The 60948-nt window shown below is 40.7% G+C and overlaps 1 protein-coding gene across 1 annotated transcript; it reads right to left on the bottom strand.

Moving 5' to 3' along the window:
• Window positions 1–493: 493 nt before the first annotated feature.
• Window positions 494–51861, bottom strand: RRP15 (ribosomal RNA processing 15 homolog). Its single transcript, XM_052654071.1, has 5 exons — window positions 51717–51861; window positions 39042–39316; window positions 36479–36576; window positions 33856–34057; window positions 494–1120 (listed from the first exon to the last, which is right to left on the bottom strand). The coding sequence occupies exons 1-5, from the start codon at window positions 51859–51861 to the stop codon at window positions 1022–1024; spliced, it is 819 nt and encodes a 272-aa protein (XP_052510031.1). The 3' UTR covers window positions 494–1021.
• Window positions 51862–60948: the final 9087 nt, after the last annotated feature.

Here is a 60948-nt window from a genome sequence, read left to right as displayed (position 1 = left end):
CAGGAGCCGCAGAAGATGCTGGTTCGATCCCTGGAGGAGGGCATGGCAATCCACTCCAGTATTCTTGCCTGGAGAATCCCATGGACAGAGGAACATGGTGGGCTACAGTCCACAGGGTCGCAAAGAGTCAGATAACGACTGAAGTGAGTAAGCACACACATACGCATCTATTGTCTACCATTTGACTGGTCAGTCTGTCCATAAAAGAAAATTTAAGCTAACTCAAATATAGGGGGAAAAAACTCAAAAATAGGGAAAATAAGAGAAACTACAACATGTCAAATATGCTTCCTAAGAAATTATGTCTCGCTGTTTAAGTTAAATATGAGAATTTCCACCTCAGTAAATCTCTCATACAAAAATAAACATTTAAAATAAATCTGTCATTATTTATATACATTACTTAGCATATAAAAGGCAATATAGAAGTAGAAATTTGATACTTCTTAAATTATTATTTGCCAGAGTATCTATAAAGAAAATCAGAAATGCTATGATTTAAAAATTTTGTTATTAATACATAGGTTTTCTCAATACCTCACCAAAATCACCACCAACCCTTTCCCACAAAAAAATATACATATTCAGGTCTGTAAGTTAGAGGCTGAAAACCACTAACATCAAGGAGTTCATTTTAATTATGAATTGATGTTGCATTTCCACAAACACTGGTGATAGCTGAATGAAATACCAATATCCAAGAGCAGTATGTAAACCTATAGTGAGCCTAGCAAAATGCACCTCTCAAGTAGAAATATTTCTTTTTACAAATGTTCTAAGGAACAATGCTTAAAATCATATAAGGTTTGAAATATAATTTTAACAAAGTTTACATAAAAAAAGGAAACACCAAAGTTGGTAATAATGAAAGTCTTTTGGCTTTCTTACAAATGCAATCTCTATAGTTTCCCAACCTTCAGAGTATGAACTATTTTTCCAGGAAAAATAAAACGTAAACTGTGTTTCTTATACAGCGTTATGTGTCAGAGTCACTTCCAGACCCTGGTCCGCTGGCATCTGGTCAGTCACTTTCTTTGTCCCAGTCTTTCATGGATGCTCCCATCATGAAATCGTCACGCAAGATCGTCCATCCTGGGCCCTCTTCTGATTTCGCTTCCGTCTGAGGGAAAGTACATGATCAAAATATTCAGAAGTCAATTTCACCATAAGGAAATTTTAAAATTCTAGGCTACAAAACAAAACCTGTCAACACTTTGTTTTATAATAGGAGTGAAACCAAGACAAACGATAGATTAACTGTATACATTATGATCGTATACACACAAACATGTAGTACCATGTTAGAAAATGTGAGCCTCATACAAGAACCACAGAGGCAGAATTATATTTTTATCTGCAGTGTGTGTGTGTGTGTGTGTGTGTGTGTGTGGCGCAGGGGTTGTTTGTGGTGATAATCTAGGTTTGGGATCAATTTTTTAAATCTTCTGACAATCAAAACAGACTTACAAAATATTATTTAACATTCAGTGACAGCCTATTAGAAAACATTTGGTAAATTATTTTAACACAGAGAGAAATTTTTAACAAAGCATTTTAATCCAAAATTAATTAAAAGAGTGAAAAATGAAACTAACCTGATACTGTGCTAGGTGTTTATAGATGCTATTACATTTAAAATTTGATAAAAATCTGAACCAAAGGTTATATAAGTTATGATCTCACTGCCTCCCCAAATCATGGACTCAAAAGACTAGTCACATGCTAAAATCATAAATGACCGAACCAGGCAATAAATATAATGGTCAATTCATTTTGTTTATTCATAGGATTTATGTAAAACTATGCAAGAGAGTCTAAGAATTACAGCCTTTTATTTCACGGTACAACAGTACCACCTTGTGGCATTAATTAAGTAGTGCAGGATGCTGAACTAGTTTCTTTTCTTTATTCCGCAAATATTCACTGAGAACTGCCTATCAAACACTGTCCCGAGTATCAGAAAGAGAGATGAACAAAACAAAGTCCCTGTCTTCATGGAGCTAACAGTCTGTGCTTTTCCACTTACTCCATGCACAGAAATACACAATGCGGGGAAAATATCTAAATATACACGAACCCATTTGGTTAGAGAAAACAGTTACTTTATGGGAGCCTATTAACCTATAAAAAGCAATTATTAGGAGAAAAGATGTTAAAAACACCAGGTTAAGAGATTACTGATCTAATTCTGCTGAAGCCATTTTTTTTTTAATTTCAAAAAATATAGCCCTGAAACAGTAATACTTTTTTTTTTTTAAAGGATGCTATCACAAACAGGAAAAAAATATCCTTTTGGCTTACTCATCAAAGCTTTTTCCTAAATAGAACCCAAAGACTGGAGAGCATATAAATGTGAACAAAGATTTTAGAACTGACTTAGTAAATCAAACAGTACACTTTGTACTATAATTTAACCAGCATGAAGAAACAAGAGACATCTGTGTTGGTTAAAAACCCAACCACAGAATAGTTCCAAAGCTTTCTGTGCCGCCACTGACAGAGGGCGACAGAGCAGAAAGGCAGTTTATAAAGGCTGCTCCTGGAGGACGCCAACACACCCCCATTCCTCATCTCTACAGGACCAAACCCACATTCCTAAATGACTTCTGCTTCTGTTAAATTAAGTTACCTAACTGAATAAAAGGCCATTTTCCCTGAGTCAGCTCAAGTTTTCTCTGCCAATCTCACCTTACTTAAATAAGCGAGAGCTGTTCCCAACGAACAGAGATCCACTTTGAACCATTAACTGTAACACCTCTGCCAAGTTAATTACTCAAGGTTTTCGATTAAATTCTAAAAAGTATATGTTTCGTGGTATTTGTTGTTAATCACCAGCGAAGTGAAAGTCACTCAGTCATATCTGACCCTTTGCGACCCCACAGACTATACACAGTCCACGGAATTCTCCAGCCCGTTGGACACTTTGCGACCCCATGGAGTGTAACCCGCCAGGCTCCTCTGTCCATGGGATTTCTCAGAGGCAAGAATACTGGAGTGGGTCGCCATTTCCTTCTCAAGGGGATCTTCCTGGCCCAGAGGTCAAACCCGCGTCTCCTGCACTGGCAGGTAGATTTTCTACCACTGTGCCACCTGGGAAGCTCATTCCATGAGGACAAGATCCAAAGACGAAACAGCAGCATGATTTTAGAAGGTGGAAGCAGATGGACCATGTCTTGGCAAAGCCAAGGAAGGTGAATCCTACAACTCCAACTGTCAGTCTGACAACTAACCCAGTTCACCCTGCAGACTCTTCAGGGGAAAAAACCAAAACCCAGGAATGGGCAGTTCTGGTACTGTTGGAAGTAAGGATAGAACAGAGGAATCAAGAGAAAGAGAACTAGGCCAAAGTGTTTCCCCTGGATTCCCCTCCCCACTCCCCTGGCAGAAGACTAGAGGTTTAACCTCCGGAGGGGTAATGGGCTAGCGCAGATGAAAGGATTGGTGTGGTACCAAAACCAGGGGATTAAGTTACAAACAAGCACATACACTTCACCTCCAATGAGTCCCAGCCTTCTTCTCATGGTGGACTCCCAAAATGCTGGTAGCCAGAGCTCCTCCAGGGAGGAGATCAGGAACACTCCATAGAAAATCTAACCAGTAACTACTAAATAACACACTAAGAGAGGCTACATTAAAGCTCACATGTCATGTGGACAAACCACATATTCAGAGCGTCCAATCAACTTTTCTAGGATTATTTGTTCTAATCATGAACAAGTAAGATTTATCAAAAAGAAGAGGAATAATATAAACAAACATTTAAAGAGCAACTTCTAAGAAAAAGAAACTATTGAAATAAAAAAAAAACTTAAGGGAAAATATCATTATTATCCCTGCAGAGTTAGGAGATTATATTGTATCTACAAAATGAGAACAGTTGCTATTTTAAAAGAAACATTAGCAGAATAACAAAGAGCTTAGAAATAAAAGCAGAATGGCTGAAAAAAAAAGTATAAAGGTGAGAAGACAAAGCTAAGGAAATCATGCAGAAAATAGAGCAGAAAGAAAAAAGTAACGAAAAACATTAGAAAAGGTAAGATAACTGGAAAAACAGTCTGGGAGACTCCAGCACGGTGACTACAGGCAGGCAGGGAAGAAAGCCTGGAACAGTGACCTCAAGGAAGACAAACCCCCGGGGGGTTGCTGCTGTTGTGCAGTCACTGAGTCGTGTCCGACTCTTTGTGACCCCATGGCCTGAAGCCCACCAGGCTCCCCTGTTCATGGGGTTTCGTATGCTTTACCAAAATAGTGGGAGTATCAACTTACATTCCCATCAGCTATGCAAGAAGGTTCCCCTTTCTCCACACCTTCTCCAGCATTGGACTTTTACCAGCAACACAAGAGGGTTCCCTTTTCCCCACACCCTCTCCAAAATTTATTGTTTGCAGACTTTTCGATGATGGCCATTCTGACTGATGTGTGGTGGTATCTCATTGTAGTTTTGATTTGCATTTCTCTAATAATGAGTGATGTTGAGCATCTTTTCATGTGTTTGTTAGCCACTTGTATGTCTTCTTTGGAGAAACGTCTGTGTAGGTCTTTTTTCCCCACTTTTTGATGGGGCAGTTTGTTTTTCCAGTATTGAGTTGTATGAGCGGCTTGTATATTTTGTAAATTAATTCTCTGTCAGTTGGTTCCCTTGCTATTATTTTCTCCCATTCTGAGGGTTTCCTTTTCACCTTGTTTGTAATTTCTTTTGCTATGCAAAAGCCTTCAAGTTTAATTACATCCCACTTATTTTTGTTTTTATTTCCATTATTCTAGGAGAAGGGTCACAGAAGATCAAGGGTTCTGCCTATGTTTTCCTCTGTTTTATAGTTTCCGGTCTTACCTTTAGGTCTTTAATCCATTTTCAGTTTATCTTTGTGTATGGCATTAGGAAGTGTTTTAATTTCATTCTTTTCAACCGAGCTGTCCAGTTTTCCCAGCACCACTTACGCAGGGCACTATGGAAGATGGTGAAAGTTGCTCAGTCATGTCCAACTCTTTGTGACGCCATGTACTATACAGTCCATGGAATTCTCCAAGCCAGAATACTGGAGTGGGTAGCTGTTGCCTTCACTAAGGGATCTTTGCAATGCAGGGATCAAACCCAGGTCTCCAGCATTGCAGGTAGATTCTCGACCAGCTGAGCAGTACATGGGTGCAATCTCAAAAACAACAGAATGATCTCTGTTCATTTCCAAGGCAAACCATTCAGTATCACAGTAATCCAAGTCTATGCCCCAACCACTGCTGAAGAAGCTGAAGTTGAACATATACCCCAACCACTAATGCCAAAGAAGCTGAAGTTGAATAGATCTATGATGACTTACAAGACCTTCTAGAACTAACATCAAAAAAAGATGTCCTTTTCATCATAGGGGACTGGAATGCAAAAGTAGGACGTCAAGAGATACCTGGATTAACAGACAAATTTGGCTTTGGAGTACAGAGTGAAGCAGGGCAAAGGTTAATAGAATTTTGCCAAGAGAGCACACTGGTCATAGCAAACACCCTCTTCCAAAAACACAAGAGATGACTCTACACAGGGACATTACCAGTGGTCAATACTGGAATCAGACTGATTATATTCCTTGCAGCTGAAGATGGAGAAGCTCTATACAGTCAGCAAAAACAAGACCAAGAGCTGATTGTGGCTCAGATCATGAACTCCTTATTGCAAAATTCAGACTTAAATTGAAAAGTAGGGAAAACCACTCGACCGTTCAGGTATGACCTAAATCAAATCCCTTACGATTATACAGTGGAAGTGACAAAAAGATTCAAAGGATTAGATCTGACAGAGTGCCTGAAGAACTGTGGGAGGTTCGTGACACTGTATAGGAGAGAGTGATCAAGACCATCACCAAGAAAAAGAAATGCAAAAGGGCAAAACGGTTGTCTGAGGAGGTCTTACAAATAGCTGTGAAAAGGAGAGAAGCGAAAGACAAAGGAGAAAAGGAACCAACCATCTCATCCTCTGTCATTCCCTTCTCCTGCCTTCAGTCTTTCCCAGATTCAGGGTCTTTTCAAATGAGTCAGCTCTTCGCATCTTTGCCAAAGTACTGGAGTTTCAGCTTCAACATCAGTCCTTCCAATGAACACTCGGGACTGATTTCCTTTAGGATGGACTGGCTGGATCTCCTTGCATAAGGGACTCTCAGGAGTCTTCTCCAACACCACGCATGAACACAATATACTACTAAATCATCTGTTATAACCTAAAAATTACACAGTAGAATGAGTACTAAAATACACTGAGAACTGAAGCATACTTTAAGTTAATTTCTATGAAAGCCAGAAGTTGGGCAAATTATCTCACACAACAGATATACATAATTGCAACTTACTGGATCTTTTCCATAAAGATTGCTTACCATTAAGTATAAAACTTCCTTTAAAAAATGCAGCACCCACAAAGAAAAGGTGGATCAGAGATTAACATAAGAGAAAAAGAAAAAGTGTGAGGCAAATTCCAAATGTGTCATTCACTGGTAAAATTTGCCTAAGGTCCCTAGATACTGTTGTTCAGTCACTGAGTCGTGTCTGACTCCTTGTGACCCCCATGGACTATAGCCCATCAGGCTCCTCTGTCCATGGGATTTCCCACTGGAGTGGGTTGCTATTTCCTTCTCCAAAGGATCTTCCTGATCCAGGGATCGAACTCTCATCTCCTGCATTGGCAGGCAGATTCTTTACCACTGAGCCACCAGGGAAGTCCAATCCCTAGAGAGATTTCATTAAATTTTGAGACATCATGAGAATTAAAAGTTTTTGTTTTGTTTGTAAAACAGAAGCAATGACAAACTGATGTATTACAATTACAATATGGAGAGTTCTGGATTTGAATTACTGGTTAACTGCTGACTACAACAACACTACAAATGAGAAAGTTTAGACAGAGGTCTAAGCTTGGAAAGAAACTAAATGTACTTCCCCATTCTTCACCTTGGTATAAATATAATGTTAAGAGACAAGGACCCAAACTGTATACATGAGACTCAGATATTTACCTCTGTCAGACGAAGTTGTGTTGACTGATCAAAATGTACCAGCTTATGAAGTCTGTCAGACTCACTGCAAGGCCACAATGACTCAATGACCTAAAGCAACCTACAAGACAACTCTCTGCGCCTACATCAACTGAAAAATAAAACTGACTTAAATGCAAAAGCTAATGAAAACCACATGACACATGGAAACAAAATAGTCCCCACCCTCACTGGCCTGGCTCTGTACAAATACTTAATCAAGATCATACAGAAGCAGTCTGTGTTGATTTTGAAGATGAAGACAACCCTTCAAAATGTTAATCAGCTTCCATTTCAAGGATCAAACATACACTGGCAGCTACTGAAAAGGAAAACTGAAAACAGAATTTTGGAATTATTCATTAGTCTAATACCAAACAATTAAGAGCCTGAACTCATTTCAGTTTTGAAGGGGGAAAAATTAAGTCAAATCCTAAAAAAATAAACATGATGATCATATCTATATTTAGCCATCAGCAACAGCTGATTTCATTGCTTCCCCTAAGAAGACCGCTGTTTTCATTTTAATTTATTTTCACCTAAACTAAAAAAGGTTCACACCACTGGCTAAATTCATCTGAGTACCTTTGCTACTGCAAATTCTTTTATGCGATTTACAACTGTAGTTAGTAAATCTCCTCTACATGTGTGAAAGGCAATCAAAATGGAATCAGTAGTGTGCAAACAGCGCCCACTAAAACAGAGCCCGAGAGGCCATTAGAGAAGTATGATTCATGTACACCTCTGCCTGGATGGAATCTGACCTTCTGATCGGAAGAAGCCATTCAGGCCATGTGCCAGAAGTTCATGACAGCAGAGTCTTATCTACTTGTTGGACCTCCTACCCTGAAACAACTCATGATTCTTTAAGGACAAATCTCTGACTTGAGTCAGTTGATCACAATTCTCGGCGAGTGACTTTTGTTAAGTCCCTGTCTCTTTCTCTCCCAGGATTATCCAAATCTGCCTCTCTCAAATTTTAATTCTTAAGATCCAACAAATAAACTCTTTCCTTATTTGCAGCCTCCTGCGTTGAGAGGTGGTGGTGGTGATGACAGATCCTATTTTAAAGTTCTGCCTATGAAATTAAGAGCATACGAAAAATCCCTTCATATTAAAAAATGTATTCTGGTAGAAATCAACAGAAGTAAAATATAGCCCCAAATCTTTAGAACTTGACTAAGAATATCATGATTATCTAACTGGGTAAGACATTGTGACATCCCACTAAAGAATTGAAAATTGAATCATAAGAATTGAATATTTTCAATCTTGAATATAAGAGAATTTCAATGACGAACCTACTGATTCAAGAACCTACTGATGGAAGATCCCCTGTCTAAGCAAACTTAACTTTTCTTTAATTCTCAAAGAATTCTTAATAAGCAATTCCCAAGTGAAGAGCAACTAAAGGGCCTCTTGATGAAAGTGAAAGAGAGAGTGAAAAAGCTGGCTTAAAACTAACATTCAAAAACCAAGAAAATGGCATCTGGTCCCATCACTTCATGGGAAATAGATAGGGAAAAAGTGGAAACAGTGGCGGATTTTATTTTCTTAGGCTCCAAAATCACTGCAGATGGTGACTGCAGCCATGAAATTAAAAGAAAGAAGCTTGCTCCTTGGGAAGAAAAGCTATGACAAACCTAGACAGTGCATTAAAAAGCAGAGACATCACTTTGCCAACAAAATGACATCTAGTGAAAGCTATGTTTTTCCAGTAGTCATGTACGGATGTGAGAGTTGGACCATAAAGAAGGCTGAGCACCACAGAATTGATGTTTTCAAACTGTGGTGCTGGAGAAGACTCTTCAGAGTCTCTTGGACAGTAAGATCAAACCAGTGAATCCTAAAGGAAATCAATCCTGAATATTCATTGGAAGCACTGATGCTGAAGCTGAAGCTCCAAGCCTCTGGCCACCTGATGTGAAGAACCAACTCACTGGAAAAGATCCTGATGCTGGGAAAGACTGAGGGCAGGAGAAGGGGGCAACAGAGGATGAGATGGTTGTATGGCATCACCAACTCAAAGGAAATTCCCAGAGATCGTGAAGGAAGGGAAGTCTGGTGTGCTGCTATCCACAGGTTCGCAGTAGGACACAACTAAGTGACTGAACAGCTGTCTTGATCAATTTCTGCCTTCTCCTTCCTTCACAGGCTTTTTTAGTTCTTTTAACTGTCTTACTATGATGGTATTCTGGGAACAAGCCCACTTGAGTTTCATTTTTGTTAACTTTTTGTTTAGTTTCCAGATTCTCATATAGATTACAAATTCAGACGGATAATTTCTAAGATCCTACCAAACTAGAAAAAAGCATTTAGTAGTATATCCTAGGTAAAAAAAGATCAAGATGCTGAAATCACATCACCTTTAGTTATAGCCTAGGCATACATTAAATGTATAGAGCTCTCTAAGAAAAACAAATTCTGTCTGGCTTTCCAAGAATTCAGGCCTCATACTCCTGGAAAACAAGCTTCGTTGATGCATTTTTTTTTCATCCACATACTGTTTTTTGTTTATTTTTTAATTCCATTTGCTGCCCTTGACTTTAACTATGGACTTAATTAACGCTTATGTCCTTGCTCAACGAAGACTCTGGTTTTCTTCGATTCTAATTTGCATCCATCCAGCTCCACAGAATTAAATTTTAGGAAACATTCCTGCAACTCCGATTTTCTTCATTGTTTATAATCTCTGAAGGACTGCTAATAAGTTAAAGTTGACAAAACTGCCTAAAAGGGCAAAAGTAACATCTCAAGGAGTCTTTTGACACAAGTCCTCTATTCATTTTCATACTTAATTAGGAATGTGAGATATTCAGAATACACTCCACCAGTCTCTTAAAGTACATCACTATTTTTTTATCTGCTACATTACACAGTACACATCAATGAGAATTCAGATTTATAACAAATGAGCAGAGCAGTGAATTTATCTAGAAAATAGATACCAATGTTTTAGTATCACAAACTGCTAAAACCTTAAATGACACAAACATAACGTAAGCCTCTCTTCCACATGAGAACACAGCAAGAAGACACCTCTAATGATAAAGGAACCGTGTCCTCTCCAGACACCAAATCTCCCAGTGCTGATCTTGGACTCCCAGCCCCCAGCACCGTGAGAAATGAGTGTCTGTTGTTTTTAAGCCACCCAGTCTGTGATAACCTGGTGTAGCAGTCTGAATGGGCTAAAACGGTATGTGATCTGACAATTCTCTCTTCTGAAATGTGAGGGATGATAATAAATACCCCCTCTCTCACAGATTACACGCACAGCCAGCCATATAGGTCACTGATTATAAATACATGGCTGCTTTTACCACCAGATAGACTCCTTGTCAGTCTTTTAAATGTAATATGTGATGATTCTCCCTCCATTCTTCTCTTTAACTTGTTGAAGAACAGCAAGCATCAAGGCCCTTGCAGCAACAGAATGCAGAGAATTCTTGCTAGTCCAGCACTGCAGTTAATGAGACAAGGTATCAACAAACAAAAAATTCCCCCCCCCAAATTTTTTTTAAGTTCTTTGTAAGACCATGAAAAGCTATCAAAGGAAATGACGTTTCTTCTGGTAGATAACATGCGGAGTATCAATCTACTGAAGTCAAGAAAAAATTTAAAAATAAATGTATTGTCTCACTAGAGTTCCCTGTACAAATAGGTGATTCCAAGTCTGAGATACAGGAAGTTCAAGGTTCAGTCTGGGACATCTTGCTGCCCTAACAAGCAAGAAAGCACTCAAAGAAAAATGAGGTCATGTCGAAAGGCCATGAGGGCTAGTATGCACTGGTTCCCATTACCTCATTTGTGAATTTAAGTGTCAAAAAGCACAATGATTGTAAAGGACTGAACAAGTAATAACTCCTGTGTCCATGATATTTTAAAAACAACAACAACAACAAAAACAAAGGCAAAACGGGAGGGAAAGAAGGTTCACTTGCCACAACTGGAGATGACTGCTAAACCAACTTCTCACTCCAGAAAGCAATAATTGAAGGGAAAGGAATCTTAGCCCCCACCTTTAGGAACTTATATTCAGTCCTAGAAAAACAAACAAAAAGTAAATGGGAAAGTCATCATTCTATAAATGACATTAACTGTTTTAGGCAAGAATAATTAATTGATGCTAAAAGGCAAAGATACGCAGGGAAAGGTAAACTAGATACTGGCTTCTTTCAAAGTACACACCCCAGAAATGACTTTGTAACTGCAAGGGGGAGATGTACCCTTAACAGGGGGCTGTTTATTGCCACTTTAACCGAATGAGAAACCATCACTAATATGAAGTGTGATGCAACATGAAGTACAGAGCATTTAAGTATCACACCTATGAAACAGGCCAGAGTCTACCCTGAATCCTAAACTTTAGCCCTAACTTTGGGGTTACATAAAAAGGACACAGAGGAACAAGTTAGTAGAAGAAATCATGACAAAATCATCAGACGAATTCGGAATCTGGATTCATCTCCAAGACAACTGCTTTCTCTCTGTATAGGGTCTCCTTAAAGGGGGGGCGGGGGTCGCACGTGGGATGGGGAGGACCAGGGACTGGCCAGGAAGAAGAGGGAGGAACCAAGATTAACACAACCAAACGAAGGCATGAACCCTGACTGGATTCTGGGTCTCAAAGTTACAAAAGCATTCTTTGAATTTTGTGGTATGTGAATCATATCTCAATAAAGCTCTTTCTTAAAAAAAGAGTCTCTGAGACAGCATAGAGAGTACCTTCAAGTAATCATCCCAAACAAACAAAAACCAGATGGAGCGAGAATAGGCAGACAGCTATATAAAATAAACACATGGACAACTGCTAACAATTTTAGCAACCAGGTGAGAGAAACAGTGGTCTTTCATACTTTTTTCCTGTTTAAAAATCTTCTATAAAATAACTAAAAGAAAAAAAAGGGTTCTAAAATTCTATTAGGCAAACAATTAAATGATATCCAATAACTTTACAAAATTTCTTGATAAATGAATGGAAAGTCAATTCCAACAGTAAATTTGTAAAGAATTTTCTCTTCTTTGGCCACATTGCATGGCTAGCTAGATTCCAGTTTCCTGACCAGGAACTGAACCCAGGCCCACCACAGTAAAAGCGCAGAGTCTTAAGCACTGGACAATGAGGGAATTCCCTAAAGAACTTGCCAAATGAGTTTAATGAATTTCATTATTCTGGAGTGTTTCACTATGATAATATTTTATCTTGCTTCCTTCTTAGCAGTTTTGAGGAATAAGATTTTAAAATGAGTCATTCCCAAGTGCTACCATGCAACCAGCGAAGGGGAGCGGAGACTTGGGAGAACTCAGCAAGCTGCCTGGCTCGCCGCTTGGTCCAGTCTGGGCAGGTGGCCCTGTGGCTTGCCAGGCAGCCCCCTTCTTTCCAGCTTATCTAGGTGAGAGAACGGAGACAGTTTTCTGCTCTGCTTCTAAAAAAGTACCTCGCTACTCTAAGCACACAGGCACTGACGGCTAAAAGAGGGTTCTGAAGCAACACAGACTGGGTTTTGATCCAGAGTCTGTCCATTATTATCAGTGGGATCTGGGGCAGGTCATTTAATCTCACTTTGGGTTTCTCAACTCTAAAATGGAAGTTCTAGTATTTCTTAAAGTGATAATTACAGAAAAACACCTTCCATAGTACCTGGCGCCAACAATAAGACGACCCCCTCCCAGCCCCGCTACCACAATTCCTACCTAGAAATGCCTTGAGTCGTCATGTACACAGAACTCCCAACTCAGGACATCTGTGATATTCTAATGATGCCATGTGCTTTGCTCACAATGATGAGAACGCTCAAATGGTAGGAAAGCACACACTCAGAAATCAAAGTCTCCTCTGTAAAGAAAATCTTTTAAGTAACACATTTCAACCATAGCTTGAAGTGAGGGGTAAGAAAGAGTGGACACATTTCTAGGTCCTCGAATCTAGCTCTATTATTTTGTTAAGAATTATGTATTAGTAAACCAGATATACCTAAAACGAGAGTTGCTGTAGCTCAGTTGTTTAAGCCGACCCCGTGGACTGCAGCCCACCGGGCTCCTCTGTCCGTGGGATTTCCCAGTCAGAACTGGAGTGGGGTGCCATTTCCTTCTCCAGGGGACCTCCTGACACAGGGAATGAAGCCGCATCCCCTGCACTGGCAGGTGGGTTCTTTACCACTGAGCCTCCAGGGAAGTGCTAAATGAGAGACAATTTTCCAAACACAATTTTTATTCAATTATTGGATAATTTTTGGACTACCTTGTAATTCAGCGGAAGTAACAACAGTTTCCCTTCAAACTAGCTTCCAACTTTAGATTCATCGTTGACTATTTGTTAGGAAAAAAAATAAGAACTGAATATAAGAAACTCATTCTAATAATGACAAGCAGTTGCAAACATTTATATAGCACTAACCAGATGCCAAGCATTGTTCTAATTCTAAGCACTTTACAAATACTAATTCACTTGACCCTCGCAGTTATCTCTATGAGGTGACTATAAGCCCTAGAATGACTGTCTCAAACAGAGGAAAAACCTGAGGTTTGGTGAGGCTAAGCAACCTCTCTTCACTAAGTGGTAGACCAAGTATTTGGAACCCAGTTTGTCTGGCTCTGGAGTCTGGCGTCTTTGCCACTATGTATAATACACCATCCACCCCATACACATACTCAACTGCCTACAACACAGAAACGATGATTTTTAGCGAGAAACAATAAAATATTCTTTTGATTTTTAATAATGCACCATAAGCGCAAACACATGCTACAAGACATACTTTATGCAGGACATTTAAATTTAAAATAGAACCTCAGTCTCACTGATGAAAATTCTATGTAGGCAGCCACTTCAGCAACTTCAAATAGAACATTTCTTCAAAGAGGGCCAGAATATGTATGGCACCATTATTAATTTTTAACAGTAACTAAAGATTTCCACAGCAACTCCATAATTATATTCCTCACTTATACCCGTATTTTCCCCATGTCAATGCTGCACGTTACCACACTGCCAATCCTGAATTCACTGTGATTACAACTGCTGTTCACATCAGAAACCGCCCTACATCAAAATTAAACAGCATATTTTAAAAGAAGTGAGTACAAAGAGAAACTGGCTTTAAAGTGTTCCCATCAACAGCAGTGTGCACAATCACGTGCATTTTCACTTCAAACTCTGAGTCTCTCTTTTGTCTAAACTCTAATCTATTTAGGCATTTTCAGTAAACAAACATTAAGCTGAATTATTTACAAAGTTAGCATTCCACACATTCCTGTTGGAGCAGCTTTTATGTGAGAGTAAAATACTGTCGCCCCGCAATGTAGGGGCAACTTAAGGACAGCATCTTTCTCTCCATCCCCCACCCCCGCCCTGGCCTGGCGTTCCACACCCCCAACTCCCTTTACAAACTGAGGCCTGAAAATTGCTGGGGACCACTGGGGGACGTGTGGAGTCCTTCCATTCCCAGGCGTTCTCCTTTGGGAGCAGGAATTCAAAAGGTTTAGGAACCAGCATGAATGCACAATTTTAAAAGTACACAGCAATTAAGAGTTAACTTGGTCTAAGTTACCAAGATACCAAAGAAGCCAGGTATTGCAAAAGTATTCCCACCACTAAATATCTAGCTGTGAAGAAATTACATGGCTGCCATTTATGAGAAACAGAGTCCCCTAACTTATTTCTGTGTTTGACACATATCTGTGTTTGTGCTCCTAACACAAAATCAGGAAAAAGTAAATACCTTATCTCTTCTAGTAATTTCTCCCCTTGATTTTGATCGAAATTTGCTGCCCTGCAATCACTAGGGAAGCTGCTTTCTAACAGAAACTAGTTGGCACTTTCCCTTACTACAAGATTATCATTATAGTTTCATTATCACAAAAGCCAAAATGGACATACTGGCAATTTCAAACAGATGAAAACCTTGCAGAAAGTCTGTAACTCAAGAGTGTTAAGTAACAGTTAGTCAATGATCTCCTAACAGCAGCCAATATATTCTCCTTAAGAGACTTACAGATTTAAATTGCATCATGCTTGCTTCAGTGCCACCTTTAAGGAAACAGGCACTTAAATGCCAAGAAATCTGACTGAATTTCAGTCAACTTTTCAAGAAAAGAGCAAAAGGAAAAATCACAACTTTAAAGGTATGGAAAAACATGAGCAACTCTAATTACCAAAATCTTGGGTTATTCAACATACTGGGAAAACAGATCACTCTAGACTGGTACGTGTTCTGAAATGAGGGTGAGAAGGTACTATTTTCTTAAGGAGTAAAACAAATCTTTCTTACACAAAATGTAAGTTTTTGTTGCTTCCTTAAACAGAGTGTCCTAAATACAATTTAATCTTTGTTTAAAAAAAAAAAAATTCCCTGAAGGTCAACATCAAGGAAGCAGCCAGTGTGCCCTGCCATGTGTTGGTATGTGGCTGGTACAGGGCTTCATTTATTTGGTCCAACAGAGGGATTTATAGATTCTAGATTAAAGGATTCCCTCCAAATAGGTGACAATTATTTATTGGAACCTAAAAACGTTAACATTTCTAAAATATACTACTGACATTCCCCAACTCTGTAAACTGGCTAATTGTTCTCCGGGTGCCTGGGACCCTACAGAGACAGAAAAACTGGCCCCCACGCACACACGCACACACACGCACGCGCGTGCGCACACACACACACACGGGACCCTACAGAGACAGAAAAACTGGCCCCACGCACACACACGCACGCACGCACGCACACACACACACACGGGACCCTACAGAGACAGAAAAACTGGCCCCCACGCGCATGCACGCGCGCGCGCACACACACACACACACACACACACACACACACACACACACACACACACGACCCTACAGAGAGAAAAACTGGCCCCCACGTGCACGCACACACACGCACACACACACGCGCGCACACACACACACACACACACACTCAGCTACCCAGGCTGCCTGCTTCTTTGTGTCATGTTTCCTGCACTAACCCAGGGCCTCTCCCCACAGTTGATGTTTTCAGCCTGATCATTGCTTCTGTCATTCACGTCATTTCCAATTACAACCTGGAGCAGGCACTGCCTCCCCAAGTCTTGACCTCGCAGACACATTCCACTTTTTATAGGCTCCATTTGGTGAAAGCTCTCACCGTTTCTGAATCTCCCAAGCTGTCACCCTCACAGTCCCTCCCCCTCCTTCATCCTTCTAAATCCTGTCAGTCCCAGACTCACTCAACCTCCAAACTGCCTTTCAAGCCTGCTTCCTCTTTTCTATTCACCCCCCGACCCACCCCATCTTACACAACCTTAGTTCTCCCCTCTTCTCTGATTACTGCAAGAGCCTCCCACTTGTTGGTCTTCTGATACAGGTGTTACATCCTTCAGCCTTCCTTTCCTTAAAAATAATAAACTCTGATCACATCACTTACCCGATGAAAAATTACAACTGGCACCCAAATGCCTAAAGGATAAGGTCTAGATTCCTTAACTAAAGGCACAAGACTAAAAAAATCTGGTCCCAACTTCCTCAGAATCCCCTTTTCCAGCTCCCCATTGCAAAGAATCAGACAGGACTGAGCGACTTTCACTTTTAACTGTCAGTAAATACCCTATATCCCAACCTTTATGGAGGAAGAAAAGAGAAAAAAAAAGAAAATTATAAAGAATGTGAGAAACTGAAAAATTGTTAGGCTTTTCCACCTTCGAGTAGTACAGTGATTGGCAATTCTTTTTTCCCTAATCAATGAAGTAAAAATGAGATGCATTAGCTCCTTTTCCTTGAATTAACAGTAGTGAAAACATCTACTGATTATGGCTTCATTCTCTGATGCTTACTTCATTTAAGTGTTTTCAAAGACTGTCTCAATATAGGCTGGTTTCAACAACACTGAACACTTGTTCTTTGCGACTTTCTTTATGAAATGCTTCTGTTTGAAGGTAAACACTTCAACAGAAGTATCACTCACTGCTGCTGCTTCCCCTGTTGTCATCTGAATTCACCATTACACAATAGAAGACACTTCTCCAGTTCCTCAAAGCACCTTCCATCACCGACAGCTAGGTAGGTCCTGGGGGTAAGCCAGTGCCATCTCTGTGTCCTCTCCATGACACTGAAATCACAGCTAAGGTTCTTAGTCTTCCAAGCACACTCCTCGAGTGACATTTTCTATGAATATTCTCACACCATAACTTTTCCAACATTTAAGACTCTAATTTCATAAGCAAATATCTGTACTGCCTGGAACACATACTAAATCAATTTTCCAAATGTGTTCTCTTCTTGTTTCTATATGAACTATTTGGTGGACTGATTCATTCAAAGAACCAAACCTCCATCTACTGAACTTGATATTCAACACTTTACCCAAAATTTCTATTTTTTCAGGTAAGAATCACTCCTTTCTTAGGCTTTCTCACTTTCACTAATGATGCTCTTTTTCATAGCCCTATCTCACAAAAAATTATTAAAATAAAGAATAAAAATAAAATAAAATAAGTCTGCTGTACTTAATAAGATTTGCTGTATCATGATATGATAGGGAATAGAGAAAACAAGGGGCATTACTGAGAAGTGAATATTGTGTAATGAATTAGTAATTCTATTTTTCAGACTAGATAACAAAAATTATCAGACTAGTCAAAATTTTTAAAATGCATAGACTCTTTCCTTCTTTATTTTCTAAGAAATAATGCTAAACACACATGTGCCACAGCATGAATCCAAATATCTAAAGATTTTCAGAAGAATAATCACAAAGATTGTTTCCAAAGAAGAAAAGAAAACTAGAGAATGGAGGTGTATACACCTGCTTTCTGTGGACATCCCTTCTTTATATGGCTAAAATTTTAGGAAGTATTTTTTTTAATTAATTCACTTAAAATGTCCATTATCAAAATTTCAAGGTTTACTGTTTGTGAAATACCTTATAATCAACTTAAGACTACCAACAATTCTATTAGTATGATAAGATCAACCTTTTTGCTGTCAAAATAAAAAGGAAGTCTTCCAATTAAACATCAGCCATGCATTTTATCTCCAATTTTTATGGAAAACTTTAATTAAAATAAAGGTATCAAGTTATAAACATACAAGAAAACAACACAGAAGAGAAAATAAGAGTAAACGCAATAATCCAATTAATTTGGAGGGGGAATGAAAACTAGATAGAGTAGCAGCAACCAATTAACAGAAAAATAAATTAACATTTAAGTGAAAACCAGTGGATCCACGCTCAGAAACTGGAAGAAACGGGCAGAGGTGGGGAGCCAAGCACGTGATAAAACCAGAAGACTGGCTGACAGTCCATGTAAGAGGCAGCTATTAAACCGCTAGGTCCGCTCTCCAGCCTATGCAGGCAGTGTCTGACTCTAACATAGACAGGAGTTCACTCCCTGAAGATAATTAAATCAGAGAGGTCGTGCACTCCAGAACACTGGTTAACACTAACAGCTTATACTGAATAGTCTTCATACTGAATGCTGGAGCCCCAAAGACTATTCCTACATTCTGTTCCAAGAATACTGGCAGCAAGTTCTTAACCCATACATAGGCAGCAAGTTCTTAACCCATACACAGGCAGCAGATTGCTAAGAGTCTTCTCTAGAAAAGATAAGTTCCCAGAAGAAAGTCCTACAGAAAACTGACATTTGGACATTCCCCAATGAAAGAACCAACCCTGTTGACTCTTCCACAGCTGAGCTCACCAACCAGTAAACTCTGGGCTCATGCTGGAATGTGCAATCCATCCTCTTTGCTCTTAAATACGAATGGACAGTGAGGATCACCATGTACTGAGGAAGGCCTCCAACTGCTGAGTGAGGCCAAGACAAACAGCATGAATGAACTCAGAAGAGATTAAAACAAGGCAGAGAAAAAGAAAAATTTAAGATGCCTATAATTAATTCCCCACAGAGAATAGACAGTGCATTTGTGAAATAAGAGGGTCCGAAGAACAAAAACAAAACAACAATAAAAAAAGAGTTCTTCAAAAATAAAAAATATGAAGTCATTTATTTTAAAAATTCAACCTAAGGGCTAGAAATCAAAGAACTTCCCCAGAAAGTGTCAGAAAGAGAATTAAAGGGGAAAACATGAGAATAAGAGGATCAATCCAGAAGATCTAACAACCAATTAGCAGAAGCTCCAGAAAGGGAACACAGAAAAAAAGGGACAAAAATAATCAAAGATATTAATTCAAACAAACCAAACAATGTGTAGAGAAGGGAGGAACAGGAATTTCTCACTGGGTAGACAAAGTCGCCACGGTCCAGCACAAGGAGTGAGCAAGCTGCACAGGGCACTTCGCTGCCAAGCTGTGGACCAGCAGAGAGAGAGAGATGACCCAAAAGGTTTCAAGGAGTACAGAACCAGAAATCAGAGCAGCGCCAGACTGCTAACCAGCAAAAAAAAAAAAAAAAAAAACCAAGAAAACAAAACAGTAACTTCAAAGTTCTGAGCGAAAATTATTTCTAACACACACATCTATATGGTGTTAGTTTCCCATGGCTGCCACCAACTGGGTGGCTTCAAACAACAGCAATATATCCTCCCACAGTTCAGAATCGGGCCAGGCCTCACTTCCTGGGTACTGTGGGCACTCTTTGGCTCACGGCTATCACGCCAGCCTCTGCCCTGGCTGTCACATGACAGGCCTCCTGAGAAACCTGCATGCAAGTCAAGAAGCAACAGTTAGAACCAAACATGGAACAATGGACTGGTTCAAAACTGGGAAAGGGGTACGGCAAGGCTGTATATGGTCACCCTGTTTATTTAACTTATATGCAGAGTACATCATGAGAAATGCTGGGCTGAATGAATCACAAGCTGGAATCAAGATTGCTGGGAGAAATATCAACAACCTCAGATATGCAGATGATACCACTTTAATGACAGAAAATAAAGAGGAACTAAACAGCCTCTTGATGAAAGTGAAAGAAGAAAGTGAAAAAGATGGCTTAAAACTCAACATTCGAAAAACGAAGATCGGAGAAGAACAAGATGGTGGAGGAGGAGGAGGTGGTCATGGAGTACATCTCTCCCCACAGAACATCAGAAATACACCTTCAGACACAGAAGTGCAGGCAGAACACCAACTGACAGTGGACAGGAGTACCTGACCAGCGGAAAAGAATACATAAAACCACCCAAAACTCGGTAGGATGAAGGGACTAGGGGGAAAAAACAGGAGTGTTAGGAGGACTCAACCTGCCCTCGGTGGGGAGGAGGAACTGAAGCAGGGGTCTGATCCCCACATCCAGGCAATTGTCTGAGTCAGAGGAGGAACATTTAAGGCTGAGAGTGAAACAGCTGATCTGGGGCAGCCTAAATGGAATGAGAATCAGACAGTCCTTGCCGCAGCCATACATTCCCCGGACAGGGACGCAGGTCTGCTGAAGGTGCAGCAGCTGGGAGATGGAGTTTAGGGATTGTGGAGCAACCCCAGGCGAGGGCTGCTGTTGACTGCGGAGAGACGGATCTGGGGGATGTGAGGGAGGAGACTGTTGTGGGAAAGGCCTGTGGAGGACAGCCAGACAGGCAGCCACAGGAGTTACGCAATACTGCTGAGTCACGCGAGGGGGTGGAGCTATCACCATAGCCGCTCTCCCCACAGGTGACAATGACCGCATCAGCAGCTGAACAATAGAGGCCAGCCCATCAAATGCCTGAGGCACTGAACTACAGAGTAGGACCCCAGCCAGGAGGGCCCCTCTACGTGCCTGAAGCACTGAACAACAGAGAAGGACCACTAAGTGCCTGAAGGGGTGGCGCTATGGAGAAAGACTGGCCAAAGAGGCCTTCTGATCACTAGCCACAAGAAGCTTGAAAAAAGACTGGCAGGGCCATAACTCCTGCACCGGAAGCAGTCCATGTGCCTGGACACGTGGCACCGCCAGGGTCCTCGCAAGCCAAGAAACCACGCCACCTTCACACTCAACTCTCACTGGGAGAGAGCTGCTACAGGCGAAAAAAGTCTTCATCTATGCGAGCAGGGTCACTTAGGTTGTAAACAACTCTGCAACCCTGTAGACCGTGGGCTGCCAGGCTTCTCTGTCAGGGGGGTTCTCCAGGCAAGAATACTGGAGCGTATTGGCCAATACTGGTTGCCATACCCTTCTAGAGCACTATACTTCCTGCTGCCCCAGCCCCCAACTCCCCTGAGTACCTGGTGCTGCCAGAACCCCTGCGACCCAAGCAGCTGCACCACCTCCACACCTGGCCCTCACAGCGGCAAACCCAAGTCCTCTAGGGCAGACTCAGGAGCAAACCCCAGTGATGACCCAATGCAGAGGTGGAAATAAAACCACAACTGAAACCCAGGGGCAGTGTGACTAAGGAAGAAGACCCAAGACCTTCCCACCAGCTGTACAAGCTGCAGGTTAAATCCACACTATCAATTAGGCAGACTCTTCCCTGGTGGCTCAGATGGTAAAGCGTCTGTCTACAATGAGGGAGACCCGGGTTCAGTCCCTGGGTTGGGAAGATCCCCTGGAGAAGGAAATGGCAATCCACTCCAGTACTATTGCCTGGAAAATCCCATGGACAGACAAGCCTGGTAAGCTACAGTCCATGGGGTCACAAAGAGTCGGACATGACTGAGCAACTTCACTTTCACTTGTGTCTAACGAACATTCAAAATGACATTGATAGCTCCCACAAAAGAAAACGCACTAGTTCTGATACCTGTGGACTCTGGAGGAAAGAAGACACAGTAGGACCATATGAGGATCTGAGCTGCCCCCACAGGAGGTCCAGAGATCAGCACAGCGTTGGAGGGCATCCCAGGGAGGTGAGGTGGACTGCGACTACCAGCGAGGGAAAGGACTCTGACTTTAGTGACTCAAGACGAACATTTTTCTTATGTTTTGACTTATTCTGTATATTCTTTTGGATTTTATCTTTTATCCCCTCCCTTTCCCCACCCCGCTCTGTTGTAGTTATTGATTTTATTGGCACTATGAAATCTAATTAAGATTTTGAGCTTTTTTTTTCTCAGTCACATTTTTTATTGTTATATACCTCTGCCTCAGTTCTGTAGAGTTTTTCTTCTTTCTTTTTTCTTTCTTCTTCCTTTGTTTTTTTCTTTTTTTAACTTAAACCTGCTATTACTTCTTCCACATCTGTTTCTTTGTTTGCTTTTCCTACTGCTCTTTTCCCCTTGCAATTAATCTTTAATGTATATAAATCTCTTTTATCTACCTCTATTTAACTCTGCATATCTATTCTTTCTTTTCTCTCTTTCCTTTCCTCTCCACATACCTGTTAGTTTTGTTTGCATTGCTTTATTTCCCAGCTAGCACCCTGCTTTAGTTTCGTCTTCCAGTTTATGCGTTAGTTTTGTTCTTAACTAGTACATATAATCTTTGGTTTCCTTTGTTCATCAGATCAATCTTTTACACTTTATTTTTCGTTCTTTTTTTTTCTTTCTCTTAAACCTATTATGCTCTTTCTGCATTTATTCCTTTGTTTGCCTTTCCTACTGTTCTTTTCCCCCAGCAGTTAATCTTTAATGGATACAAAACTTCTTCATCTACCTCCATTTAACTTTGAGTATCTATGCTTTGTTTCCGTTCCTCTCAGCATATCTGTTAGTTTTGTTTTCACTGCTTTATTCCCTACTTGGCACCTTGCTTTAGGTTTTCCAGTTTGTGCTTTAATTAGTTTTGTTCTTAACTGGTAAATATAAATTTTTATTTACTTTGTTTGCCAGGTTAATCTGTACTTTATTTCTGTTGGACTGTTTTGACTTTGATTATGGGTGTGTGTATATATATATACACACATATGTGTGTATGTGTGTATATTCCATTATTTTAATTATTTGCCTGATTTTGTAACTGCCATTTGTCTGGGGTTCATCATGGTTTCTCGTTTCTGGGTATTTGTTTTAATCTCACTCAATGTCATAACAAACCACTTGTGGAATCTTCGTTCCTGACCAGAGATCAAGCCCTGAGCCTTTGGAGTGGGAGCACTGACTCTAACACCCGTGACTACCAGAGAACTAAACGTAGGGAGTATTAAATAGCAAGAACTCACACAAAGGAAACCATCTGAATACAAGACCCAGCATCACCCAACCACCAGTAGCACCTTGTGCAGGATGCCTCATCTAAACAACAAACAAAGCAAAAACACAAACCCAATCATCAGCAGACAGGGTTACCACCTCACTCAGCCCTGCCCTCAGAGGAAAAAGAAACAAACAAAAAAGTCAGCGGAAATCTCACCCTGTATGAACCTTACACAAACCACTGGTCCAACCTCAGGAGGGCAGAAACCAAAAGGAACAAAGAATTCAACCCTGAAGCCTGTGAAAAGACCTCAAACATAGTAAGCTTAAAAAAAAAAAAAAAGAAAAGGCACAGAAATACTACACAAATGAAGGAACAAACTAGAAACACAGAAGTCCAAATATATGAAGAGGAAATAGGCAAACTACCTGAAAAAGAATTCAGAATAATGACGGTAAAGACGATCAAAAACCTTGAAAACAAAATGGAGAAAATGCAAGAATCAATTAACAAAGACCTAGAAGAATTAAAGAATAAACAGACAAACAACACAATTACTGGAATTAAAAATACTCTAGAAGGAATCAGTAGCAGAATATCTGAAGCAGAAGAACAAATCAGTGAGATGGAAGATAAAATGGTGGAAATAACTTCTGAAGAGCAGAATAAAGCAAAAAGAATGAAAAGGGCTGAAGACAGTCTCAGAGACCTCTGGGACAATGTCAAAAGCACCAACATTTGAATTATAGGGGTCCCAGAAGAAGAGAAAAAGAAAGGGTATGAGAAAATTTTTGAAAAGATTATAGTTGAAAATTTCCCCAATATGGAAAAGGAAATAGTCAATCAAGTCCAAGAGGCACGAAGAGTGCCATACAGGATAAACCCAAGGACAAACACACATGCTAACCAAACTAACAAAGACTAAACACAAAGAATATTGGAGGAAGCAAGAAAGAAGCAACAAGTAACATACAAGGGAAACCCATATACTTAACAGCTGATCTTTCAGCAGAAACTCTGCAGGCCAGAAGGGAATGGCAGGATATATTTAAAGTACTGAAAGGGAAAAATCTACAACCAAGATTAAGGTACCTGGCAAGGATCTCAGTCAAAATTGATCAAAAATAAAAAAGCTTTTCAGAAAGGCAAAAGTTAAAGAGAATTCAGGACCACCAAACCAGCTTTACAACAAATGCTAAAGGGACTTACATAGTCAAGAAATACAAGAAAAGGAAAAAGCTCTGCAAAATCAACCCCAAACAATTAAGAAAATGGCAATAAGAACATATATATCAGTAATTACTTTAAATGGATTAAATGCTCCAACCAAAAGACAAACTGGCTGAATGGATACAAAAACAAGACCCATATATATACTGTCTACAAGAAACCCACTTCAGACCTAAAGACACATATAGACTGAAAGTGAGAGGATGGAAAAATATATTCCATGCAAATGGGAAGCAAAAGAAAGCTGGAGTGAAAGTGAAGTCGTTCAGTCGTGTCAGACTCTTTGTCATCCCATGGACTGTAGCCTACCAGGCTCCTCAGTCCATGGAATTTTCCAAGCAAAAGTACTGGAGTGGGTTGCCATTTCCTTCTCCAGGGGATCTTTCCAACCCAGGGATCGAACCCAGGTCTCCTACACTGCAGGCAGATGCTTTACCGTCTGAGCCACCAAGGAAGCCCAAGTAGCAATCCTCATATCAGACAAAACAGACCTTAAAGTAAAGAAGATTACAAGAGATGAAGATGGACACTACTAATGATCAACAGATCAATCCAAGAGAAAGACATAACAATTGTAAATATCTACACACCCAACAAAGGAGCACCTCAGTACATAAGACAAACACTGACAGACATAAAAGGAGAAACTGACAGTAATACAATCATAGTAGGAGACTTTAACACCCCGCTTACACCAATGAACAGATTATCAAAACAGAAAATTAATAAGGAAACACAAGTCTTAAATGATGCATTAGATGAGATGGATCTCATTGATACCTTCAGAACATTCCATCCAAATGCAGAATACATGTTCTTCTCAAGTGCACATGGAACATTCTCTAGTACAGACCACATCTTGGGTCACAAATCAAACCTCAGTAATTTTAAGAAAATTGAAATCGTATCAAGTATCTTCTCTGACCACAACGCTATGAGACTGGATATCAATTACAAGAAAAAAACTGTAAGAAATATAAACACATGGATATTAAATAGTACATTTCTAAATAACCAACAGGTTATTGATGAAATCAAAAAGGAAATCAAAATATTTCTAGAATCAAATGACAATGAAAACACGACAACTCAAAACCTACGGGATGCAACAAAAGCAGCTCTGAGAGGGAAGTTTATAGCAATACAATCCTACCTCAAGAAACAAGAAAAACATCAAACAGACAATGTAACTTTACACATAAAACTGGAAAAAAGAAGAACAACAAAAAAAATTAGAAGGAAAGAAATCATAAAGATTCAAGCAGAAATAAATGAAAAAAAAATGAAAGAAGCAATAGTAAAGATTAATAAAACTAAAAGCCGGTTCTTTGAGAAGATAAAACTGACAAATCTTTAGCCAGACTCATCAAGAAAAAAAGAAGAACCAAATCAACAAAATCAGAAATGAAAAAGGAGAGGTTACAACAAACACTGCAGGAATACAAAGGATTTTAAGAGACCATTATGTACAACTATATGGCAATAAAATGGATAACCTGGAAGAAATGGACAGATTCTTAGAAAAGTTCAATTTTCAAAGAACGAACCAGGAAAAAATAGGAATTATGAACAACCCAATTACAAGCACTGAAATTAAAGTTGTGATCAAAAACCTACCAAAAAACAAAAGCCCAGGATTAGATGGCACAGGAGAATTCTATCAAACATGTAGAAATGACCCAATGCCTATCCTCCTGAAACTCTTTCAAAAAGTTGCAGACAAAGGAACATAGCCAAACTCATTCTACAGTCACCGTGATCCCAAAACCAGACAAAGACAATACAAAAAACTACAGGCCAATATCACTGATGAACACAGATGTAAAACTCAACAAAATTTTAGCAAACAGAATTCAGCAACACATCAAAAAGCTCATACACCATGATCAAGTTGGATTTATTCCAGGGATGCAAGGATTCTTTGATATACACTAATCAATCAATGTGATATAGCATATTAACAAATTAAAGATAAAAATCATATGATAATTAAAGGAGATGGAGAAAAAGCCTTTGATGAAATTCAGCACCCATTTATGATTAAAACTCTTCAAAAGTGGGCATAGAAGTAACCTACCTCAACATAGTAAAGGGCATATATGATAAGCCTACAGCAAACATTATTGTCAATGGTGAAAAACTGAAAGCATCCCCCTAAGATCAGGAACAAGAAAGGGTGTCCACTTGCACCACTATTATTCAACATAGTTCTGGAAGTCCTAGCTACAGCAATCAGAGAAGAAAAAGAAATAAAAGGAATCCAGATCAGAAAAGTAAAGCTCTCACTGTGCAGATGACATGATACTGTACACAGAAAACCCTAAAGAGAGTATCAGAAAATTACTAGAGCTAATCAGTGAATTTAGCAAAGTTGCAGGATACAAAATTCACAGAAATCACTTGCATTTGTATATACTAACAATGAAAAATCAGAAAGAGAAAGTAAGGAATCAATCTCATTCACCACTGCAACAAAAAGAATTAATTATCTAGGAAGAAACTTATCTAAGGAGACAAATGGAGAAGGCAATGGCACCCCACTCCAGTACTCTTGCCTGGAAAATCTCATGGATGGAGGAGCCTGGTGCGCTTCAGTCCATGGGGTCGCTAAGAGTTGGACACGACTGAGCAACTTCACTTTCACTTTTCACTTTCATGTACTGGAGAAGGAAATGGCAACCCACTCCAGCGTTCTTGCCTGGAGAATCCCAGGGACGGTGGAGCCTGGTGGGCTGCATAGTCCAGTCCATGGGGTTGCACAGAGTTAGACACGACTGATGCAACTTAGCAAAGGAGACAAAAGAACTGTACACTGAAAATTATAAGACACTGATGAAAGAAATCGGAGATGACATAAACAGACATACCCATGTTCCTGGGTAGGAAGAATCAATATTGTGAAAATGACTATACTACCAAATGCAATCTATAGATTCAATGTGATCCCTACCAAATTACCAATGACATTTTCCACAGAACTAAAACAAAAAATTTCACAATTCATATGGAAACACAAAAGACCCTGAATAGCCAAAGGAGTCTTGAGAAAGAAGAATGGAGCTGGAGGAATCAACCTGCCTGCCTTCAGATTATACTACAAAGCTACAGTCAACAAGACAGTATGGTACTGGCACAAAAACAGAAATATAGACCAATGGAACAAGATAGAAAGCCCAGAAATAAACCCATGCACCTATGGGTGCCTTATTTTTGACAAAGGAGGCAAGAATATACAATGGGGCAAAGACAGCCTCTTCAATAAACGGTGCTGGGAAGACTGGACAACTACAGGTAAAAGAATGAAATTAGAACACTTCCTAACACCATACACAAAGATAAATTCAAAATGGATTAAAGATCTACATATAAGACCAGAAACTATAAAACGCTTTGAGGAAAACATAGGCAGAGCACTCAATGACATAAATCAAAGCAAGATCCTCTATGACCCACCTCCTAGAGTAATGGAAATAAAAACACAAGTACACAAACAGGACCTGATTAAGCTTAAAAGCTTTTGCACAGCAAAGGAAACTATAAGCAAGGTGAAAAGACAACCCTCAGAATTGGAGAAAATAATAGCAAAAGAAGCAACTGACAAAGGATTAATTTCTAAAATATACAAGCAGCTCATACAACTCAATAGCAGAAAAACAAACACCCAATCAAAAAGTGGGAAAAAGACCTAAAGACATTTCTCCAAAGAAGACATACAGATAGCTAACAAACACTTGAAAAGATGCTCAATACTGCTCATTATTAGAGATATGCAAATCAAAACTACAATGGAGATATCACCTCACCCCAGTCAGAATGGCCATCATCAAAAAGCCTACAAACAATAAATGCTGAAGAGGGTGTGGAGAAAAGGGAATGCTCTTGCACTGTTGATGGGAATGTAAGTTGATACAGCCACTATGGAAGACAGTATGGAGATTCCTTAAAAAACTAGGACTAAAACCACCATATAACCCAGCAATCCCACTCCTAGGCATACACCCTGAGGAAACCCTGGTTGAAAAAGACACATATATCACATTATTCAACGCAGCACTATTTAGAATAGCTAGAACATGGAAGCAACCTAGATGCCCACTGACAGATGAATGGATAAAGAAGTTGTGGTACATACACACAATGGAATATTACTCAGCCATAAAAAGGAACACATTTGCATCCGTTCTGATGAAGTGGATGAACCTAGAACCTATTATATAGAGTGAAGCAAGTCAGAAAGAGAAAGATAAACATCGTATTCTAATGCACATATATGAAATCTAGAAAAATAGTACAAAAGGATTTATTCACAGGGCAGCAATGGAGAAACAGATATAGAGGATAGAGTTACGGACATGGGGAGAAGGAGTAACATGGAAACTTACATTACCATGTGTAAAATAGATAGCCAACAGGAATTTGCTGTATGGCTCAGGAAACTCAAACAGGCGCTCTGTATCAACCTAGAGGGGTGGGATGAGGAGGGAGACAGGAGGGAGGTTCAAAGGGAGGCGATATATGTATACTTATGGCTGATTCATGTTGAGGTTTGACAGAAAACAACAAAATTCTGTAAAGCAATTATCCTTCAATAAAAAAGTTAATTAATTTTAAAAAATAGGAATAAAAAGAAAAAAAAGAAAGATGCCTCCTGGCAGAACAGACTGTACATGGAGTGAGGGCCCTCTATAATTGCTGGAGGGCTGGAGAAGGGGACTCTGGAGTGTTCAATTAACGGCAAGTTGGGGCACTGGTCCTCTGGGGGAGCCACTACCTGGGCCTGGAGGGGACTAAGAGGCCACCAGTGGAACTGCTATATTAAAACATGCACTGTCAGTGCATCAGAAAAATAAGGAGTAATGCATCTATGTATAGTGGACATGCGATAAACCAAAACTAACATGTTAGCAGTGGGAGGATCTGGATGGTGTCTATATGGATATTCACTCTGTAACACTTTCAACTCTTATGTATCCTTGAAAGGGCTCATAATTGAACAAAATTAAATAAACGAACAAAATAACAGACTTGTGCATCTGTCTATAGCTGCTATTACTCTAACTGGCCCTTTAGATGGCTGCAGGGTGACTGGACGCTGGAAGGACGAGTCTGGCCCCTGCACAGGCACATCTGCCGTGGCCATGAAGCTGGGGCTGTGGGAGATCAACTTTCTCACCTGTCTTCACCGCATCTGCCATCAGCACTGTCCCAAGCAGCAGGAACATGGCCCCCACCTCGCCCCTCCTTGCTATCTTTTCTGCAATTCTTGCAAGTGTGCTTTAATTTGAAGAAAATTAGTCTGACTCCTTAATTCAAAGAAATCTGAGAATCATGGTTCTTAGCTTCCTAGTGTCTGCAGTTTAGGGATACACAGAAGGAAATCATATGGAGTGAAGTTAAGTGGGACAGAGAAAGACAGTTATATATCACTTAAATGTGTAATGTAAAAAAAAGTCACAAATGAACTTATATACAAAACAGAAATAGAGTCACGGATGTAGAAAACAAACGTATGATTACCTGAGGGGAAAGGGGAAGGAGGGATACATTGGGAGATTAGCACTGACATATACACACTCCTATATATAAAATGGATAACTGATAAGGACCTGCTGTATAGCACAGAGACGTCTACCTGATACTCTGTAATGACCTATGGGGAAAAGAATCCAACTATACTTCAATAAAAATTTAAAAAACTAAAATATATACTTTAAAAAATAAGATTGTGGCATCTGGTCTTATCATTTCACAGCAAACAGATGGGGAAAATATGGAAACAATGTCAGATTTCATTTTCGTGAGCTCCAAAATTACTGTGGACAATGACTGCAGCCATGAAATTAAAAGACGCTTGCTCCTTGCAAGAAATGCAATGACAAACCTAGACAGCGTATTAAAAAGCAGAAACATCACTTTGCCAACAAAGGTCCATCTAGTTAAAAGCTATGGTTTTTCCAGTAGTCATGCATGGTTGGTGAGAGCTAAACCATAAAAGAAGGCTGAGCACTGAAGGACTGATGCTTTCAGAGTCCCTTGGACAGCAAGGTGATCAAACCAGTCAATCCTAAAGGAAATCAACCCTGAATATTCATGAGAAGGACTGATGCTCAAGCTGAAACTCCAATACTTTGGCCATCTGATGTGAAGAGCCAACTCATTGGGAAAGACCCTGATGCTGGGAAAGACTGAAGGCAGGAGAAGGAGGTGACAGAGGATGAGATGGCTGGATAGCATCACCGACTCAATGGACATGAGTTTGAGCAAACTCCGGGAGATAGTGAAGGACGGGGAAGCCTGGTGTGCTGCAGTCCATGGGGATGCAAAGAGTCAGACAAGACTAAGCGAGTGAACAACAACAACCATTAAACCCACTGCATGTATCCAATCAATGAAGGTGAAGGTGAAGTTGCTCAGTCGTGTCCAACTCTTTGCAACCCCATGAACTGTAGCCTACCAGGCTCCTCGGTCCATGGGATTTTCCAGGCAAGAGTACTGGAGTGGGTTGACCCTTCCTTCTCCAGGGGATCTTCCCGACCCAGGGACTGAACCCAGGTCCCCCACATTGTAGGCAGACACTTTACTGTCTGAGCTAAAATGAGGATCACGCCACTCCAGTACTCTTGCCTGGAAAATCCCATGGACGGAGGAGCCTGGTAGGCTGCAGTCCATGGGGTCGCTAACTTACCTTTCACTTTTCACTTTCATGAATTGGAGAAGGAAATGGCAGCCCACTTCAGTGTTCTTGCCTGGAGAATCCCAAGGACGGCGGAGCCTGGTGGGCTACCGTCTATGGGGTCACACAGAGTCGGACACGACTGAAGCGACTTAGCAGCAGCAGCAGCATGACACAGTTTAAAAATATTTGTCACAATGTCTCAAAGTTTCTAATAGCTTGCATGGAAATTCTTGAAACAGGGTTCTTAAAAAAAAAAAAAGTAGTAAGTTTCCAAAATCATAAGTCTGCCTAAGGGGTCAAAAACAAACAATCAAACCACACACACCACCACCAGCACTCCTGAAGTATGCTGACTAACAGATCCACCCTCTGTTACATTATTATAACTCTACCCAGCTTCGCTTAATGTAACACTGCTGGCTCCTTTTCACTTTTGAACTTTATAACGTCACAACCATAAATAACCGGTGTAACCAGGTAAAGGAGTTCAAGATATAATCGAGACTGGTATCTGGGAAGATACCTGCCAGTGAATCCAGTCTGTAGGTGAATGGACTCTAAAGGTTGCACAATATTAGGAAGATGAGATTAAAAGCCTGTGTTCTGAATACACCCAGAGAGGGACAATGAGCAGCTTCCATAAATGCTCTTCTGTCAAGCTTGTATGAGGAGAGGAGGAGAGGCTATTAGGGAAATGTGTGGCATCAAGGGTGCTAGGACAAGGTGAAATGGGAAAGGGAAATCTTATTCTCTACTTAATCAATATCCTCCTTTATCCAGTTCATTAATGTCTGACACTGGCACACCAAATCTATTTCCACTTTGGCCTTCCCTCCTCCTCTTCAGTTGCCCTGAAAGTCCACCTATTTCCACTAGACACAGACTAAACTGCTCTTATGTCCTAAATGAATATTGGCTACTTTGAAATTCTCCCCACAAATACGGACAGCCACTTAATTACAGCTATTATACTTGGTGTAACTGGCAATGACAAACAGTCTAAACGGACCAGTTTAGAATCTCTATGTTGTCATGCTAATCTTATTTACTTATTTCCTTGAGGTCGTGCTGCTGCTGCTAAGTTGCTTCAGTCGTGTCCAACTCTGTGCAACCCCATAGACGGCAGCCCACCAGGCTCTACTGTCCCTGGGATTCTCCAGGCAAGAACATTGGAGTGGGTTGCCATTTCCTTCTCCAATGCATGAAAGTGAAAAGTGAAAGGGAAGCCGCTCAGTCGTGTCCGACTCTTAGCGACCCCATGGACTGCAGCCCACCAGGCTCCTCCACCCACGGGATTTTCCAGGCAAGAACACTGGAGTGGGGTGCCATTGCCTTCTCCGTGAGGTCATGTGTCCACCTGAATTGTAAACCTTTAAAAGATACAAGGATAGCACCAGGTACAAATAGGTACTTAATGTTTTCCTATAAATGTATGAAAACAAACATTTTTTAAAGAAAGAAGATGTGCCAGGGTAATCACTGGTGTGGGGTAGGTAGCTCTAGAAATAAAATTTTAAAGCCAAGCCACTTTGGTTAACATCTCAAGCAGTTTTTGACCTTGTCGCAGATTACCACCACGCCTGTGGTCACTGAAGTAGGAAAAGTCGAAGGTCAAGGGCAAAAAAGCAAATGGTAACAAAGAAAATACAATGATGCCACTGAAAAGAACCCTTCATATATTTTCATAACTCATGAAAAAATTAATCCCAAAGCAAAAACAAATGCTTCTATTAAAAGTTATTTTGAAACCAACAAGGAAAAGGGGGGAAAAAAAACCTTTCTCCTTTTCCATCAGCTCTTTCTCATTCAATGCTGCTCGATCTTTCTCCAATTCTTACAGTAAAACACTCTCATCATGAGTGAGGACAGTCTGTTAAGACTTTTTAACTTAAAAGTGTAAATGCCCAATCACAGCATTCATGTCTTCATAATTACTTCTGACAAACTTTAAAAGGCAGCACTAGTGAGCACACTGACATAAATATGCAAAATGTGAGTCCTTCTGATATTCAAAAGATAGATCAAATTCAAACAGCTTAGAAAACTTTTGTCAAAATGAGATAAAATGGCAACTTAATCAAGAAACTTGAAGAATACTTCAACTCTAGCAGAGAATGAAATTCCTAAATGCTCTTCTTGCCAGAGTTTCTACTGTTTTCCCAAAATACAGACAAAAACTTATGATAGAAACTCTAGTTTCCTGACTGAAGTTCTCTTTGTTGGCAACAGAAAACAAGCCTTGAAATACAACTATATGCTTTGCTTTAATTTAAAAAGTAAATAAGCCTTTTTGAGAGTAAAGCACATTTCAGAACCTTTCACTTGGTACAGTTAAAAGAAAGCTATTGGGATTCACAGGTCAGAGGGCTGGAGAAGCGGAGCTGCATGCAAAGGATCATGAAAAGCATTTAGGTTCTTTATCTCCCAACCAGCCGAGTATCACCAAAGCTGCCTCAGCAAAAGGATGAGTTTTCATCATACTTCCTAAAGCTCCAATTCTTCATTTTAGAAATTATGCACCATGTCAATTACCACTGTGGGTTAACAGTCTCAATTGAAGCTGTATCCCTCACTTGGCCTTCTAGTCTATAAAATGCACAAAACGCAGGATTTCAGATAGAAGACCGTCCTATCTCTAAAAAATTTACCTAAATCTACCAGTTCCTAAGTTTTAACAGCAAGGCCCTGGCATCTGTAACCGGCAACTTCCACACTGAGTAAGTAAGTCATCATGAAACATAAGAATACGGAGTTAAAGTAGGCTGTGGGCATGTGGAAATCTTAATAACATCTGAAAAGAAAAAATATTAATTCTATAGTATGCTTTTTTTTAATTTGGCTGCGTCGAGTCTTGGAGTGGCACGCGGGTATAGTATGCTTTTCAACCTCCCAACTCTTAAGAGTTGACATCTACCTGATGTGCTGAATCCTGTGTAAAAGTCTTACCTGTTTGGCTTTCGAGTTCTTCCCAGCAGAATTCTTCTCACTTGCACTTCCGTCCATCCCTCTCAGAACACTGATGAAGTCCTTCTTGGAAACCGAGGATATCAACTTGGCTCGTTTTCTAATAGAGCCTCCAGCTTCTTTAACCTTTTCATCTACATTCTTTTGATGCTTTTGAACGGCGTTAAATAACTGCACCACACCCCTATGGAACACAAATGACCAGAATAATGTCATTAAATAACAATTACACTAGAACACAAACTCTTGAGGACAAGCGCAAATGTCATTAAATAACAATTACACTAGAACACAAACTCTTGAGGACAAGCGCAATCTATTTCCACTGCTCAGAAAAGAGGCAATCATCTAATATGCGCTCAAGTGAAAAGCACGGAATAAATCTGAAAAGTGAACGTACATTTCAATGAAACTGAATATAAGTATCTGAATAGAGAATAAATACATGTGAGTTGATCTGTGGTTTTTCTCAGCTTCAATCTTTGTAAATCAACTTCTGAACTGATACTTCTCAAAATCTAATCACATAATGGCTGAAGACTTTAAGTGTCAATGGGATAAGCACAGGCTTTACAGTTAGCTATCTGATTATCTGAGGCTAGAAAGATCTCCTGGATCTTGATTTTACCTGTATACGGCAAAAATAATACTCAAGAAGCTTAGAAAGTATTCAGCTACCTTATCTGCAAGTCTTATGATATAAAACTAATTTTTTTAAAAGTTTATTTGGAGTACTTTGTTCTGAAGTTAAACTCATTGAAATTCTGAACATTAAGACTTGTAGTGTCCATTATAGTAGTCACAGGCTACAAGTTAACAGGTGAACACACGACATACGGCCAGAACAATGTTGCAGTGTGCTCCAAGTTTAAAATGCACACTAGATTTTAAAGATAGTTAGTACGAGAAAAAAAAACTTTAATTTCATTAATACTTGTTTTGTATTTATTACATGTTGAAATAATTTGAATATATTGAGTTAAACAAAATTTATCATTGACTTTAATTTCACTTCGTTTTTACTTTTATCAAGGAGGCGCTCAGAATATTTTAGTTGCACATGTGGCTCACACTGGATTTCTAGTCAATTTCTACTGGCCAGCACTGCTTTACGCCATCGACACCCCTTCCAGCTCTAAGCTTCTCTCATCTCTTCATGTTCCTGCTATAATCATCATCAGTGCAGGCAATCCGCCACAGGTGCTGAGCATCCCTGCACGTTCTTGCTGGGTTCTGAAGAACACAACGCCTGCTCTTTACCAGCCCGTTTCTCAGGGTTGTGTCTGCGGTGTGCAACCTTGAGAGATGAGGTAATGTCTCCCCCCAGACAAAGAGCAGGCTTGTTACCGTTCCCCATAAAAGCAACGGATCCCCAGATACAGAGTTCCTCTCCTGTAACACAAACCACCGCACGCACAGGCATCTGTCGAGGGCACCTGTGCCGCCCCCGGGGACACAGGGAACTGGTGAGAATGTGAAGCTCTGGCTACGGCTTCAGCCTGAGTAACAGTCCTTTGTCTCTGACCTACAAGTCCTCTGCCAGAATCCAAGAAACCTTACCAACCTAGCTTATTTGTTTATAAGATGGGTAAAATTCCATACGCTTCACAGCAGGGCGGGGACCACGGTGCCGAGAGGGAGATGCCCAGGGTATAAAATATAAGGGGCACTTACTCTCTGGCACCAATCCTGTACTCTTCTCAGCTCTGCGTGGGTATTAATTCATTTAATTCTCAGAGAAATCCTATAGCATAGGTATAACGTTCTCACTTGTTTCCACGGATAAATAAACTGAGACAGAAGGAAATTAAGTAACTGCCCAGGGACACCCAGCTAGTAAGTCAGTGCTGGGATCAGTTAGCAGTCTTGCTCTGCTCTCACTCCCTCACCCATCCGGCCTCACTGGCTCACCATCCAATACCCAGATGGATTGCTGTAGGCAGCTAGGAAGTAAAAGGGATTTCACTGAATGTAACTGTTGTATGCTTTAAATGGTAATCCAACTGCTACCTCCTTCATGGACCCGTCCTCAACTCCATACACAATCTCCCATCAGATGTTCCCAACACATAGGACACACCTTTACTCCCAAAGAGACCAGAACCTCCCCCCCAGGTAAGTGGGCAAGGACCATGCAGCAGCCTCCAGATTCTATTCATCTCTGGGCACAGATGGCATCAACTAAATGTTGGTGTCACTATTAAAAAAAAAAATGCTGAGTGAAAGGACAGCACGAAGCTGCTATAATGTGTAATCTGTTAGTCACAAGTATAGTGCAAGATAACAAAAACAATCACCTCGTGCCATAAATTTAGATAAGCATCCTAAAAAGAAATGCAGGTAGAGGTCTGATGATAATGTTCTCGTGACCATAAAACACAAGATGATCCGAAACAGGTTCACACCAAATACACACCTAGCCCATTAGACTCTTGCCTCACGAGGCCTCCAAAATCCGTGGCTGAATCCAGTATTAGGTAGGCAGGCTGAGATATAAATCACTTGGCTCTGACCAGGCAGAGCTTAAGACCCAAACCTCATCAGAAATGGATCACTACAAAGCTTCAGTGCACTTAGCTTTTAAAGGGCAAGAACACTGTCTTACCTCGTAGCAATTCTCTGAAGATTTCTCTCCGTTTCTTTGTCTTTGACAACATCTGGCTTTACTCTGCACATCATTTCCCATTCCCGCTTCTTATCAAGCTGTGTTATAAATAGTGTTATGTGAAAGAATATTAGGCATTTTTGAAAGTGCAGCACACTTTGATATGATACTCTGTGAAAGGACAAAGGTAATAAATCATTTGAGCTTTAGTTTGTCATAGGGCCTTTCAGAAACCCACCCTTTCAGGGGTCCGGCTCCAGGAGCCTGCGGTTAGCACTTGGCGTGTCATGTGAGAGGCACCAAGTGAGCAGCCGGCAGGCTCTCCGACAGCAGGGGCCTGGAGCACCGCCAGTGTGCGGGGCCAGGAGGGCCAGGCTGGGGGTGAGGGAGCCCCGTGCCCAGCCTGCCACTGCCAGAAGCCTCACAGGGCAGCATCAGCAAGACACCAAACCACCCTCTTCCGTAACCAGGAGTTTAAGCACCGCTTCTCTTTATTTTTAGAACCTGACTTCCCCAGCGGCCGGAATTATTAAGCACTTGTATCAGCTTTTAAAAGAACAGCATGGTGGCCTACTACCGCTATAATAGATAGAGCCTATTTAAACAGTGACTGTTCCTCTTTCCTCTTATGGCACATCTGACCACTGTCCTTGCCGTATATGGCTTATCAGTCACAAACTACAGCAAGCTGACTCTCTAAGATAATGCAGATACAGAAACGGATTAGGAAATAAGAATATCCCACAGACAACATCATCTCACTCAAAACTGTTCTCAGGGGGTTTCCTGATCTCAGGTCCTTGATTTGACACACTTGCTTCTCCAGGTCCCCTGCTCAGGTCAACATATCACCAAACATCAAATATACTGAATATGATGAACTAATTATCAAGAAGTTGGTAATAAACATCAAAATCAGGAAGAACCAATGGGAAAAGCCTCCTTTTATCTTTTCCTTTTCTTCATTCATCTGATCTCTCACTTTGTATTAACGAAAACGTCTGTTCACGGTAAAATCAAATCTTTGCTCTTGCTATACTCTGAAGCCTTTTTAAAGAAACAGATTCTTCCCCAAATCGGATATTTTAACTATAATGAAATTCATTGTCAGATTACACCAGAAATAAAAAATCTTACTTCTAAGTTTAAAACAGTCAATCCTTAATTATCTTTTGTACCGAGGGGATAATAGGCATGCATGATCCCTAGGTATTTTTTAACTCTGAAATGTATTTCTTTACCTATAATTAGAAATAGGTAGCCAATATTCTGGAAACCAATAATACTTAACATTAAGAAACAAACACAATTTACACAGACTCTACCCAGAAATAACATACTCAAGAGCATCTGCGGCTGCTGTGTCGTGTTCCTGGTATCAACCCGTGTGCTTTCATGCATTATGTAGACAGCATCAGCTCCAGCACTCAAAGCTTTGGCCTAGAGCAGAGTTAGGAATTTCTTTCTGTTGGCTTTACAATGCTGTTCTCTTACTGGAACACTGGGACTAGGGGTAATTAAGGATTCTGATATTTTTAAAGCCTCCTCTAGTTTTTGCCAGATTAAAAAAAAGAAAAACAAAGGTTCAAATTTTAAGTTGAAAAGCTATCAGTAAGACTCAGAGACAAAGTTGATCTTAAATAAAGTACAATGAGAATATTGAATTAGTAATAGAGTATGTTCTGTTTCAAAGGGCAGTACTTGAAAAGTTCCATCTTTATACAGCCTCCAACAGAGGGCATCCAGTATTAGGAACAAAGAAAACATTCATCTTGAAACAAGATAAGGGGATGGTGAACTTAAAAGCAAACAAATGCCACCTGAAACTTAAGTTTTCTCTCCTTTTTACGTATAAAGTATCTCTATGAAATGAGTACTTTTATATTGTCAGTATGACTGCAGAAAGTTATTTTTCTTTCATTAAAAAATAGTATCTATTTCAGCAGCCAAATAGTTTAGACATATTATTGTCCTACTGTTCATTTATTATTATTTATCTTTGTAATACACAACAGCAAACTTAAAAGTCCAACTTCTGGCCGCCCATTAGCAGACAGCACCAATCTAGCTTCTTCCGTCAGTGGTTTAACAAAAGATATAATGAACTCTATCCATCAGTAAAATAGTTTGTTTTCAGAACTGCAACCAACCCTGTCAATGACATCATCACAGATTTATTTCATAAAATAGATTTTAAACTAAAAGTAACTAACATGATTCTATTAGTTCAGAGTTAACTTTATTAATAAAGTTAGCATCTGAACAGGTAAGTTGAATAAGATATTCAAACCCAGGAGTCACTGGCACAAGTATAAGTACTTGACTTTTAAAAGGACACATTTCCTTAGATTTCACATTTTTATTATTTTGTTTAGATGAATAAAAAACATGCTCAAGAGAATGATTCAGACTAGGTTTCTGAACACAACCTTGGTTATCCACTCACAGATAAAACACAAGTTACGAACTGGAATGCTAACTGGACAAACACTGAAAGGAGCAATCTGGTAGCAATGAGAACCAGCCTTGACACCCAATGGACATAACAACTGGCAGGACACACCTGTTTTCTCTTCTCTAGTCTCTCTTGTTTCAACTTCTCTTTTTCCTTTTCCAGCTCTTTGTTTCTGACCAGGATGGTGGGTTTGCTTTCAGGGATCTTCTTGTTCAGGACTCTGGCCATGGCATCTGCCCAGCCCGCATTAGTCCCCACACTGGCCTCTGCAGCACTGGCATTGTCATCCTCGCGGGGTTCAGCTTCACCTTCGCTGTCAGCTTCTCCTGCTTCATCGCCAGAGGAAAAGTGATCTTTTTCCAATGCACAGCTTCCTAGAGAACCTAACAGCAGAAACACACTAAACTTTAATACTGGAGGCAGAGTTTGGCAAGGCCATGGTGAGACCCCCCCAGGGGCCTTCCTAAGGCTAATGGCTCTCCATCTGTCTCCATTCTTATTTCCCTAAGTCCCACAGCTGCCGTGATAGTGGAGAATGGCAGGACCCTCCATCCTACCGTCACCCACACGCAAAGACCTGGCCCAGCCATGTGGACAGGGGAGGCCGCCACAGCATCAGCACCCAGGACCCAGGGAGTGGAAGTCAATCCATCAGCCTCAGGGCATCCTGTGGTCAACGGTGACAGATGCTGCCATGGGGCTGCTGCAGGGTGTGCTCAAACCCACAGGCTTTTAATTGTGTTATTAAACTACTTGAAGAGACTAACAAATATTATTTTAAAAACAAGTAACAACAAAAAACTTTAATCTGTCAAGAAAATGGAATAGAGTTTCCACAGCACAGAGAAGTCAGAGTAAGTTCTCTGAGGGCTTTGGCCCAGATGTTTAAAATCCTGAATCCTGGTATGGAAAAATCTAAACACTTGTTTCCTTTTACAGAATCTGCCTATAACATTAATAAACTGGGTTTATTAATGGGTTGCAACATTTTTGAAAAAATAATCTAATGAAGTGATATGTGCCCAAAATTTGACTGCACTGCTGATGGCCGAAAGTTTTGAGTGAAGGATACAAATTTGTACACTGTGGAGTTGTACCATGCAGAACCACTCAGAACCACCTAAAGAAGCATACACATGAAACTATGTCATCTGTAAGAGTCAAACGGCTGAGATCAGAGGAGTGGCCAGAACACGATCCAGTCGGTGGCCTCGCTTGAAAACCAACTTGCTGGGAACCCCTGGGTACTTTAAGTTTTGCAGTCTGTCTCAAATTCTGAATCTCACTGTAGTTTAGCAACAAGAACACAAGTGCCAGTGAAATCTGTGTGCAACTATGTGATCCCGAGCCTTCTGAAGAGCTTCTGCTTTGCTCTTCAAAAACCTGTGGAACTAAATTAGGAAATACTTCAAAAGTAGTTTTATATTAGCTCATGGCTACGATCAAAGAGAATGGAACTGACCGTATAGTCAGCTCTTCCACTCTGAGTGATCCTCCCTAACCTCTTGACTTGAAGCCATGAATTAGGACAGAACTGCTGAAAAGACTTGACTTAGCTAGTCATCACTACACTTGCTTTCTGGTATTACGTTTGCCTAATATCTTTGTTTCTTTGATTGCTGAGAACTCATGAAACAAAAGGATGGAAAACTAAGTATTTAATACATTTCAAAAACAAAAATTTGCAGCCTATTAGAAAATGGCAAATAAAAATATATAAAACAAATCATAGACATATATAAAACGAGTCTCAAGCATAGGAGTAAGAATGAAGTACCTTCAAAAAGTAACAGAACAATACATAAAATTAAACAGAGCAAAATAATACTTTTAAAGAGGCATGATCTTACATAAACTATGTTAATGGTATCAAAAAAATTAAAGGAAATGATAAAGAAGCAAGAATCATTAATAATTCTACTGCCCTAATGTGTTGTGTATTTAATAAAAAAAAAAAATTTGAAAGAGAACTTAATTTGACACATAATTTGAAGCCTCCACTGTATCCTGTATGCCTGGCAAATTTAAACCTGAGAACGTGACAAGGATGTGACATGCAGATTTAGGTGATATAAAAACGCTCACTGCCTGCAATATACGAGAAAGTATACAAATTTTGCCAAACAAAAGCTGAAAGCACTACCATTCAATAAAAATCTGTGTGTCTACTATATACCAGATTCCAAAGCCCAGAAGCATCTCCTAGGACCAGCATTCCCTGGAAAGTACATTGAGAAACAGAGTCTGGAGAATGTAGTTAAGTGAAAAACATGTATGTCAATACAGAATATGTTTATTCCTCAGAGCCAGCAGCACTGGAGAGGTACTAACAACAAAATAAACAATTCTTGGAAAAGTACTTCTTCTAGGTACGCAGTCATCTAAACGTAAAGAGGCACAGTGGTTTGTGTCAATGAAGAATCTCTGAGTGATCAGAAGCAGAGGTCTTTACTAGTTCCTGGTAAAAAAATGTCAAAACAGCAACACTGACACCTAGTGTTGTGTCCTAATGAAGTCACACACAAACTGCAGTGAATTTCACATAGTCACCTACACAGGCAGCCCAAGACTTTCTGGTTGTATAAGCCACTGCAGTTCTCCATTTCTAAACCTGGGCTATTTTTCTTTGGTGTGTTTCTTAGCCAGCTTGACTACAACAACATGCATGCTACGGACACAATATATTCATAAAGTTTTATAACACCATTTCATACAACCTGCACTTACTCCAATTAAAAAAAAAAATTCCAGAAGAATTTGCTGCAGTCATGGCTTTTTATTGTATTTTTAAGAGGCCCTAACTCAGAAGTTTTCAGTCATGCATTCATGACCAATGGGAATGATGGTATTTTCTAGAAATAAATTTAAATATGTCAATGTTATGAGGTCAGCTAGCATATTACAAAACAAAGTTTTCTTCTGGAATACCAAAGCGAATCACTACACAAGTCAGAAAATAGAACTGGCCCTTAAAAATTTACTGTGGCCAATGAAGAAGAGATTTTTTTGAATTTACTACAAACTGATATTCAACAGAAGTGGGTGTAACCCAGGGATCTAAGGGCCCCAGATAAGCAAAAAAAACTCCTTTGAAGTCCTATGTGTTATTTTAAACATTAACTCTAATTTTGCACTCTATTTTAAAAACCTGGAAATTAAGGAAGAGCGACAAAGAATGCTTACTGGAAGTAATAACTAATGGTTCCAACAGAACTTTCTGCGTTTATGGAAATGTTCCCTTATCAGAGCTGCCCACCAACCACAAGAGCCTAGCGGGTCCTCTCCATGTGGCTAGAACAATGAAGTCACTGAATTTTTTTTAACTTGACAAAGTTTTAATTCCTTCAGCATGACTAGTGGCCACCACATTGGGGAGGGCAAAGTTAGACTTCTGAGGTAACCAGGTAGGCAGAGGCCTCTCTCCATCTCTTGCTGCACTTTCCCCAAACTTCCACCAGCCTTTCAAACTTGCCATCTGTCCCTCATCCCAGGTACGGTGAGCTGCTGGCAGAAAAGTGAGTTATTTTCCTTACCCTCTGGGACTGGGATAAAGTTTTTTAAAAAACTCACAGTCCTTCAATATGAATGAAGATGAAGGAAGGAGAAAATGAAAAATCTAGATTTTCCCCTTGAAGAAGTAAAATATTTAGCAGGATACATAAATCAGTTAACACCAATAGAAAATTTTGGTTTAAAATTTGTAAGCGTTCTTCTAATAGAAAAACAACGAAGAAAAAGGTTTAGGGGTTTCTTTTACAAAGATGATTTCAAGTAATTTCTTAAAGGTAAAGAGCGAGCCTGAATGACAAGAGAAGGAAAAAGCCAAAGAAGCAAGATTCTACAATGAGGCCAACCGAAAGAGGCATGGGCAAGATCACTGAATCGAGAACCGAAACGTTCTAGGTTTGAGTCAATGCCCTGTATTAAAATTAAAATTACTACTGTAATCATCACTACGACAGTCCAGGCAGAAGAAACCAGCATGTGCAAAATGCATGGGGATGTTGAAGAAGGGAAGTGAAGTGAAGTGGCTCAATCGTGTCCGACTCTTTGCGACCCCATGGACTGTAGCCTACCAGGCTCCTCTGTCCATGGGATTTTCCAGGTAATAGTACTGGAGTGGACTGCCATTTCCTTCTCCAGGGGATCTTCCTGACCCAGGGATCGAACCCAGGCCTCACGCATTGTAGACGCTTTACCGTCTGAGCCACCAGATATCTATACAATATAAAGAAGTTCACAAAGGCTGCAACTGGAGATGTGGGGACTGAACGCTAAGAACTGGGTGTGAAAAGCTGGTTAGTTTATATAAATAAGCCGGTCTGATTTATCATCCAAGAAAAAAACATACATCAAGCCCCAGGTTCTGCACCATAGGTGTGTACTCCAGTAAGCGGCCAAACTGCTACTGCTATTTTCAGCTCCCGCTTACCTCAGATCCCTCCGTTTAAGAAAGTTTCTCTACTGGATTAAAAAGGTTTTTCTTTTAAAATACAATTATCATCTGGGAGCACTAAGGACACTGCTTAACCTTGATCTTCAGTTCAGTTCAGTTCAGTCACTCAGTCGTGTCCAACTATCTGCGACCCCATGAATCGAAGCGTGCCAGGCCTCCCTGTCCATCACCAACTCCCAGAGTTCACTCAAACTCATGTCCATCGAGTCGGTGATGCCATCCAGCCATCTCATTCTCTGTTGTCCCCTTCTCCTGCCCCCAAATACCTCCCAGCATCAAGGTCTTTTCCAATGAGTCAACTCTTCGCATGAGGTGGCCAAAGTACTGGAGTTTCAGCTTTAGTCCTTTCAATGAACACCCAGGACTGATCTCCTTTAGGATGGACTGGTTGGACGTCCTTGCAGTTCAGGGGACTCTCAAGAGTCTTCTCCAACGCCACAGTTCAAAAGCATCAATTCTACGGCGCTCAGCTTTCTTACAGTCCAACTCTCACATCTATACATGACCAATGGAAAAACCACAGCCTTGACTTGACGGACCTTTGATGGCAAAGTAATGTCTCTGCTTTTCAATATGCTATCTAGGTTGGTCCTAACTTTCCTTCCAAGGAGTAAGCGTCTTTTAATTTCATGGCTGCAATCACCATCTGCAGTGATTTTGGAGCCCGCAAAATAAATTCTGCCACTGTTTCCACTGTTTCCCCATCTATTTCACACCTTTAGAGTTTACTCTAAATCAAACAGAACTTATAAAAATTTGAGATCAGTTAGTAGTGATTAAAGAGTAAAGACATAGAACTCAGGCTGCCTGATTCAATCTTAACTCCAGACACAAACCTACGTGCCTTTTCTGAAAGTTTTTACCTTTTCAACCTTAGTTTCCTCGTCTGTAAAAATGGCAATAAAACAGTACCTACTTCATTGGGTTTTATGATAATTAACTCAGTTTTCTTAAAAGAGTGCCTAGCCCATAAGAAATGTTTACATGTCAATTACACCCCTCCCCCCCCTCCACTCCCATACCCTTCAAGACATACATAATGTGGCTGCAGAGCAGACAGGAACAAAGAGCAAACAACTCTGGTGGCTGGAATCTACAGGACATATGAGGTGCTGAATGGGAAGCTTTAGATGACCTGTTACAGCACAGGGGTTAAGCACTCAGAATATAAAATAAGCAGACGTGGAGCTATGCCCCATTTCCATTACTTCCTACTAGCATAATCTTGGGCAAGTTACTTAACCCCTCTGTGTCTCAGCTTCTGGGAAGCTGGGAACAAAAACAGTCCATACCTCACTAGGTTGTTATGATGATCAAATGAGATAAAACAGGAAAGGCACTCAGCACAGCTCTGGCACACAGCAGGCATTAAATAGATGACAATAATAAGACGACAGGCAAGGAGACTAAGAACCTGGGAGCCAGAGCAGGGAGGCATCCCGAAAGTTCTAAAAAGGACTGACAAACGACAGGGGGAGGGGGAATAAATCTTCCTTCCACTCTAATTCCACCCAGTCTTGGCTCTCCTCTAACCCATACGCCAGGGGTTCATGGTGAGCAAGACACCTTTGATTCTGTTCCAGAAGCGGTCGATTATCTCTGTCCTACAGCTTCCCAAGCACTCTAAAACAATGATGAATATTAACTAGCCAGCAAGTGTTTAGGGCTAGGTACTATTTAAAGTGCTTTTTATGCATTATCACTTAATCCTCACAACACTCTCTGAGACGCTATTATTATTCTATTTACAAGGAGAATGCTTCTGAAGCTTACAAAAGATTTAAAAATCTACAGAGTCACAAAGTGAACAAGGTGGGATGACAGGGTGCTGATTTCTAAGGCACTATACAAAGCTCTGAATTCAAGATTCAACTCAGACTAAGGTAAGTGAACTAAGGCCGAGAGTAGCCACAATACACTGGGTTGGCCAAAAAGTTCATTTGGGTTTATCCTACCAAAAACCTGAACAAACTTTTTGGCCAACTCAATAGCTTAATAAAGCCTGAATTAAAAGAGGAATTTCTCTCTAAGCCATAGCTAACCAGAATGGCCAGTGCTCACATCCCATTCTCATTTTGCCTGAAGTCATACAGAGCTCCCCAGTCGAGGTATTAAAACATCTGTTCTATCACGCCATGTGCTCTTTCCTGCCCTTTACTACTTAATTTAGAATATTCAAAATTGATACTTGAAAATTTTTTTAAAAAGCATTTACTTGTTAAAAAAAAAAAAAAAGAAGAAGAAGTTACTCAGGTTTCCATAAAAATAACCAAAAATAAAATGATAAGTTTTACCACGGGACAAACTGTTGGATGTGATTACTATGTGCTATCTGGGCAAACCAGACAGAGCCTGGAAGTAGTCTGTTTCCTGAGCCTGTTCTATAAATTGCTAAACTACTCAAGTAAGACTATGATATACTTCATTTCTTAGGCATGTTCCTTTGCTATTTTAAGTAACTTAAACAATGCAGGAGGTTATAAGCTACAGTTTGATGAAAAGTTTATTTATCTGCTAGGTTATTACATCTTAAATACTGCTTTGTAGTTTATCAAAAAAGGAAGGGATTGCTCCTAGGACCTTCTAAACTGGATTGGTATCAAGTCTTGTTTTAGAAGTATATGGCCGTTATTCAAATATGTGACCAGAATAATTCAGAAAAAATGAAATTAGCATTCCTCCCTGCTAGTTTATAGATATATGGGCACGTGCTCTGAGGGAGCAGTCAATCACTCGATGGCAGTGGACCGAGGCTTTTTTCACATGGGTTGATTTACCGACTACAGAGCTTTTTTTTTTAAATAAAGATTACAATCTTAAGCAAGTAGCCATTGCATATAAACCTGCAACAGTGCATAAATTCTGTAGGTCTGAGTAATTCAGTAACTCAGAGGTAGAGGTTATCATTGTTGTTTAGTCACTAAGTCACGCTTTGCAAGCTCGTGAACTGTAGCCCACCGGGCTCCTATTCCATAGGACTTCCCAGGCAAGAATACTGGTACGGGTTGCCATTACTGCTCTTTATAATACTTGATATCACCACTGTTTTCATTTTTTCACCTGAATTGATCTACCGAATGGGAAGGCTGTGTTTTTTATTTAGACTACAAATCTAAGAGCCAAGCACACATGGTATCTAAACCACCACCAAGGCATTAATTCAGTAACTCTGAGTAGTTCCAGGTTAACTCATGTAGGCGTGTCATCCTCTCCTTTATAATGCCTGGCATTTACCCATTACTTGAATGCTGACTACAGCATCTTACCTTACACATATCTCTGATTTGGGATCATTCGCAATTTTACTACGACCAAAGTTCAAACCCTACTGAAGAGTATTACAATTTATCAAAACTTATAGTCTGACTCATTTTGCTATCATTCAAGTTTATATCACATATAATTTCTGCTAATCTGTAACCTCAGTGATATCCGGTACATGAGAAAACGAGTGTAAAAATCACATTAAGAGAAGTTTCCAATTTTATAATAAATGGATATTGAGTACTACATCACATATCAGGATTCATGCCAAGTTCTGAAACACAGCTTTTACCAAAGCTTTAAGGTAACAGCACTAGGAAACTTCTGCAAAGTCTGACAAACAATACCCAAGAGTTTTACACTCATGAAAGCACAATTTTCTACCTTTCTTACACAACATGTCAAAAGAAACTAAACCAAAAGATAAAAAATAAAAGTGCAAACAACACATGGGGTATACTTGTGTGTAAGTAGCATCTCGCTGAAGGAAGCTGCTTCCGAATGTTGACATAAGGCACATCCTTATCTATTTTTATGAACCACTTAAAATTCAAAGATAAATCTCTGACTCAATTTCCTGATAAAATGAGCTGGTACACTTCAATAACAGGCTGTAATGTGCACACTGATTCCTCATGTGTCTGAAGTCCACTTCAATCACCTGCCTTTATAGTCGCTCAGAATCCAGCCTCTGTGAATTTTTGATAACTTAATATAGTTCTGCCGAGGCCACATGTACACAAATATCTGATCTAGAAAAGCTATTTCCAGGGATTTTCCTGGTGGTCCAGTGGTTAAGAATCTGCTTTCCAATGCAGGGGACACAAGTTCTATCCCTGGCAGGGAGCTAAGATCCTGTATATTGTGGGGCAGCTAAACCCACTTGCTGCAACTAATACTCGAAGCAGCCAAATTAATAAGTAAAAATAAATTTTAAAAAAAGAGAAAGCAGTTTTTATGTGTCACTTTTCCAGAAATATCCGATTTCACAGGAGGAAAAAAAAAATCCATTTCTTTATATTAAATAGAAAATTCTGAGTTAAACCAAAGGAAAACATCTCCATCCAAAGGGCCTACATTACTGAATTTATTAAATAAAAAGCCTTTTATTACTTGTCTTTATTGAAGAGGCACATTCTAAATCCTGAAAGAAAAGGCAGAGGGAGACAACTAAATAGAAATCTAGAGAAGCTGGTCAAGAGAAAGTGAAGGGAAAAGAAGAGTAGCTGGTGGGCCAGCGTAAGCATGGCGAGGAGAGAGAAGAGCAAACGTGTTCAAGAGATGAGGAGTTCAGACACCGTGTCACCAGCAAGCCAGGGGACAGCAAGAGGTGTGCCCGGAGGAGTAAACAGCCATCAGGTCACATGCAGATCACCAGTGCACAGTGACACGGGCCATCCTCCTTATTCACTGGATTCTGTTTTGAAGATGAAATCATGAATTCAGCCTGGCAAATATTAGGTGCACACTATCCACAGAACAACGAGGCAGAGACAATCCATGGTTGTCAAAATCACTATCACTAAATAGAACCACTATTAATGCCTAATTTTACCACGAAAACATGACTGAATGTTGCGGACTAATTACGGAGTAAGAAGGACAGAATTAAGAGATAACATCTGGCATCTATGGATTGAACAGGTTTCCACTGAGAGGCTTTCTACTAAAATGGAACACAGTATCTCCAAGCCTATGTCTCCTCATCTGGAAAACAGAGAGGCCATCAGCTCCCTTGCAGGGTTACCTGAGGAAACTCTAACCTCTTTTCTGGAGAAAGCTCCAGCTTATAAACATCGCTGTTATCAAAGGCTGGAAGGCTTATTGGGTGGCCGAGAGATGGGACTAGCGGTTATGTTAGATCAGAAAAGATGTCACGATCATGACTCCAAATATTTATGAGTAGGCTGTTGTTATTTAGTCGCTAAATAGTGCCTGACTCTTTGCGAACCTATGGACTGTAGCTCACCAGGCTCCTCTGTCCATGGGATTTCCCAAGCAAGAATACTGGAGTAGGTTGTCATTTTCTTCTCTAGGGGATCTTCCCAACCCAGGGATCGAACCCACGTCTCCTGCACTGGCAGGCAGATTCTTTACCACTGTGACACAAGGGTATGGTATTTATTTTACGGTTACCATGTGCCAACCATTAAATTAAATGCTTTACATACATGAGCCCATTGAATCTTCACAACAATCTTGAGGAGACACTATTACCACGTCCATTTTATGGATGAGGGAACTAAGGCAAGCTCCCTCCAAAGAAGCCCAAAGTCCCTCTGAAAGGCAGTACAAACACAGATGCCTCTCACACAACTGAGAAAAGAGTGATCATTTATTTCTGGAGATAATACCCAGATTTTAGGAGAAAAGAAAGGAAAGGATGGGAGAAGAGAGGAAGGAAGGAAGACTACAGTTATCAACGGCAAAAAGAGTGCTATAATATCTGACCATAAAAACACCCCTTAGTGATCGAACCTTCAGTTCAGTTCAGTTCAGTCGCTCAGTCGTGTCTGACTCTTTGCAACCCCATGAATCGCAGCACGCCAGGCCTCCCTGTCCATCACCAATTCCCAGAGTTCATTCAAACTCACGTCCATCGAGTCGGTGATGCCATCCAGCCATCTTATCCTCTATCGTCCCCTTCTCCTCCTGCCCCCAATCCCTCCCAGCATCAGTCTTTTCCAGTGAGTCAACTCTTTGCATGAGGTGGCCAAAATACTGGAGTTTCAGCTTTAGCATCAGTCCTTCCAAAGAACACCCAGGACTGATCTCCTTTAGAATGGACTGGTTGGATCTCCTTGCAGTCCAAGGGACTCTCAAGAGTCTTCTCCAACACCACAGTTCAAAAGCATCAATTCTTCGGTGCTCGGTTTTCTTCACAGTCCAACTCTTACATCCATACATGACCACTGGGAAAACCATAGCCTTGACTAGATGGACCTTTGTTGGCAAAGTAATGTCTCTGCTTTTTACTATGCTCTCTAGGTTGGTCATAACTTTCCTTCCAAGGAGTAAGCGTCTTTTAACTTCATGGCTGCAATCACCATCTGCAGTGACTTTGGAGCCCAAAAAAACAAAGTCTGACATTGTTTCCACCATTTCCCCATCTATTTCCCATAAAGTGATGGAACCTTAGGGAGTGGAACAAAAACCTGTCTCAATACCATGGTGTGCTCATAACCAATTCTTGCTTAAGATTCTGTGGCCCTGCTCTTTTACTTTCCAGAAAGTTTTGTTTTGTTTGATCATTTCTGTCCTCCTGGTTCATCAACCGTTTTTCTGACCCCCGTTAGAGGTCAGAGAAAAAGCTACAGAGCAAGCTCCAATACTGGTTGTGTCCTCTATCAACTTATCAGCTTATGCACTGCGGGAGCAAGGTATAAACTCTCTACATCTCATTTTCTTACAAGTAAAATGAGGATAATATTTAAAATAACCCTGTCTTACAGGATTGTTATGAGAATTAAAGTGATACAGTACCTATTACTATGAGAATTAAAGTGATATGTACCTAAACTATTATTATTACTACCTAATTCCTCTAACAGGAATATAACCAAAATTTATGGTGCTACAAATTTATTTGGAAGTTGGTTGTCTAGAAAATTGAATGCTTTCCTTCTGAAAAACATTTCAAGTGGGGACCTCCTCTCTGTCTTCACTGTACTTTTCTAGTGCAATCCCTAACAGAGCTTTGCAACTTTGCCTAACTGTTCTGGCACTCTATGGCAGTCACCATACAGTTAGCAGTGATACTTATAAAGTGGCATTCTCTTGCTTAAAACGTCTCAAGAGCTCCATATTGCCTACTAATAGAGAATCCAATCTTCTTCATATGGCACACAGGGCCCTTTACAATCTGGCTTTACCCTGTTCCTAGTCTCAATAACACCTCTGAACAGCTAGAGCCACAGCCAACAATTCATTTCAACCTAACTAGCCATGTGTTTCAGGAGACTACATGCCACTTTGCATGCTTTCCCTATGTCTGAGAAAACTGTGCTCTCCACTCCCAGACTGAGAAAACTAAGACCCTGATGAAATTCCTTATTTATTTATTCAGCAAGAAAACTTACTTAGTACCGAAATGTATAAGGGAGGCCCCATGAGAATAAAGATAAAGAAGACGTGTTCCAGCAGTTGAACGACTTGTATCCATAAGGAGGAAGACACGTTAATATAAAAATAATCATACAGTATGAGGTTTATGTATAAGACACAAGGAAGCAATGCCTTGACTGAGTTCTACAGGATATGGAATTCTCTGTCTCCATCCTTATTGTTAACTGGACCAGGATCATGAGAACTCCCTTTGTAACTACCTCTTAATATATTAAGGACCAATCTCTGAGCAGGAGAAGGTCAGGGGTCCTCTGCGATCCCTTGTAACCCGGGAAGCCAGTGCCAAGAACGACGGTAAAGAGTACAGCATGTACACACCACAGCCGAAAGCCTCGAAATACATTCCCTTCCTTTCGGTATAAACGTCTTTGAAAGACATCTTTATCAACCGCTTTTATTTATTCTACTTTAACCACCTACGGGGTCCTCACTAGTATCTCATCCCTAATTCCCCAGCACACGCACGCACAAGAAAATTCAAGTGTACCAGCCGTCTTCCTCTCTCCGCTTTTCCCTCCTTGTTCCTTATGAGCCTCTCTCGGACTTTTCCTCCTTGCTCCCTAGGAGACCGAACTCACTCTTGTAATTTTAGATATCGCCCTTCCTTTCGCCCCTTGCTACTGTAAACCTCTTTTTTTTTTTTTTTTTTGCTGCTGCTGCTATTAAAAAAAAAAAGCAACAGATTCATCTTAGTTAATTACAGTGACAATGAAAATGTCTAATAAAAGAACTTGGAAGCTTTAACACGCAATAGCGACCTTCCTTCCCCTGAACATCACTTTCTCAAACCTTCTCACACCGAGCCAAACTCGCCCCTTCGCCGTCCTGGGGAGATGAAATTGGGGCTGCCAGCGAGAAATTCTCTCGCACCTCTTGCTTCCCGCAAACTCAACCCGGCCTTTTCTCTGAGCAGCCAAAGCTCAGCCCAAGTAAGTTACCTTCATTATCGGAAGCGTCTTTGTCCTTATCTTCCAGCTCCGATGCTACAGACGGGACTACCATTTTCATCCTCTTCTTCTTCCTTAGTGAATTTTTCAGCTTTTTCCCCGCACTCACACGTGAGTCGCCAACGGCCGCGGCCATGATTCCTAACCGGAAGCGTCCCGTTACATTTGCGTCCGGCAGTAACACAGGGAACTTCGGCATCTAGTTCCGATGAAACAAGGTTACAGTAAAACATGTTCCGGTGAAACAAGATTCCGGGGTGGGGCCATCTAGTGGGAGTTCTCTGGCTGGAGCTTCAGAATGCGAGGGAAGAGGACTTGCTAGTTGTCTTCGCGAGCTCCAGTAAAAAATAATAATGAAGAAAAAAGAAATCAGTGAGTGTAAGTTCTCCTCTGAGTCTGCCAGCTCACCCTGGTCCTGGCCCGCCGCCCCACTCTGACCCCAACCCGACCCAGTCCGCTTTCATTTCCTCCCGGTGGCCGATTCCGTATCTGCCGCCTTATTTCTTGTTGATTTATGGGGTTCGACGAATGTCCCGAACGTGCCCACTAAATGCGTTAGAAGATAGGAAGGGAGGAAAATCGCATGGTGGGTTGATAAGTGTGAGAGTGTCCTCCCTTCTGTCCGGATCACCACCAGCAAAGATGCATAACACGCCAGATCTGTCTTAAAACTGATCAGATAAATCTCGCTGTGATTAACCCCTGAGTGGCTTCCAACTGCACACCGACAAGAATCTGGATTTTTCCCCCGGGGTCCTGGGTGTGAAGGACTCCAGCCCCATCCTCCTGCCTCGGACCTAGCTCCGCTCGGCCGGCTTGCGGAGCCCGCCCGCGCGGTGTAGACCGAAGCTGGAACAGCTCTGCCCTTGGCAAGATGCCCCTGCCTCCCTCCCGAGGCTGGCTTCTCCCTGAGCTCAGCCTTTGTCACCTGTTTTCCCAGCGCCGCTTTCCCCAAAGCTGCTACCACAATCCGCCGCCTTTCCTTTTCCCTGACTTGTCGGCTCCTTCTCAGTAAGGACCATATTTCATTCACCATCCTACCCCAAGGCCAGCAACGGGACCTGGCCCAAAGTAGGAACTGGGATATACACTTTTAGAAGCGGTAAATGAATGAATGACAAATACCATTCACAAAGTTAGTAAGTCGAAGGGATAATGTAGCATATTCTTACATCGTGTTCCATAGGCCGGGCATAGTCTAAAAGCTTTCTGTAAGCTTAGCATTTTCTTGGAAGAGCATTTCTTGTTTTTTTTTTAATACCCAAAATTTCTAAAGGGGGAGAGAGCACACTTTTTCTTTGGGTGCTGTATCTCTCTGCTTCTTTTAACTGCTATTACTATATTTTTTAGAGTTCTCTTCACTTACTAGCACAGTCCCTAGTTATTCCGATCCTCTGTGGAATCCACGGGATCTTCCCAACCCGGGGATTGAACCCAGGTCTCCTACATTGCAACCGGATTCTTTCCTGTCTGAGCCACGGGGCTGAAACTTATATTAAAATTTATAATCAAATTCCTGAGTGGTATCCATCCCCTGATTGGCCTTGACTGATGCAAAGTTAGAATGGATGTTGTGATGAAAATGTTAACAGTACCCAACTACTGTCCCTGCCAGCCTACAGCACTGTTAAAAGTTCCAGTAAAGCTTATTCATTTTTGGAAGAGTGGGAGGTATTAAGAGGGCTCCCCAGGTGGCAGTGATAAACCATCTGCCTGCCGATGCAGGAGACCCAAGAGACTCCAGTTGGATCCTTGGGTCAGGAAGATTCCCTGGAATAGGAAATGGGAACCCGTTCCCGTGTTCTTGCCTGGGGAATCCCACAAACAGAGGATCCTGGTGGGGATACAGCTCATGGTGTTGCAAAAGAGTCCTCTCACAGGACTGACTAACATTTTCACACCGTGTTCATGGATCAGAAGATGCAACATTATTATCACTTCTTCCCAAAGTGGTCAATACATTCAGTGAAATTTCAATCAAAATTCCAACAGACTTTTTGTGGAAATTGACAAACTGATTATAAAACCCTTATGAAAATTCAAAAAACCTGGAACAAAAAAAATATGCAAAAAGAAGAACAAAGTTCAGGAGTTAGCACTATATAATTTCAAAGCATTATAAAACTACAGCTACCAATACAGTGTAGTATTACCATCAAGTAGACAAACAGATCAACAGAACAAAATAGAAAGTCAGAAAATAAATACATACACACATATATATACAGAAAGTTGATTTTTGACAAAAGTGCAAAGTCAAATCAACAGAGAAAGGACAGTATTTCCAACTAGTGTTGTTGGAACAATTGGATATCCAGATGCGAAAGATACACTTCAATTCATACCTTGCACAACACATAAAAAATTGACTCAAAATGGAGTAGTAAACATACAACTATAAATTTTGAAAAAGAAACCAGAGGCGAAATCCATTGTGCCCTTGAGTTAGGCAAAGTCTTTGGTACAGCATCAAAAACATGATCCACAAGGGAACAAATTGAAAAATTAGACCTCAGCAAAGTTAAAAACCTGCTCTTTGAAAGACACTAGAGAATGAAAAGTCACATCAAAAGAAAGCAGGAGCAGCTGTGTTAATTTCACACCAGCAGAATTCAAAGCAAGAAAAGTTATCAAGGATGAAAAAGGGCGTTATATAATCACAAAAGGATAATTCTCTAAGAAGACATAACAACTGTTAAGTGTATTTGCCTAACACCCATTACAAAGAGAAGTGGATGAATTCACCAATCATAGCTGGAGATGTCAACACACCTCCATCAGAAATGGAGAGATTCAGGGGGCAGATATTCAGGAAGAACACAGTTGAATTCAGAGCACCATCAACCAAAAGGATGTAATTGCTATATAAAGACTCCATCCAACAATAGCATAATTCTCAAGATCACATGGAACATTCACCATGATAGATCACATTCTCACTGTAGCCTGCCAGGCTCCTCTGTCCATAGGGATTCTCCAGGCAAGAATATGGAGTGGATTGCTGTGCCCTCCTCCAGGGGGTCTTTCCAACCTAAGGATCGAACCCAGGTCTCCCACATTGCAGGTGGATTTTTCACTATCTGAGCCACCAGGGAAGCCTTAATAGACTTAAAGAAATAGAAATAACGCCATGTCTGTTCCTGGATCACAAAGGAATTAAACTAGAAATCAATGGCAGAAAGATACATGAAAAATCCAAAAACATGTAAAGATTAAACAGCAAGCTTCTAAATAACATATGAACTAAAGAAGAAATCTTGAGAGAAAAATTAAAATATTTTGAACTAAATGAAAAACAACTTATCAAAATTTGTGGGATACAGAAAAAAGTAGTGCTTAGAAGAAAATTTATAGCATCAAATGCATACATTTATAAGCATATACAAGAAGAAAGCTCTAAAATCAATCATCTAAGTTGCCACCTTTGGAAACTAGAAAGAGAAAAGCAAATTAAATCAAAATAGAAGAAAAGAAATAATAAGCATTACAGCAGGAATCAATAGGTTAAAACAAACATCTCAAAAAAAGAAAATTGATGAAACTGAAAGCTGCTTCTTTGGATAAGTCTCTAGCCAGGCTAAGAAAAAAAGAAGTTCAAGAATTACTAATATCAGAAACAAAAGAGAGGACATCACTAGGTACTATGAATGTAAAAAGGATAATGAAAGAATACAGTGAACAACTCTATGCCCATAAATTTGATAACCTAGATTAAATGCACCAATTTCTTAAAAAGTGTTTTCTCCAAATTCACACAAGACTAGACAGTCCGAATAGGCCTCTCTCTATTAAATAAATGGAGTGAATACCCGACCTGTCTCTTGAGAAACCTGTATGCAGGTCAGGAAGCAACAGTTATAACTGGACATGGCACAGCACACTGGTTCCAAATAGGAAAAGGAGTACGTCAAGGCTGTATATTGTCACCCTGCTCATATAACTTCTATGCAGAGTACATCGTGAGAAACACTGGGCTGGATGAATCACAAGCTGGAATCAAGATTGCTGGGAGAAATATCAATAGCCTCAGATATGCAGATGACACCGCCTTTATGGCAGAAAATGAAGAGGAACTTAAAAGCCTCTTGATGAAAGTGAAAGAGGAGAGTGAAAAAGTTGGCTTAAAGCTCAACATTCAGAAAACGAAGATCATGGCATCTGGTCCCATCACTTCATGGGAAATAGATGGGGAAACAGTGGCTGAGTTTATATTTTTGGGCTCCAAAATCATTGCAGATGGTGATTGCAGCCATGAAATTAAAAGACGCTTACTCCTTGGAAGGAAATTTATGACCAACGTAGACAGCATATTAAAAAGCAGAAACATTATTTTGTCAACAAAGGTCCGTCTAGTCAAGGCTATGGTTTTTCCAGTAGTCATGTATGGATGTGAGAGCTGGACTATAAAGAAAGCTGAGTGTCAAAAAATTGATGCTTTTGAACTGTGGTGTTGGAGAAGACTCTTGAGAGTCCCTTGGACTGCAAGGAGATCCAACCAGTCCATCCTAAAGGAGATCAGTCCTGGGTGTTCATTGGAGGGACTGATGTTGAAGCTGAAACTCCAATACTTTGGCCACCTCCTGTGAAGAGTTGACTCATTGGGAAAGATTCTGATGCTGGGAGGGATTGGGGGCAGGAGGAGAAGGGGACGACAGAGGATGAGATGGCTGGATGGCATCACCGACTCGATGGATGTGAGTTTGAGTGAACTCCAGGAGTTGGTGATGGACAGGGAGGCCTGGCGTGCTGCGATTCATGGGGTCGCGAAGAGTCAGACACGACTGAGCGACTAAAGTAAACTGAACTGAGCTTAATAGAAAATACCAGACCCAGCTGTGAATACCATTATGGATAGAATTGGGTTCTCAAAGTTCATAAGTTGAAACTGTAACTGCCAATGTGACTATATTTAGAGACAGAACCTTCAAAGAAATTATTAACTTAAATCAGGGCCTATGAGTGGGCCTCTTTGAGCAAACTCCAGGAGATAGGAAAGAACAGACGAGCCTGGCATGCTGCAGCCAATGTTTGGTACCAAAAGAGTCAGACATGACATAATAGCTGAACAACAATGAATGAGTGGGCCTCAACCCAATAGGACTGGTGTCCTTAAAAGAAGAGGAGAAGACAGCAGTGATGGGTATACAGAGAAGGTGGCCATTTACAAGCCAAAGATACTGGCTTCAGAAGGAACCACCCCTGCTGGCACCTCAAAGCCTCTTCAGTTCAGCTCAGCTCAGTTCAGTTCAGTTGCTCAGTCGTGTCCAGCTCTTCTTGACCCCATGGGCTGCAGCACGCCGGGCTTCCCTGTCCATCACCAGCTCCCAGAGCTTACTCAAGCTCATGTCCATTGAGTCAGTGATGCCATCCAACCATCTAACTGTGAGAATATAAGCATGTGTTATTTAAACCACTGAGTCTGTGGTATTTTGCTACGACAGCCCAAGAAAACTAATTTTGCTATTGCTGTTGTTTAGTCACTAAGTTGTATCCAATTCTTTTGTGACCCCGTGGATGGTAGCCCACCAGGGTCCTCTGTCCACGGGTTTCCCAGGCAACAATACTGGAGTGGGTTGCCATTTCCTTCTTCAGGGGGTCTCCTCTACCTAGGGATCAAACCCACATCTCCTGCATTGGCAGGTGGATTCTTTACCACTGAGCCACTTACTCTCACCCTGTATCTATCCTTTCTTAAAAGGAAGTGAGATAAATGGAATCATTATTTAGGTCAGTTTGTAATAAGTCAAGTTTTCTGTCCTTTGCATCCAAAAAGCATTGCACTGGATACACTACATGACCTTGGTCAAGTTGCTTTACTTTCAAAGAGGTAAATGTGTTTCAATTTCCTCATGCTAAAAATAAGGGAGCTGGACTAAATAAACTTTGAAAAATTTTTTCAAGTTACATTTCTATGCTATTGTAGAATATACTTCTAGGAACTCTTTGTTTTCCCAAACCATGCCCCCTTCATCCAAAATCTGTGATTCAATACTGATATGCAAAGTTACTTGATAACTTTTCCAAAGTTATTTGATGGCAGTAATCTAACATGAATAGCAATAATAATAATTTTGGGTTCTGAACTCTGGGTGTTTTTTAGAGTATAGCAAAGTAGAAAGAGTATAAAGATGAACATAAATTCTTCTGTGTAGAAAGACTCTGAACACAGCAAAGGAGTCTTCCTTTGTGGGAAAAGAGGACTCATGGAATTTAGATGCCTCTGGAGATTGTCACTAAGGACAGAAGAAATTACTTGTAATGATCTTTCATGTGAGTCACCTTAAGGCTTTTGAAATCCACTAAGGAGCAGCTAACTAGAACACCATTTCCTCCAAACCAGGTAACTTTGCTTTCTAAAGAAAAAATGTAACTCCCCACAAAGCCCACGTATTCCAAACTCCTGTTCTTATGGCTGTTTCTGAATCTTATCATCTTTATTTTAAGGACACATGTCAGGGTGTCCCTGGTGGCTCAGTGGTAAAGAATCCACTGGCCAATGCATTCAATGAATGAACGAAATTATTTTAAAATGGACACACGCCTCTGAATCCTTTGGAACGTGTTAAGAGGAGGGTAGCTTTCCCTCTGTCTTTCTTCTCCTCTACCACTGGACTTCTGCCAGTGATAGAATTAAGACCCAAGCAGTGGCTTCATTATTTGTAATCAGACTGAGGCATTGTTAGATTGCCTCTTTAGAAACACCCCTGTAAACAAGAAAGGGACAGATTATATCATTTGGTTGGTGTTAAACAACGAAGCAGGGGAGTACTGGCAAGACTAACAGGCATTATTTCATTTGAACAAATTACTCTTGGACTCCTGGTCTCAGAGCCCGCATTAGTAAGTGGCCACTATCATGCATCAAGGAGACATATTCCACCTTGCATAAAGCCTTTCCATTAAACACTCACCTCCCTGTGGGAGCCAACAGTCTCTTAGGCAGTATTCATCAGCCATGACAAGATTTGCCCTGGATTTCTGAATGATCAAGCAACCACAAGATAAAAGTGGGCTTCCTCGATCCTTCTAGGCTTTCAGACTCTCACTGGTGCGAGTATAAAGTGCATCCTGAGCATTATACAAGGAACTGCTGCTCCCTTTCCGTGGTGACAGCGGAACTCAATCTCTGCATCCTTAACAGACCATAGGTACAGATGAAAAAGGCCTTAAGAGCTTGGCCTTCTTATTTCACCCTTCTGAAATTGAATGGCTTCATCATCCAAGACAAGTGATTGTTTGTCCAGTGGTAAGGTCCCAGGCTCTGGCCTTCCCAGACATGACATCCGTTCATTCATTTATTCATCAAATATTTAATGAATGCTTACTATTCCCTGGTGGCTCAGAGGTTAAAGCGTCTGACTCCAATGCAGGAGACCCGGGTTCCATCCCTGGGTTGGGAAGATCCCCTGGAGAAGGAAATGGCAACCCACTCCAGTATTCTTGCCTGGAGAATCTCATGGACAGAGGAGCCTGGTAGGCTACAGTCCACGGGGTCAAAAAGAGTCGGACACAACTGAGCGACTTCAGTACTATGTACCAGGTTCTGTTTGAGGCACCAGGGATTCCTAAAAATACAAGCCAAAGTCCTTATTCTTATTGACGCTTACATTCTGCGAGAGGGAGACATCAACAAATAAGTAAATAAAAAAACTAAATAAATAGGTACAGATAATAGTGCCAGGAAGATAGTAAAACAGAGTCATGTAACAGAGACTGATTTGGTGATAGGGTGATGGCTGGAGTGGAGTACTTAGACAGAGGTCAGAGCAACTCCAGGGGATGACATTTGAGCTGGGATGTGAATGGTGTGACTGAGCCAGTCATGTGGCAATCTGGGGAAAACTTTTCAGGAGAAAGCAAGTTCTTTTGAGGAACAAAAGCAGAGTGAGCAGGGGAGATGTAGGACATGCTGAGATAAGAGGGTTAAGAAGAGGCCAGATGAAATTTGTCCTTATAGGTCATGGCAAAGACATTCGACTTTATGTCAAGAGAAGTGGGGAGCCATGGTACTGTTTTAAACAGGGCAATAACAGGATCAGAACTCACTTCTCAAAGATGCTCTAAGTTCCTTTGGGAAATGCGGGGATCAGAATGCCAATGCACACCAGTTAGGAGGCAACTCTAAAATTCTATGTGAGAAATAATGATCATTCAGACTGCGGTAGAGATAAATGACAATTGACATAGTAAGGGTATATTTTAGATATGGAAACAGCTGTTGATGGTTTGGATATAGGAAGTAAGGGACAACAAATTAGAAATTAGGCCTAGATTTTTCTGTTTAATAGCTAAGTGGATGATGGTGTCATTTGCTGATAAGGGGAAGGCTGGGAAGAACAGCTTTATGGGAAAAGTCAATTGTTTCTACTTGGACTTTTCAGGTTTAAGATCTTGACAGCTAAGTCAAAATGTTGAATAAGTAGTTGAATCTCAAGAGAGAGGCCAGGGTTAGAGATATGAGGTCTAAAATTTGGTAACAAAAGACCTCCTGTTGGTGGGTTTTAACATCCTGGGATGGTGGAGCTTTTCCAGGCGGAAGAGAAAAATGGAGGCTACAGCCCAGGTGGCAGGAACTCCAGTACTGGGAGATGTGGAGTCAATGCATGAAAATGAATAGCCAGAAAGTAGAAAGAATTTGCAAATTAAGAAAGCAAAGGAGGAAAGTGTTTCAAAAAGGAAGCAAGCATCATCTTTGTTAAATATGAGGTCAGGATAGATGGGAACAAGACTGTGTTCATAGGGTATTTTCAAAGTAGAAATCTCTACTCGGATCTCATCCATCTCAAACAGATGGTGGGAATGCCACGTGGGGGAATATTTTCGTCATCTCATTCAGGCTCAGAGGGAAGGATCGTGTCACTTCCACAGGGGAGAACCGATGCCGAGGCGCAAGAAGACTCAGCCACATACAGACCACAGCCCTCACCCCATCACCACTGCCTTTTCCCTGGGGTTCCCAGCACTTTGCTGAGACTTGCCGACTCCCTGAGGGCACTGGGTAGGGAAGGCTGTACCAGGAGTCTGCCCTGAGCCTGGCCAACATTGGTCATCTGTCATCCTTCCTGTTTGCAGACTGAGGCTCTCCTGCTGGCCTATTGGGCAGACATGGTGGTCTTTGAAGTCTACACTGACATAACCAGAGGCATTGCTACCAAGACCAACAGCCAGCTGGGCACCTGTATCTCCTTTGGGATGTGAAGAGTGCTCTCTTCTCTCGGCCATG

Source organism: Budorcas taxicolor, chromosome 16 (genome assembly GCF_023091745.1).
Source record: "Budorcas taxicolor isolate Tak-1 chromosome 16, Takin1.1, whole genome shotgun sequence".
Taxonomy (NCBI): Eukaryota; Metazoa; Chordata; class Mammalia; order Artiodactyla; family Bovidae; genus Budorcas; species Budorcas taxicolor.
Note: the sequence above shows the minus strand (reverse complement) of the source record. Positions and strands in the feature narration are given on the sequence as shown.

Excerpts from the sequence above, each read along its gene's own strand:
- RRP15 (XM_052654071.1), bottom strand. The coding sequence starts at position 51,861 with ATGGCCGCGGCCGTTGGCGACTCACGTGTGAGTGCGGGGAAAAAGCTG. Across the intron at positions 36,577-39,041 it reads GACTAGAGAAGAGAAAACAG|CTTGATAAGAAGCGGGAATG; the intron begins GTGTGTCCTGCC and ends TTTATAACACAG. Across the intron at positions 34,058-36,478 it reads CTTCAGAGAATTGCTACGAG|GGGTGTGGTGCAGTTATTTA; the intron begins GTAAGACAGTGT and ends TGTGTTCCATAG.